Here is a 71,630-nt window from a genome sequence, read left to right as displayed (position 1 = left end):
CTCAGTCTTCTGACATCTTGGCTTGGTGGTAGCTTTTTGTCTGGGTTTTGGCAGTGAGTTTGCCCTTGAGCTAATTCAGGTTCAGGCATCTTGGCTGAGCCCTCTTGGATTTCACACTGATTCTTTCCTCTTTCACACTCCAAATCCTTACTTTCTAGATCCCCTAATCTTCCCACCTAGTACAAGCCAGGTGGGAGAAAATCCAACACCCTTTTCCTTCTCCCTTCTTCTTAATTTCTTTCCACTATATTAATTAAATCACCATACAATTTCAGACTGATGGGTATTTTTATTTAGTTATCTGGGATATCCATGGCGACCAATAATTAATATAATTTCCTTTCCACCCTCGGGAATCAGTGGTCTCCTCAGAACCCTTAGTCTTCCCTCCCACAATGCTTCCCTTCTTCCAGCCCCCACAGAGCTGGTTTGGACAAGGCTAATGAGGGGTCTCCTCGGTCACACTGAGGGGGTCTGGAGGGGGACCAATAGCTTCTCCTTTCCTTTGTGCTGAGCAATGCCAGGCACACACCTGGGTGTTCCTCCACACTGGCTGACTTGGACTAAGAAGTAGGAAAGAGGAAGGAGCCAGAGAGACTCAGGAAGACTCAAGGACTTGAGGCAGAAGCCAGTGAACAGCACCAGGGGACAATGTCTTCCCTGAGGATGGCACAGGCCAGGGTTAGGGTTAGATTCAAGAGGGAACAGGTGAAAAGAAGCAGATGAAGAGGGTGTGAGTATCACCAGGCAAGCAGAGAGCAAACACAGGATCCCTAGACAGGGAAGGAGTCAATGGTCATCCTCGGTGTTCTCCCTGAGTGCCCAGGGTGAAATCTGACATGAGAAGCAGAGCCCAGGGGGAGCTATTTGAGTCTGAGCTGACAAGGGCTAACCAATCACTCTAAAAGCTGAGGAGAAAGCCAGGAAGGGCTGTTCCTCTTCCCTAGGATGTGCGGGAAAGAAATGGCCCAGCAGGAAGGAGGGAGCAGCCTTATAGTCAATCTTGTGTCAGAGCCAGGGAAGGGCCTCCCTGGCTGATGGGGCTCCCATCTAGGGCTGGAATGCACTTACCTGGACTGGGAGTCTGACCATCTCAAAGGCCATCCCTGAGGCTCCAGGATCCCTGTAGAGGCAGCAAAGTAGCCCCAGTGAGTCCATAAGGTGAAGCTCTTCCATCTTTTCCCAGGCTTGTCTCTGTAAGGGTTAAATTTGGAGTTTTCACAAAATAAGAGAAAAACATTTAATCATTTCAGTTCGCATGAGAGTATAGTAGCGATGTAAATTCATATTATCCCTTTAAGTCAGAGGAAACAAAACTTCTAGCAGTTTTAAAAATGAAAAATTTCTTTTCATTAAAATAGTAAAAAATGAAGTAAAATGAATATAGTAGAGAAATGTAGGAAAGAGGTAGAGAAAGAAAATTTCCTAATGCTTAGACTAGTCATCCTATAACTAACTATAACTACCTCTATTTACTACCTAAAACTGCAGATAACTACCACTAATAATAACCACCCTAGAAGAGGGGGTCAGGAAAGGGCTTTGGCTCCTGGGCAGGCCCAGGGGCAGGAAGGCAGAGATCAGGGATCCTCCCAGAGGGCCAGCTCTGAGGGCAGCACAGAGGAACCTCTAAGCAGGAGCTGGGGGTCAGGACACCTGGGTCAGGACAGCCTGGGCTCCTAGAATGGCCCTTCTCTCCCTCTAGACCTCTCCCTCAACTCTAGACTCCAGCCCAGGGTTGGGGTTCTCCTGGGACACCACCAGGCTGGGCAGGAGAGAGCTCTCCTCCCCCTGCAGCCAGCCCCTCCTTCCCTCCTCCACCATCCTAGGGACCCTCCCCTGTCCTCACCCCAGACTGCCTAGATACAGCCTGAGGGAGGTGGAGGCAGCAGAGTGCTCCTGGGGGAGGTGGGGGGGAGGGGGACTCAGGGAATGTGAGGCCCACAATGGGGTGCTGGGGGGTGGGTTTTAAAGCATCTCAGGAGAATCAGACTGGTGAAGAGGAGAGATGAGAGCAGGTGACAGAGAGGAGGAAACAGGGGAGGAGGAGGGAGAGGAAGAGAACCAGGAAGGGCCTGGATGAGGCCAAGAGGCTAAGGTAGGCCCACTCTGACAAGAAACTGGCCCAAAGCCAAAGCCCTGTTCTCAAGGGAGGGGGGAGGGGCTGCTGGAGGACCCCCAGGAGCTTTCCCATCCCAGAAGTCCTTATGTGCCTCCTGGAGGCCCTCTGGGGCTGGGGGAAGGTCATAAGGGTCCCTCCCAGTACTCCAGAGGGAGCCCAGCCAGCCTCCAGAGAGAGATCCTCCAGTCAGAAAGCCCTTCCAGGGGGCCAGGACAGGCTCAGGGTTCAAAGACAAAAGGGGGAGCCGCCAAGAGCACAGGAAGAGTCTGAGGTCACACTGGAACCCGGGTCCACCTCAGAGCACTCTACAGGCCCAGATGGGACTCCCTTTGCCAGAGGGCAGTCCACCCTGAAGGGAAGACCCTCCTCCTCCCTCAGCCCCCCATCCCTGACTGCAGGGCCTTCCTGGGGCTCTGCTGGCCTCCTGGACTCTCTTCCCCATTCATGTCAGCCTCCATTCAGCACTGAGGAAATCTCCCATGATGCTCTTCAGCACTCCCAACCCTAATGGCCCCATACCCCTCCTCCCTGCCACCCCCTCAGTCCTGGGCCAAACCAGCCTCCTGGGGAGGTCCATGAACAGCACCTCCAGCTCCTGGCCAGGAGCACCCTCTCTGGCTATCCTCCATAGGCGGATTACAGGCTCTCCCTCCCCAGCTGGGACCACTGCCCTCCCAGGCTTCCCTACAGTCCAAATGACAATCTTGCCTCCTCCAGGAAGCCCTCCGGAACGCCTCTTTACTCTCAGTCCTCTCTGGTAATTACCGTCTAGCCAGAATGGAGCATTCTTCGGTTGAATGAAGCTAAGGCTGCCGGAGGGGCGGGGGAAGAGGAGGCCGAGGAGGAGCTCGGGGAGGTCTGGGGCCCAGAAGCTGGGAGGCAGGACTCCTGGGTCCTTACGGGGCGCGGTAAAACTGCATCCGGTACAGCCCCTCCCCCGTCCCAACACCCCCTCCAGGAAGGACGTTGTAGCAAGAAAGATCTCGAAGAAGCCGATCACAGTCAGAACCCGGAGCTGCCCCTGGGATACGCTGTACCCAGCGCACCGGGCTGCAGCCTCACGTCCTTTCCGGCCCCCAACCAGCCCCGCCCAGCTGCAGAGTCCCAGGACCTGGGGGAAGGGGAGCGGGTCCCGCCTTTGGAGGGATCCAGGAGGCACAGGCGGGAAGTGTCTGCCGCAGAGGGACTCGTAAAAGGGAGGATTCGAGCTCAGTCACGCTCTCTGCCGCCCGCCCTCCCCCAGGCTCCTCTCCCTCTGGACCCTTCCCCCCTCCGGCCCCCCTTTCCCGCTGTCCCCCGCCGCCACTTCATAATTACCGAGGCTGGAGGCGCGGGGCGGAGGGAGTTCCAGGGCCGGCTAAGGAGCCGACACGGAAAAAACTTGGGAAGCCGAAGACCCGGAATTGGATAAGAGCTTAACTTCCTGTTTCCCCGAGGCCTCTGCGCCGCCTATTCCGAGGCTAGATTGCCCCGCCCTGTCCCCTGGGCTGGCCCTCCCCCTCTCCTGCAGAGGTTCTTCAGAGCCTCCAGATTGAGCCCGCCTCCCTCCCCTTCCTTAATCCACAGCAACGCTTGGCCGAAGGTCCCCGCCCCCGCCCCTCCCCTGTGGGTCGTAGGGCTGGTGGTGCCTGTGCCGGCCCTGCTCAGTTTAAGGCGCTCCGCTCTTTGGCTTTCGGGAAGAAAAAAAAGGGTCCCGGGGCACCAGGCGTCCCGAGTTCCGAGCTCCTTTTGGTCAGAAGACAGTGGAAGGGGAGGGAGGGGCGGGGACATCCTCTTCTCCTCCCCCAGCCCTTCTAGAAAAGAACTGTGGGCGTAGACAGGCTCCCGACAGCCTGCAGTCAGGTTGAGACAACAGGCAGAAGAAAGAAGGACAAAGCTCCGCCCTCATAATCGTCCCTCTCCAGGCACGCCCCTATTGATCACATTTCTCTGGCCACGCCCCTCTTGGACTGACCATATTCTAGGGCATAAAAACTTCATAACCAAAGGCAAAAACAGTAGAAGTAATAAATGCATCCTGTTCAGGTCATGATCCAATAAAAATTATAATCAGTAACAATTAATGAAAAGTCTAAATATTAATTGGAAATTGTAAGAAATTAAAAATTAGGGTTGAAGCTAAATACGAGAGTTCTAAAGTAAGATTGTGGTTTAAAAATATTTTAGCTTAACTCAAAATGACTTAGTAGCTTAATTTACGAAGTGGTGGACAGTTAGAAGGGTGTGGCCGAGTGGGGTTAGTAACTTGAAGGCACTTAGAAAGAGCTTTTGTCTCTGGGTCTCTTGGGGAGAGGAGTTTGTGGCTCTCTTTGGGGCTGAGAGTTTCTAACTGAGGCCTTATCAGCCTTATTGATTATCAATTGATGTGGGTAGATTTTGGTTATATTATTAGATAGTCAGAGTAGGAGAATAAGCTGGGCCTTGGCCTGTGAGAAGATACTGCCCTCCAAGGCAGATAGATTTAGGGTTTTTTAGAAAATTTCAGTCATTATTGGGATCTTAGGTATAATTGTAAACTATTATAAGATTACTCTCATTTTCCTCCTTTCTATTTCCTTTCTGTACTTTCCTAATAATATACTAAGTGTTTTCTGTTTAAGAAGCTGCTTTCCTGATTTTTGTTCAAACTCCTACCCCAAAAATATAACCCTTCACATCTTCCCACAGCCTCTCCAGGATGTGGCATTTTCCTTTTTTGTTAACTCTGCAATTCTGATGATTGATTGATATAATCCTCAGAGTTGTTTTAATTTCTTTCCCCCCCTTATTATGTGTAGAACATATTTGCAGTTATTAATAGTTGGCATGGAGGACAGAGCACTGGGTCCACAGTCAGGAAGAACTTAGTTCAAATCCAATTTAGAAAGTTACAACTGAGACAACCTTGGCAAGTCCCTTAGCCCACTTTGCCTTAGTTTCCTCATGTATAAAATGAGTTGGAGAAAGAAATGAAAATCCACTCCATTATCTTTTCCAAGAAACCGAAAAATTGGATCACAAAGAGTGTGACATGACAGAAGTGACCAAACAACAATTAATAAGAATTTACACTGAGATAATAGAGAATGGAAGCAAGAGAATTTGGGAAGATCAAGATTCATGAAAACAAGTCTGTAAGTTTGTGCTTAAGCTATTTCTTAAACAATGCCAGGGTCTTTAGGAACTGAAAGGAGATATTTATGCATATGTTGTCTCTCCAATGAGAAAATGTAAACCTTAAAATTTCTTAGACTTATAAATGTTGGAAATTTCACCATTGGGAAATTTCATACTTGAAAAATTTCCTACTGATAGACTATTGGAATGTGAACCCCCTTGGCATGGGAGGGTCCTTCTCCTCCCTACTTAAGATTATTTTAGGACAGAAACTTTTTGCTGAACAAAGGAAAGGGCTTTGACCTATGCTTAAGCATAGAACAGGAAGTTCTTTGAGTCATGATTGATTTTAGAATTGATACAATAGAGATACTTGGAATGACAGAACCAATCTCCACCCTACTCAGGGTAACAGGATTTAGGAAGGGCTGCAGCAAAAGGATCAAGATTTAATTATTTGAGTATATGACCTTCAACAGACATGTGCAAAGCCACAGACCTCTGGGCAGTCCTGGGTTAAACTAGAACCACCATTGGCACAGGGGAGACATGGACAGTGATTGGTAGAAGTGAGAACTGAGGGGAGGGAACCATCTCTACTAGTGCTTTCACTGCCTCAAGCAAAGTGGCTTCAGTCACACTATTAATGGGAGCTTGTCTTTCCAAAATTAGCAATGATCTCTTCCTCTCTCATTCTATTAGAGGTCTGTTACTTTTGCCACTGGGCATCACTCTTCTTCTCTTACCCTTTGTCTCCACCTGGCTTCAGTAATACTGCTCTCCTCTGATTCAACTCAACAAAATCTGCACACTCCTCAGTGTCCCATCAACCATCTCTAATCCACTGAGGACCTTTGTACAAAAGTAGAGCAGAGATATCAACAGTACAATGATGATGTGACTAATTTTTAGAAATGTTGGCTAGAATGAAAATAAGAATAATGAAGAAAATCAAGGAATAAGTAAAGCAAAGAAGAGAGAAGGTATCTGCAGGCAGATGAGATGCTAGGATAATTATGGGGAAAAACAACAACTCTAAAATAAATGGAAACAAGTTAATGGCATGGTGCCCTGGGTAAACCCCATCCCACCTTTACAAAGGATCTACTTTCTTGAAAAAATCTGGTCATTTAAATGGAATTGTCCTCCTAATAGATACTCCTATGTCTTCCAAATGAAAGAAGTCTAGGAAGATAATATAAAGTTAGAGATGCACCAGAATTTATAAACAGACACATGAGTTTGGAGTTAAAATACGGGGAACTTAAGAAGAGAAGTGGTTTGTCAGAACCACTGAGGACCACCTGGTTGGGGATCCCAAGGGGTAAAAATGCAGATGGACTCAGGAGGGCTGGTGGGAATCAAGTGTCCAATGACAATTTTATTGAGGGAGGGGATGATAGAGAAATCTGGGTTTTTATTCAAACATATGCATCCACATGGTTACAGGCAATGTTTTCATAGTAAGAGATAGCCAATCACTGAGAGTCTTGAGAACAATGCATCCTGTCAAGGTATTGATCTATTGGGTATAGTCTGCATGGTGATTAGAGGATTCAAGGGTATCCATAAGATACATGAAAATATACTCAAGATGAAGTCTCTTCTGTCATGATCTCCATTAGGGTCTCTAGGGAAATGACATACAAATCTGTCCTAGGTGCATTCCTAGGTCACCCAGGCTTATTCAATGTACTTAGGCCTATTCTTAGGAGTCCAGCAACTCAGGGGCCTATCAGTAGCTGGGAAGAAACAGACACAAACAAAACTAATTTTACTCTCCCAGGCTGGTTCACCATGGGAAGATAACAATGGGGGGAGAGGGCAAGTGATAAAGCCCTGGGGGCAATGAATATAGGCAGATCATTCCAATTATAGATCACATATTTCAGTCCTACTTCTTTTCTTTTAGCACTGTTTTCTTCATTATAAAGAGAGTCAGAGACCAAGAGAGGAAAAAGTAAAAGAGATTAGGATGGAGGGGAAAAAAATAACAAATTATATTGATGATATAAATGGGATGAACTCACCCATCAAATGGAAGAGGATTGCCAAATGGATTAGAAATTAGAAAAAGTTTTTTGAAAAAAAGATATAAAAGAATAAGAGCAGAATATATTATGCCTCAGGTGAACTCCAAAAATCAGGTGTAGCTATTATGATCTGATAAAAAACAACATTATGTAAGAGCAGGTTGCAAAAGGGGAAAAGATGGAATTTTGAAAGAAGAGTTGATTGACAGCAAAGACTTGATAGCAGAGGATTCTGGGAGAGAAGAGGGGACTTGGCAAATCTCCATGAAGAATTCTGAGCTTTTGAACAGAGGTCTCAAAGAAGCAGGAAGCATTTCCTTGGTGGGGATGTTGCCAAAAGTCAAATAAAGGATTCATCTGAGTTTAGCCCTGTGACTACTGCTACAAAGTTATTCCAGCAACATAGTACCTCAAGGAACATCTCACCAGAGCATCAAGCCTCTTCTGACCCAGGAGGGTCATGGCCTCTCTGCCTGGGAGCCTTGCTCTCTCCCTCTTTCTCTTTGTACCTGCTCAGACTATTCTGTAACCCAATAGTATTAAAATTAGGAGTGAGAGTATTTGTGGAACAGGAAGGAGAAACCCAGGTCAGCTTGACAGTTGCCTGAGTGATGAACCTTGTAGGACATAAACCAGGGACTCCGATTCCCTCTTACCAACTTCCCTGCTTGCCTTATAGTGTATCAAGGAAAGATAAAGAATGCAAAATTATTGATATGTATATGTGAATTAGAATCTCATGAGCTACTGGGTCAGAGTTCCAAGCTGCTGAAGAGAGGTTTGCCCCAATTGCCATTCTCTTGGAAGAAGGAGGAGAAGTAGGAGTTTGGCTTGTGGCTACAGATCATCCATCTCTAACTGGCCCTTGAAGACTTCAGCTGGGGTGAGACTATTTTTAACCAGACTGCTGGAGAGCTGGACTGAAGGAAACCCCTCAAACATGTTTGGAGCTTCTGTGATTTTCAACTGGGACTTAGACTCATCGGACTCTTGTATTGGGAGATTTGTCATTCTGTTGCACTTAATCTCAGGAGGTTTAGGTATTTAGGTATTAGAATAAGTAATTAGGGGTTTTAAGATTTAGGGATAAGTATTAGAATTTACCCTTTTCCCTCCTGTTATTCTCAAACCCTCATCCCCATCCTGTTAATAATAATAATAATATACACATATATATATTTTCTTTTTGTGTTTTCCCTAAATTATCCTCTAAAATCCCATCCTAACAATAGCCATGTCCATTAAACCTTCTACCACACAGTCAGACATTTCTTTTGGTTTGTTTCCTGGAGCTAAGGGAAGGTAACTTGCTGAGGCTATAAAACAGCCCTAGCAGAGTGCTAATCGAGACCCTTCCCTCATTGAGTCAAAGAACTCAGGGGAAGACTTGTCTCCTAGACCACTTAATGCCAGGGAATCTGGGATACCCCTTACTTCACTGATAGGCTAGACCTTCCTTCAACTTCCCATCATCCTCACATATCAGGGGATCCCCTATTTCCTGAGCAGTACCCCTTGACAGCATCATCTGGAAGGAGTGAGGGAGAGCAGGAGCCAGGCCATCAACTTTCCTACCACTCAACATTGTTTCCTTCACAACAAGCTCCCTTTAGATCATCTTTAACCATCATTAAAATAACAACAAAGTCAAGTTCATTTACAATCCTTACAAGTATAAATAAAAGACATAGTTAAAAGCGATAAGCAGGGAAGCAACATTATCTAAAAGCACAGGGACATGTTGATACATAGACATATAAATTATATATATATCAAATAATATAGAATCTAAGTACCTAAAGGAATAATAGCAATGACAATAATAACTATCATTTTTATATAATGCTTTAACAATATTTTATCTTGAACATCTGTGAAAACTTTGCTACTCTCAGCAATGCAATCATCTGGGACAATCCTGAAAGACTTATGCCGGGGAATGCTCTCCACCTCCAGAGAAAGAAGTCATTTTCATATCACTTTATTTAGGGTTTTATTTTGGAGAATGAGTGTGCTTTTACAATAATGTCCAATATAAAAGTGTGTTTTTCATGGTAATGACATTTTAAAAACAATATATATAGTGCTTTAAGATTTGCAAAGCACTTTACAAATATGATTTCATTTGATCAACCCTAGGACAACCCTAGGAAGAAGGTACCATTATCCCCATTTTATAGAGGAGAAAACCAAAGCTGGGGAAGAGTAAAGACATGTGTCCAAAATCCCAGAGCCAGCAAGTGTCTGAGTTAGGCTTTTAACTTAAGTCTTCTGACTACCAGATTGCACCACTATAGTAACAGGTAGCATTTACACAGTATTCTACATATGTTGCCTCATTTGACTCTCATAACACCACTGTAAACTAGGTGATCCAGCAGATAGAACACTAGGTCTGGAGTCAGACATGAATTCAAATCCAGCCTCAGATCCCTACTAACTATGTGATTCCAGACAAATCCCTTAACCCATCTGCCTCAGATTCTTCATCTATAAAAATGGAGAGAGAGCATTTACTCCTCAGAGTTGTTGTGGGCATCAAATGAGGTGACATCTGTAAAGTTCTTTACAAGCCTTAGAGTACTATATAAATGACATCTATCTTTATCATTATCAATATTACTATTCTGCCTTGAAAACAAAGTGATTGATATTATTACTATTATTCTTCCCATTTTACAAATGAGGAAACTGAAGAGATGGGAACTCAACTGACTAGTCCAGGATGATAGAGGTGGTAAGTGTCTCAAGCCAGATTTGAAATCAAGTTTTCCATATTCTAAGTCCAATGCTTTCCTTCACATCACCTGGCTACCTGGTAGGCACAAGTTAATAGTTTTACAGAAAGAAACAGCAAAACTATAATAGTAGGAGATATTCTCCTTTCCAACCCAGAGTAGCCAAGAAGATAAATAAGAAGTGGACAAATTAATCCCGGACTTAGCTAGAAACAATAATATAAGAAAATGAGGAGGCAAGGGAAGAATTCATGACCATACAACCATAGGGAGAATCACCAAAGATGAAACAGACAATTTGATCACATAGTTTTGTACAAATAAAACCAAAGAAGTTAAAATGAGAAGGGAAGAGGGGAACAAGGGAAAAAACCATCCAGGACCAGGTTTCTCTGAGTAAGCAGCACTTCTAAATGGAGATATATGGAGAACAGATGCAAATGTTCAAGAATATCTGTCAGCAGATGACCAGACAAAGCAGAGAAATAGGTAAGCTACCAGTAACCATGGAAAAACCAAGTTCAAAATCATTAACAAACAGAGAAATGCACATTAGAGCAACCCTAGAATTCAGTGGATTTCACTCTCCTAATGGGCAAGGGTGGCAAAGGAGAAAAGTGGTAGACTTCAGAGAGGCTGCGGGAAAAGTTGCCCCAGTGGCCAGCTGGAAAAGCTGTCCACTGGGTGAGAAACAACTTGGAATTATGTCTAGAAAGCCATTCAATCTCATGGGAGGCCTACAAAGATCTTCCCACCAGCTCCTTTCAGAATAGCCAAAGTCTAGTCATCTATTGAGGAAGGAAACTGTGGAAAGGAAACAAGAACAAGTTCTGAACTTTCTGCCACTGTGTTGGAACCAGCAACAGTGGGAATATCCATCGAGAAGAAATTGACAAGACTGACAGTTGGTGGGGGAAGGGGCACCTGGGAGTGGCAGTGGGTCTTGTGATTTGAGCACTTCCTTCCTGATGGGGGGAGTATGAGGAACAGTTCTTCTCAGTCTCTGGAGAGTGGTGCTGATATTTTGTTCAGCCCAAAGACAGGCCCAACCAGCTCTTAAGGTCAGAACTGTTCTTGTTGCTTGCTGTCTATTGCTAAGATTCCAAAATTAAGAAAACTAGCACAGATATAGCATAGATGGGAATAAGAGAAACCCCCCACCAGCCTGTGAGGCCTGGCCTCAGCTCCAAAGCTAAGAAAGACTCCAACCTTATTTAGGGACATCCCTCTTCCCTGATACCTCTCCAATCCGAACTGGTTATTAAAATTTATCTTATTTGAATATTGCAGTCAGATAAGTGGACTATCTTTTCTGGGGCATAGAGGGAGCTGAACCTCAGTTCAGTCATCCAACGACAAAAGGTCCTTATCAGACCCCTGCTGATGCCTCTCAGCAGGGGGCATCTCTCACCTTTGCCTTACCAGCAGCCATTTCCCTCTCTCCCTTAAACTCCTCCATTCCCTGCTACAAACTTTCCATTATGCCCTGTTCTTTAAATCCCCATATCTTTCCTTATAAATATTACAAAATATGTGCTAGCCCAGGGACGGGCAAATAGGGAAATGGGGAACACCAGCACTAACAGATGGAAAACACTCACATCCCCACCAACTGCATGGACCATCCTGGCCTGAACTGCTCCATTCCCTTGTAGCTCAAGGGCTTATCACTGGAGGCTGGTCCTCTTCTCAGGACCCTCTGACCCTGAGGAGAGGCAGAGACTAGGGGGGGCTCCTTCAAAAACCTCCATTTCAAGAGGGTTCCCAAGCCATGTGGCTCTTCATTCCTCACCAGCTGCACCCCTGGCCTGGGCAATCCTACACCAAATTCTTTCCTCTCACCTCCACCTTCCCTTGGCTCTTCAGTGATCTGATACATATCATTTTCCCTTCGTAGACTCTAAGCTCCATGAAGACAGGGACCATCTCTTTCTCTTATTTGTATCCCCAGCACCTAGCACTATGTGCAGTACACAGCAGGTGCTTAATCAATGTTTATCATCAAGACTTTGTGATTCTGATTAGTGCAAAGCCAAGCCATGATTACAGCACACTCAGTGCAGGATGAGGTGTCCATTTGGGGATGTGGCCAATGAGCGCACCTGCTTTACTTAACAAGGCCTGCTGAGTAAGAAGCTTTTCTTTTTCTTTTTCATTCAAACTGTGGGAATCTAGGGGAATTGAAGGCAAAGTAAATATTTATTAATTTGGACAATAAATAGCAAAATGAAAGTGAAATATGACAGACCTATGATGATTTTATACAGAAATAACCATTAGCCTAAGTCCTTTCCAGATATCGCATCTGATCAAGGCAACAGCCTTGAAAAGCAGATGTTCTTATCTCTCCTGTAATACATAAGGTAAATGTGAAGTGACTTGCCCAGGGTCACACAGTTAGCTCATAAATTCTCAAAAGAAAAGCAGAAATGTGAAACATCTCTTTTATTTATCACAACACAAATAGTATAGCCAACAAAAGACCTTAAAAGAAATGATTCAAACTTAATTACAAGAATAGGAGGGAAGGGGGCAGCTGGGTAGCTCAGTGAATTGAGAACCAGGACTAGAGACAGGAGGTCCTAGGTTCAAATCTGGCCTCAGACACTTCCCAGCTGTGTGACCCTGGGCAACTCACTTGACTCCTATTGCCCAGCCCTTACCACTCTTCTGCCTTGGAGTCAATACACAATATTGATTCCAAGATGGAAGGTAAGGGTTAAAGAAAACAACCTACGGACAAGGAGAAAGGGAAGGAGGCAACCCAGAGAGGGCTAAAAGTGAAGAGGGACACAAATGGGATGATGGGAAGAATCTTATGGTGTCCCATCTACTCCAGGAGGATGCTTCTTTTGTTGAATTGCAGGGCTACAGGGGAGAAGAGCAGGCAGATACAGAGATGAAAGGGACACAGGCCGGGCATCTCAAGGGCCAGAAACTTTCATTTCCATTCCCTCTACATTCAACACCTGTTCTGCACTTCTGGGGATTCCCCAAGAGGCAAAAGACAGTCCTTGCCCTCCAGGAGCTCACAGCCCCGTGGGGGAGGGAGAAAATACGCAGACATGTGGACAGAAAGCAAGCTCTGTCTAGGAGAAATAGGAAGGAATGGAAAGAATGTGACTAGGAGGGATGAGGGAAGGTTTCCTATTGAAAGTTGTTAGTCTTTAGTTGGGATTTACAGGAAGTTTAAAGGGGTCAGGGATCTGAAATGTGGAGGGAAAATGTTCCAGACATGAGGTAAAGCCATTGAAAACACCTGGAACTAGACACAGCCAGATCACACAGTGGATAGAATGCCAGGTGTGGAGTCAGGAAGACTGAGATTCAAATATGACCTCAGTCACATGCTAGCTGTGTCATCCTGAGTAAGTCACTTAACTCTGATTGCCTAGTTCTTATCACTCATCTATCTTAGAACTGACCCTGAGATAAAAGGTAAGGGTTCAAAAAAAAAGCAGTTAGGTGACTCTGTGAATAGAGAACTAGCACTACACAGAAGGTCCTGGATTCAAATATAACCTCTGACACTTCCTACCTATGTGACCCTGGGTAAGTCACTTACCCCCAGTGGCCTACCTCTTACCCATCTTCTGCCTCACAACAGATGTTTACCATCAATTCTAAGACATGTAAACGCCAAAACTGTAAGGATAATTTTTAGTGTTTTGACTTAAAAATCTAAAAAAATAAGTGGTCGCCATGGGAAATTCCTAAATATGAAAATACCCAAGTCAGCTGGGGATTTAGGGAGACTTTAATTAATAAAGAGAGAAGGAATTAAGGGGAGGAGAGAGAGAGAGAGAGAGAGAGAGAGAGAGAGAGAGAGAGAGAGAGAGAGTAAGAGAGAGAGAAAGAGAGAGAGAGAGAGAGAGAGAGAGAGAGAGAGAGAGAGAGAGAGAGAGAGAGAGAGAGAAATTGAGAGCAAGAGAGAGTTAATTTAAATTACTCTCTGGCTCAGACTGAGCCAAGAAGTAGTTAAAGGCCTGGGCCAAAGTGGCTTCCTTGAGCCTCAGGGAGAGCGAGTTAGTCTTATTACTCACCACAAGACTGTCTCCAAGCAAGCTCCAGTCCTCCACTCAATCTCCTGAACTCCAACTTGGAATCTAACTCCACTCTGAACTGACTTCCAATCCAAACTGAATGGCTTCCACTGACTTTTTACCCCTTCCTTTTAAAGAAATTTTCTATGTCACCTCCCCTAAATTTTCACATCTACCAATCACAGTAGATGCTTTTTCCCAGGACTGCCCATTCTTAGTTTTCACCACTCTTTAATTCACACCTTCTCTGGTTAGATTATATCTTCTGAGTACTTCACATCTCTTTGTTAAGCTTGCCTTTTGTAAGTTACTTGACCTTTTTGTGATTAACTTAACCTTTACAGGTACTTAACACCTTTTTGTATTAGATCTAAAAAGAGACCTAGCTTAAGGTTCTAGCTTTAATATAAGGTATGAGTTAGGGACTTTCATTGTTCAATCAGGAGTTTTAACCCCTAGCTAGTAGCGACATCTACTGACTAAACCCAAAATTTTAAATAATTGAAAATTACATATAAAAAACGAATACTACATTCTATGACATTTGTATGGTGGTTGAAGAATTAGGGACATTAAAGATTCCAGAATACCTCCAATTTCTTATGTTATTAGGTTATTTCATTTTTATACTCCTAAATACTGTGATAAGAAATGCTTACTTGAAAAAATTTGAAGCTAAAATGCAGGAAAACATGCAATACCAATTGGATAATTTAAAATGCTTCTTACAGGATCAATTGGCAAATTCTGACCCCCCAAAAAAACATGTCTGACCCTGACAAACTTGTTTCTGAACCTCTAAATGAGGAAATTCCCTCCCCCAAAATGGAGATGGAAAACACCTCTCCTAAAGCTCAGCTAACAGACAAGTTCTCTCATGGTCGGTAAATCTTGACTGAACTTAATTCCCAAGACCCTTCTCCTGAAATCCAAACTTCTGAAATCCCAGTTTCTCCTGTTCCTTCTCCTACCCAAAAACAAATTCCAGCCCCAAGGAAATCTCGTCCTTCTAAAGAAACTTGTTCTAGTCAAACTGACCCACAGGTGCCAAATTCAACTAGAGGCCTGTTTCCTCTAAGAGAAGTACTTGAAATAGGATTCAATGGAGATGTGGTGACTCTATGCCACAATATACCGTTTAATCCCCAAGAAATAAATGATTTCACACAAAATGTTCCCCACATATAAACAATATCCCTTTATGGTAACGAAAAAGATGACAGACATATTTTTTTCAGTATAATCCATCTTACAAAGACGTTGAAAACTTGCTATAGTCTTTTTTATAATAAATAATTTATTTTTTATAAATTATATTTATATATATAAGTTATAATTATAATATAATAATATAATTAAAAATATATAAATTATATAAAAATAAATTATAAAAAAATAAAATAATTTCTCATGTCAACAAAACTCAGGGGCACAATGCAGAAGACTGGCCATCTGAGGATCCCGAATAGGACTATAACAACTCTGAGGATTATTTACAACTACATCTTTGTAGGGAGGTCATCTTAACAGCCATGAGAGAGTGTACAGACAGTACAGATAAGTGGACAGAATTTGAAAGAATTAAGCAAAATGTGGAAGAGACACCCTCCAGATTCATGGAGCAAATAATTGAGTTTGGGGGTAGATACCTGGATTTTGACCTATCTAAAGAAAATTACATAAGACAAATTAGTAAGCACTTTGTCAATAACTCTTGCAAAGTGATTAGGGATTATTTTAGAACACACTGTGTAGCATACCAGGCATGTTAGCATCTGGGAAGTATGATTGATGTATTGATATTGTATTACCAGACAATACACATGGTCAGACCTCTTGCTGGTCATTGTATGAAAGGGGATGTGCCCAGGCACTAGCAAAGGACAGGCAAATTCATGAGCTAGATCTTGACTTGGCCATGCTGCCTCTGCTCTGAGTAAGATCATTAACATAGCGTGGAGTAAGGCCATTAACTTAGTGCCGGCTCAGACTACACACATTTGCAAACCGGGGGGTTGATTTAATCCCCACCTGTTTGATATCATCATTGTCAATTTGACCAATGTAAATACCCATGTCATGTTGCATATTCGTTGATCCACATTCCTAATACCTTCAATAAATACCAGGGGACAAGCTTGGACTTTCTTCTTCGCCCTTCACTGCCTCTCTCTCTCTCTCCCTTACCCTCCTCTCCTCTTACCATTCTTGCTTCACTGTATCTCCTTCCTAGCAACCAGGGAGCCCCCAGTGCCTCCTACTAGTGCTCAGACTCTATTGTCTATAGGAGGCACCAAGGAGTTGAGTCTCCCCCCTTTTCTAGCGCTGCTGTTGCCCCAGTGCCTTGGCACCAGGGAGTGGTGACTCCCCCCACTTTTCTAGCAATGTTGTTACCCCCAAAGCAGACTCTCTTGTCTATAGAGTATCAAGGAGTTGGTACTCCCCACCTATTCTCTTGTTCCTTACTCCCCATGTGTTTCAACTTTTGTCTTTGAGTCTTCATTGTTATTCTCCCATTTCCTTAGCCCCCTCTTTCCACCTCAGGTCATTTCCATAGATAAATGTTATAGGACTCCCTTGGGGGTCGCTATACATTGCCCGAGATGGCCAACAGCTCTATATGTTTCAAAGGGAAGCAAAGAAAAGGAGGAATAAAATAATGATCTCATGGAGGAAATGAAGAAAGAATTGAGATATTTAAAACATAAGGTTGCTAACCTAGAAAGTGAGCATGATACTCAATCAATGGCACTTGCCCCTCTCCAGGAATCTAATTATTGATCCATTACCTGCCAATTCTGTGAGAAGAAGGGCCACAGAATGATAGAGTGTAGAACTTTATTCAAGGCACTCAGAAGGAATATGCAGTTTAAAAACAACTACATAAGTGATAATTATAGCAATAACTATAATAATGATAATGGAAACCACAACTTTAGGAATACTATCTATAGGAATAGATATTTGGAAAATTATAACTCAAACCAAATGACTCTACAACAATATAACTTGAGTGGTGCTCATCCAAAAAATACTCGGGGTGCTAATGCTCCTCAGGGGTGTGCCCCAGGAACTTCCTAAATACAATGAAGGTGTCCGGGGGTTGCTGGGGCACAGGAATAAGAGGATACAACCTTTGATTTTCTGGACACTGATATCCTACTACCCGTTGATATGCCAAAGATATTCCTGGAGTTCTCATGTATGGGTATGGAAAAGAAGGCAGAGCACAAGTCTACTACTATAAAGTATATAGCTGTGCTAGGAATAGAAGAAATAATCGTGTGTATGTTGGAAACTACGGAGTGTCTCTTTATAACATGGTTGTTCACAGCCCTCAAATCCTGTACGAATCTATAGAGGTGTTTGCCATCAGGCCCTCTTTTTGGTTTTTTAATGGGCAGGATGGGTGTGCTGTATTCAGATTTACAAGGCATTATTATTTCCTGGTCAATTAATGAGTTTATTACTGGGGTAATACCCACAATTACTTCTTTTGAGAGGGGATACTGAGGAATGGAAGGAGGTGGGCTAGATGTAGTTTTCATCTGCACAGGAACAGCCGACTTAAGTAAGCCTACATTGGAAGAAGATATGGCCCAAAGAGACTCTGGTATATCTGTAGGTATTAGAAAGGTGGGGTGCTCTTTTCCCTCCTGACTCTCTGAGAGAATTACAGGGAGTAAATTTAAAGATTCCTCAGGTGCTTCCAATGATAAGGGACCATCTGTGGAGCAAGTTATTGGGGCTCTGAGTTTGCATAGAAGGTCCCTCCCCAGCAAATTTAAAGGGGAGTCAGACATCAAAAGGAAGGAATGTTGTACCTCTAGGGGTCCTACAGACAACATTCTAGGGGAAAGTTTTTTAACCCTTTTGGGGGTATTCCTGACAATCCCATTATGTTTTCTGAGCCAACAGAAAAACAATGTAAATCAGGTAGTGCACTCTTTAATACAGACCCGGAGGCTCCAGTGTCTATTAGACAATCATAATAGGTGTTACCCACCTTTAAGGTAATGTAAAAAATAGACTCGAATACAGGACTACAATCCCCATGAGCCTTTGCTCCACTTCCCCAGAATGCCTTGTAATCTCACCTGGGCCGAGATCGAGAAGATATTTAAGCAAAGGCTTTTGAAGGGTTTGGCCCTTTTTTGGACTTCCGTTTGGAGCAGAGGCGTCTCTTCCATGATGTGAGATTTTTTGTCTAGGCCTCTGGCCTAGGCACATGTTTCTTACTTGTATATTCTTAATCTTTAACCTTTAATAAACCTCTAAAAAATATAATACTCCTTGCAGAGAGAAACTAATTTCTACCTGCCTCAGTCTCCCCCTCTCCCCTAAATTTTAATATTTACAGTTGGCGAGCCACTACGGGAAAAAAAGAACTTTCAATCTTCTGATTTCTTTTCTGATCTTAAATTCAGTTTTAATATCTAGTACCTAGAAATTTTTTTGAGCCATAACTCTCTGGCCAAGGTTTTCTTCCCTCACAAAGCTGCTACGGGCTCCGGACCTGCTGCCCACCCCACCTGGCTCGGCCCCGCCGCTTCCTGCCTGCAGCCTGCAGCCCTGATCATCCTCACCTGGTACCTGGTCCCGACCTTGCCCACCCCCGCAGCCGCTCCTGCTCCTGGCCTCTCACCAGCCGCTGCCTGCCTATTTCTGCGCCCCAGACCCTCGAGCACAACCCCAGCCGGCTCATCACCCAGATCCTTGGAGCAGATTGCTCAGGACTCATTTCAACCAGCTGGTAACAGTATTGGCCACGTGGGCGGAGGGGAGAGACCAGAGGGAAAGGAGACCGGGCAATTTTCCCTTAGGCTAAGCCTCCACGTGGCTGGGGGTATTGGCCACTGCGGGATCAGAGGGGAAAGAGAGAAAAGACTGAAAAGACTAGAGAGAAGAAACAGATCTTTTCAAACAGAAACTTAATAGCAATGGGCTATTTAAAAGGATTTTTGACTCTTCTGGCAATTTCATTGATTTTACCTGCCTGTCTGGGAGCAGACTCAGCCCAAAGATTCAACTTTAACTTTGAATTTGAAAATGGGTGGCCCAGCGAACTGGAAGCCAGGCCCAAAGACGGGAGGTCTCTAGCTAAAATCTGGTATGGGGCCCTGGACGGATCCCTTGAACCCCATAGCCTAGCCTTTACTACTCTACCTTCGGACAATAGACATTTAAATGGATAATTAAAAACAAACAAACAAAACAAAAAAACAACCCAAGGAACTTTGAAGAGACTAAAGGCTACATTCTAAGGCATTTCAGACTCCAATGGTTTATAAAAATCTCTGTATTATATTGCATTGTTTTGTTTAAGGTTTAACTTTGTGATTTTAAGTTCATATATTACTGGATTGAATATTATTCTGCTTGAACTGAAGGTTGATCGAATTTATTTTGAATGTACTGAGTTTTAAAATTCTGTTGTTTTTCCCCTATAACTGTGTTGAAAAAATATTATTGTGAATAAGCCCATATATGAAAAAACAGCTTTTTTCTATTTTGCTGAGGATAGATGGACTTCAGAACTGGTTATAATTGTATTAACAACCTTTGGAAATTTTAATGTGCTAAATACCTCAAATGATTTGATTTTAAGGGTTTTTTAAATATGATTTTTGGAATTTTTTTAACAGTCTGGTTATTTTTGCCTGCCCCTACCACGAGGTAAGGCCCATTCTAGTAGCTGAAGTGAAATGTATTTTATAACCCCCAACCTTCCCACATGTGAATGGAAGTTGGGCAGTTAATTTCAGGGCATTTGTACCCTTGGGAAAAGCCTCCAAGAACAAGGAGCACCCCTTTATTTATGCTCTTCAGCTCACTACTTTACTTCTACCAGGATGATATATAGATTTCTTGATTATGTTCTAAACCCAAGATGAGTTTTACTTTGTTTTAAAATATGTTTAAATACCAAGGTTGAAGGATTGCTCTGTTTGTAAAAATTGTGACAAATGTCCATCAATTCATAGGTTTTAAAAATGTCATACAGCAACTTATGTGAAATATGAAAGTGTGTTTGTTTGCTATTGTAATTAATTGGGCTATTGAGAATTTTGGGGATTTTGATATCTACATAGTTGTACTACTGTATTTTTAAAGATGAAAAAATTGTTAACCTTGTTCAATTCATTTGCCTTCTACTCACAGTGATCATGGCCAGATACAAAGAGGAAATGGATCTCATTTTTTGTGAGAAAGCCTTGTATTTTATATTTTCTTAACTGACACAGAGTGTCAATGGTTATAAGCTATATTTTTGAATTTTTAAAGCTCTTTTTTTATTATATTTTTCTTGCATGTGCAATATACTTTTTCAGTTTTTTTTATTATTTTTTCTCTCCTTTTTATATTTGAAGCACATGTCACCAGTATTAAGATTTTCTTTAACCTTTTGATTTTCAGTGCTACAAATTTAAGGTACATTTTCTAATGCATGCCCTAAAAAGCTTGTGACTATGAAAATGATGCCACTAATTATTTAAATAAATTATGGGACTTTGCTTAATGATTCTGTCTGATTCTAGGACAAGATATACACAAAAGAGCCACTGCATAGTGCCAATAGAGCATAAGGTCAAAGAGACCAACCAATCCTGGAGAAATTGATGTCACTTTGAGCCTAGACAAAGAGGACTTGAACGTGTTTGGGGTTCGAGGTTGCGGCTGTTTAACATGTGTTAAAAGCAGGTCTTCCTTGTTCCACATTCTACCAAGTACCTCAAACTTGGCTCCCGGAACCTTGGCTTATATACTCTGGTCCCCTTTTCTGCCTCTCATAGTGTGGTAACTTTCTGTAGTCCTGGCTACTGACTGGGTAAATGCATCATTGCTTAGATCATTTTAATTGGGCCCTGATTCAAGGACCTGTTATAGATTTATTTTTCTTCTACTTGGAATTTTTACACATAAGACTTTGATAGTCTATATTTTCATCCAGAAATTTTTCTTTTCTTTTGGATTTTCTGGTGTCTTTTTAATATCTCTTGCCAATTGATTCATATACCTCAGCCATGCATCCCTAACTGATTCTGAATCTTTCAATCACCCACAACACGGGGGAATGTAAAAAAAATATCATTATTTAAATTGCAAGTTTAAATTCCTTTTGAGAAGAATTTTAGGTAAAGAAGATGCTACGTCTCTGAATCCAGAACTGAACTGTTGGAGAAGCCACCATGAAGAAGCCTCCAGACCACAAGTTGCACAAAATTGAACTTTGGGTGTGGTTGATTGAACATTTATTTGTATGTATACTTTTATGCCAAAGGGGACTGCCCCCTAACGGCTTTTTGTCAATGTGTTCAGAAATTATTGGTTTTATTCTTTTTTCTCTTATCCTCACACTATTGTAATCTTTTAAGTTTATTATGTTTTTATGATCCTTTTGGGGAAAAATTAATTTTTCCACAAATGATCACACAGGGGGATGTAAAAAATAGACTCGAATACAGGACTACAATCCCCATGAGCCTTTGCTCCACTTCCCCAGAATGCCTTGTAATCTCACCTGGGCCGAGATCGAGAAGATATTTAAGCAAAGGCTTTTGAAGGGTTTGGCCCTTTTTTGGACTTCCGTTTGGAGCAGAGGCGTCTCTTCCATGATGTGAGATTTTTTGTCTAGGCCTCTGGCCTAGGCACATGTTTCTTACTTGTATATTCTTAATCTTTAACCTTTAATAAACCTCTAAAAAATATAATACTCCTTGCAGAGAGAAACTAATTTCTACCTGCCTCAGTCTCCCCCTCTCCCCTAAATTTTAATATTTACAGTAACATGGGGTTCATTAGTATGGGGAGGGCAGTGGGTAGGGACAATAGGTAGTAGGACATCAGGGTCCGGAAAATCAAAGGTTGTATCCTCTTATTCCTGTGCCCCAGCCACCCCCACCCCCCCACACACATTCATTGTATTTGGGAAGTTCCTGGGGCACACCCCTGAGGGGCATTAACACCCCGGCTATTTTTTGGACAACCACCACTCAAGTTATATTGTTGTGGATTCATTTGGTTTGAGTTATCATTTTCCCAATATCTATTCCTATAGTTAGCATTCCTAAAGTTGTGGTTTCCCTTTGTGAATCTCAAAAATTCTCAGACCCTACTCATAAGATTTGGTTAAGACCATTCCCCACTTTAAACAATGAAGGGATTTAGTCAGGAATGCGAGAACTCTACTCCACCTATACTTAAGCATACTTTAGGGGAAGATAAAGTTGTAAACTCCTTGCTGAACAATGAAAAGTACTTAACCCATTCTTATAGTAAGGCAAAAGCTCTTGAGCTGTGCCTATTTTTAGATCTAATACAAAAGGGTGCTAAGTACCTATAAAGGTCAGGCAACTTGTAAACTTGCAAGTGGCAAAGAGGTGAGAACTTACTCAGAGGTTTTTTCAGGTGTGAATTACTCAAAAGTTTAGTCTACTCAAGTGTGAATTAAGAATGGTCTGTCCTTTGGAAAACATCTACTGTGATTGGTAGATGTGAGAACTTAGGGGAGGTGACATAGGAGAAAATTCTCTTTAAAAGGAGTTGAGAAGCTGAGAGCAAAGGACTCTCTCTCAGAGAACTCTTTCTGGAGATGGAGCTGGCCAAAGATGAACTGGTGGGTCTCTGAACACTAGAGTCTTGCTTGGACAAATCTTGTGGTGAGTTGATAAATGACTGACTGATCTCTCTTAAGACTTAAGCCTTAAGGCTGGACTAAGCTGGTCTAGCCCTTTTCCTACTATTCCCTCTTACTCTGTTTCTCTCCCTTTTCTTTAATTCCTTCATTTGTATTAATTAAAATCTCCATAAAACCCAGATGATTTGGGTATATTTCATATTTGGGAATTTTCCGCTGGCAACCACTTTATTTTTAATATAAAAAAATATCTTTGGGGTCACAGTTTATACCAACCACTTTTTAAAATGTTACACCTTATCATTATTATAGTTATTTCTATAATTATCACTTCTGTAGTTGTTATTAAGCTGCATATTCCTTTTGATAATCTTGAGTAAAGTTCTACACTATCATTTTGTGGCCCTTCACACAGAAATTGGCAGGTAATGTGTGGATAATTATATTGCTGGAGAGGGGTTAGTGTCATTGGTTGATTATCATGCCCATGTTCTATTTTAGCCATTTCATCTTTTAAACATCTCAATTATTTCTTTATTTCCTCTATGACACCATTATTTTCTTCCTCCTTTTCTTTGTTTCCCTTTGAAACATATAGAGCTGTTTTCTGCAATTCTTCAAGGTCCATCTCTGGCCATCTTGGGCAATGTGTTCTAAAATAATACCTAATCACTTTGCAAGAGTTATTAACAAAGAGCCTTCTAACTTGTCTTATGCAATCTTCTTTAGATAGGTCAAAATCCAGGTATCTACCCCCAAACTCGATTATTCTGTCCATGAATCTGGAGGGTGTCTCTTCCGCATTTTGCTTATTACCCTTTTCAAAATCTCTCTACTTATCTGTACTGTCTGTACACTCTCTCATGGCTGTTAAGATGGCCTCCCTACAACGGTATAGTTGTAAAAGATCCTCAGAGTCGTTATAGTCCCATTTGGGGTCCTGAGATGGCCAATGTGCTGCATTGAGCCCCCCGGGTTTTGTTGACATGAGCAATTATTTTATTTTCCTCACTTTCTGTTAAAAAAGCCTGTAGCAAAATTTCAACATCTTTGTAAGATGGATATAACTGAAAAATATGTCTGTCATCTTTTTTGTTACTAGAAAGGAATCTTGTTCATATGTGGGGATATTTCATGTAAATTCATTTGTTTCTTGTGGAGTAAACAGTATATTGTACCTTAAAGTCACCACATCCCTGTTCCATCCTATTTCAGGTATTTCTCTTAGAGGAAACAGGCCTCTTGTTGAATTTGGTACCTGTGCGTCAGTTCGACTAAGACGAGTTTCTCTAGAAGGACAAGATCTCCTTTGGGCTGGAATTTGGTTTTGTGTAGGAAGAGGAACATGAGAAACTGAGATTGCAGGGGAAGGGTCTTGGGAATTAAGTTCAGCCAAAATTTGCAGACCACGAGAGAAAAAGTCTATTAACTGAGCTATAGGGAATGTATTTTCCATCTCTATTTTGGGGAAGGAAATTTCCTCATTTAGAGGTTCAGAAACAGGTCTGTTATGTCCAGACCTGTTTCTGGTGGAGTGGATGTTTGCCAGTTGATCCTGTAAGAAACATTTTAGATCATCCAATTGGACTTGTATGTTCTGCATTTCAGCCTCAAATTTTTTAATATTTTCTTGTTTTTCATATTGCATGTTTTTTATGTTTTCCTGTGCTTTATCTTCATATTCTTGCATAATTTCTTGTATTTTAACTTTGTAATTTTGCGAGTTTTTCTGAATTTCAGCTCCAAATAATTTTTTTATGTTAGCATCTCTAAACACAGTACTGAGTACAAAAATGACATTACCTAAAAATACAAAAAATTGGAGGTATGATAAATTCCTCAATGTCCCTAATTCTTCAACCGCCATATAAATGTCGAAGGATTTAGTATTCCCTTTTATATATATATTTTGTAATTATTTTTCTAGTGGGCTTCACAAAACACGTGGAGAGCAGGGCAAGTCCAAAAACCCTCTTTAGATCCCCTTCACTCCTAATTAAGAGTAATTTGGGAAATTGTTCCCTGAGGGAAAGGGGATTTGTAGCTAAACAGCTTTCCTAGTCCTGCTGCTTTGGATAAAGGAAAAAGGAAAAACAGCTGTATTCAATCTAATTTGAGGAGGGGGAAAAATACCAAATTGACTTACCTGTACAGCTGATCAAAATAAGCTATTAAAAGCTGAACTTAGTCACAGTAGAGAAAAGACTTGGGAAAGTTAAGAAGATTGAGGGTATTTCATAACAACCGATGTGGTCAGCCAAAAGTATAAAGATAATTTTAGCATTATGACTTAAATTCTAAATGTAATTGGTCACCAGGGAAAATCCCAAACAATAAAATACCCATGTCAGTTGGAAATTTATGGTGATTTAATTGATATAGTGGAAAGAGATTAAGAAGGAAGAAGGAAAGGGAGTAGGATTTCTCCCACCTGGCTAGTGCCAGAAAGACCAGAGGTTCTAGAAAGTAAGGAGGAAGGAATCAGCCTGAACTCCAAAAGGGTTCAGGCAAGATGTCTGAGCCTAAATCAGCACAAAGGCAAACTCGCCACCAAACCCAAATAGCTGCTACAATGCCAAGATGTTGGAATGCTTAGCACGCTGCCAGCCACAGTCTCCACTCCAGTGAAAGAGGCAGAGAGAGGAAGTGACGTGCCTTATATAAATGGTTTTATGTCACTTTCCTGCATCTCATCTGTACCAATGATAGCTTAGCTTGACTTAGGACAGACCAGGGTCTGACCACTGTTTCTGATTTGTCATTTTCTAGCACATGCCGTGTAATGTGGGTGTGTACTGTTACAGACAAAAGAGTGGTTGCCATGAACTTGTGACCGCGAAAATATGGTTTCAAGTTAGTGTCTTGAGTTAAATCAAAAATAAGGTGGTCGCCATGGGAAAAATTCCCAAATATGAATTATACCTAAGTCAGCTGGGTTTTTATGGAGATTTTAATTAATACAAATAAGGAATTAAGGAAAAAAGAGAGAATAAGAGAAATATAGTATGAAGGGCCTAGGCCAACATGGCCTAGGCCTGAGCCTTAAGAAAGACTAGTCCGTCTTTTATCACTCACCACAAGATATTGCTCCAAACAAGCTCTAGTGTTCAGAGAGACCCAGCTACTCCAACTAGTCCAAGCTCCAACTCAAGATACCAAGGCTGCACTCCTTCAGCCACCGAGAGAGACCAGCCCCCAATTCAGCTCCATAGCTGAATCACCTTCAGAGGCCTTTTCTGACCTCCTTTTAAAGAGAATTTTCTCCTGTCACCTCCCCTAAGTTTTTACATCTACCAATCACAGTAGATGTTTTCCAAAGGACTGACCATTCTTAATTCACACCTTATCACCTTCTCTGGGTAGACTAAAACCTCACACCTTCTGCTAAGCTTGCTTGAACTTTTAGTGATTAATAGGTACTTAGCACCTTTTTGTATTAGATCTAAAAATAGACCCAGCTTAAGGGTTTTAGCTTTACTTTAAGTATGGGTTAAGTACTTTTCATTGCTCAGTAAAGAGTTTACAACTTTATCTTCCCCTAAAGTATGCTTAAGTATGGGTGGAGTAATGTTAGAGTTCTCACATTCCTGATCAAGTACCTTCATTGTTTAAAATGGGGAATGGTCTTAACCAAATGTTCTAAGGTAGAGTCTAAGAATTTTTAAGATTCACAAGTCTGAGAAATTTTAAGATTCACAGTACATTCCTGGGTGCTAGACCAAGCAAGATGGAGAGAATGTAAAAATCACAACTCCAGATCTAGTGTTCTATCTTCTGGATCACTTAGTTTATAGTGGTGTTATGAGTCAAATGAGGCAACATATGTAGAATACTGTGTAAATTCTACCCATTACTATGGTGATGCAGTCTGGTACTGAGGAGAGTTAAGTTAAATGCCTAACTGATGCTTGCTCTGGGACTTTGGACAGGTCTTTACCTTTCTCCAGCCTCAAGTTTCCTCCTATATAAAATGGGCATAATGGTACCTTCTTCCTAGGGTTGTTGTAAAGATCAAATGAAATCATATTTGTAAAGAGCTTTGCAAATCTTAAAGCATTTCATATTGTTTTTAAAAACTTCTTTATCATACAAAACACAATTCTATATTGGACAGTGTTGTAAGAGCACACCCATACCCCAAAATAAAACCGTAAATACACTAATGTGAAAACAGCTTTTCTCTGGTGGTGGAGAGAATTCCCTGACATAAGTCTTTTCAGGATTGTCCCAGATGTAAGGATTGTATGTCTGAGGGCTGATTGCTTGGGTGGTGGAAACCGTTGCTCTTATCACCTCACTGGACTCGTGCTAAGTTCTATGTGTTTTTATAAATTTCCTCTGCAATCTGCACTCTAAAAGTCCTAGAACTCCCAGGTAATTGTGTGTCTTTTACTATGCTATTATTTTGTTCTTGTTTAATATCCTTTTGACACTGTGCTGAGGACTTTTGCAACTTTGCTCTTTATAGCTGCTACACTTTTACATTCTTTAGTTACTATGTCCTTGCATGTTAGTGCATTCTCCATGTGTGTTATAAACTATTCTTTGATATCTTTATTGCTTTCTTGTACCCCATTCTCTTTCTCTTTTTCCCCAAAGATCCTGTCCTTGATTTCTAATACATCTCTTTGCAACTGTTCTTGAAGTTGCTTTATTGTTTTGCCCTCTGCTTTATTATCCCCAAAGTTGATTTCTGCAATTAAGTATTATCCATCAAGTTTTTCTTTCTTGTAACCTTCTTACCTTTTTGCTTTTCCTATTAGTGGTAATGCTTGTTCCTGGTTTCATAATGTGGCATTTTTGCTGGCAGTAGATGCTATGAGCAATTATTTTGCTCTGGCTCCCTGCTGGATCAGAATTTGCATTGTACCCAGTTCCAGGCTTGCATGTGTGATTTACAACCATGATCACAACACTGGGACTGATTGTTGTTTGCACTGTTATTTCCATGCTTTTTATGTTGATTTCTGTTGCCATAAGACCTCCTATTGTTTTTTTGGGTCAATTTGAGCCTTTAGATGGCAGAATCTGACTACATAGCTGAATTTCCCACACATGAAACACCTTTTTGCACTGGATTGTCTGGCTTGTTGGTATTGTACCCTTGGTTTGTATGATTTAAGGGTTGCCAGATTTTTCACTTCATCTATGTGGCATTTAAAAAAGTGGATGCCATAAACTGTAAGAGTTAAAATGGTTGATGTTGTAAACTGTAGTGAGTAAAAGAGTGGAAGAACTAAATTGTAGTAGATATAAGAGTGGGTGAGTAAATTGTGACCGCAGAAAATATGTTTTCACTACAGTGTCTTGTTTTAAATCAAATATTTAAGGTGGTCGCCAGGGAAATATTCCCAATTATGAATATACCCAAGTCAACTGGGGTTTATAGAGAATTTAATTAAGAATACAATGAGGAATTAAAGAAAGAGAGAGAGAGAGCAAGAAAGGAATAAGTATAAAGGGCCTTAAGCCAACATAGCCTAGACCTGAATCTTAAGAGAGAGAGATCAGTCAGTCTTTTATCACTCACCACAAGATCTGTCTAAGCAAGGATTCTAGTGACACCAGGCCAGCTCCATCTCAGCTGACTTCACCAGCTCAATCCTCCATCTGAATGTTTCAGAATGAGTCCCGAGAGAGCTTCGAGAGAGACCCTTCGAGGCAGCCTTTCCCAGCTGACTGTTTCTTACTCAGATTTCTCATCTCCTTATACAGGGCATTTTCTCCTTTGTCACCTCCCCTAAATTCTTACATCCACCAATAACAGTAGACGTTTTCCAAAGGCCAGCCCATTCTGAATTCACAGCTGAGTAGATTAATCCTTTTAGTAATCCATCCCTGAGTAGGTTAGAATCTCTGAGTAAGTTTCTCACCTTTTTGTCCTGACAAGTTTACAAGTTGCCTGACCTTTAATAGGTACTTAGCACCCCTTTGTATTAATTCTAAAAATAGGCAGGGCTTAAAGAACTTTTTGCCTCATTATAAGTATGGGCCCAAGTACCCTCATTGTTTAGCAAGGAGTTCTCTCCCCTAAAGCAGTCCTAAGTACGGGTGGAGTAGAGGTCCTCCCATTTCTGATCAAAGTAGAGTTCTCACATTTTAGATGAGGAATATTCCCAATAGGGAATTATTCCAATTGAAATTTCCCCAATGGGGAAATTTTTTAACATTCACAAGTCTGAGAAATTTCAAGATTCACATCTATCTCCGGCTTGATGGTTGCATTTATTTCCTTCAATCATTGCTTTAAATCTTTTATTTGTTCATCTTTCTCTTGGTGTTGTTCCTTATTCCAATTAAAAAGGTACATGGATGATTCTCTAAGCTTTTCTAGGTTCAAGATCTCAAATTTGGGGCAGAACTGCTTGAAATGTTTTAATCAGTGGTGTTCATTCCTTTAAAACTTGCCTGCGGACATGCTGTAAGGCTTGGTCACTTTGCTCAGGGAAACCCAAGATTGTTTCTGCAGATTCCACCAGACAATCGGGATAGAGGAAGGGATGTTCAGTGTGTTTTTGGTGCCTTCTCTAGAATTGACCCCAAGAATCAGGATGCTTAGTGAAACTTTTCATACTTTCTACAAGGTCCTCAAGAGCTTTTATCAAATAGATTAAGTTTTGGTAGTTTGAGAGTTCCAAGTCAGCATATTCTAAGGGCCAATTGATAAGATTTGGATCTTCTCTTATACGCTGAATAAATTGTTGTTTCTCTCCTGGGGTAGAAAAGCTCCCCCAGAAGTTCCCCATCCTCAAAAGTTGGATCATACAGCCTCAATGTGTGTTTGAAATTTTATGCAACAGTAAGGGTCCAAAAAGAATTTAGGCATGCAACGTCTCAGTCCCTCCAAACCTGCAGCTGTAAATGGCTTATGGACCTTTAAATAGAAGATCCCAGAATCCTCCCTTAAAGTTGCATGGTCCTAGATAGGTAAAATGTTTATTGAACCCACTGCCCAAGATTTAAAAAATTTTTGGAGAAATTTCAGAAAAAGAAACTTGTCCACAATCCAAAATCGAGAAAGTGGATTCTTTTGGAGAAGGTATCGTAAAGATATCTGATGAAGATACACACTGCATCAAAAATCTAGAATGAACGTTGGGATATAATGAACTGAATTTAAGGGCATTGAACATACTTATTCTGAATGTAAACACTCATGCCAAAGGGGACTGCCAACCTAGTTGGCATTTTGTCATTGCATCTCTCAATCAGTATTTTACATTTTACTCCCATCTCTAATTATTGTAACTCCCTTTTAGAAAAAGGCGATCTTCTATGTACTTTTAGCTAGAAGGTATTTAGTTATAAGATATTTGTAGTTAAGTGATCCATTGGGGAGACAGGACTCCCAAAGGATCACAGGGCAATTCTGTCAAGGAAACTTATCCCCTGCCCTTCCTGTGTAATTTTACCTGTCTATCAAACATTCCTGACATACCAGAGTTACACTAGGTTTGTGTCGGTGTATGTTCTGAATGTCAATAAAGGTTAAGGTTTGGGGAAGAATTGGGGAAGACCAACAGAGGAATCAGGAGAACCATGAGGAGAATAGACAGAGCAGGCAGGTGAGGGGGAAAGAAGACGAAACAGGCAGCCTAGGCACCACCTGGTCAGGTTACTTAGAGGAATAGTTGTCTACCCTTCCAATAAACTTTATAGGATATAGTAGAAGTAGTATTATTTTTATTCATTACAAGGCATGTATAAACAGGAACTAGTAAGGGAATAACCAGTCACACAATGGCTTTTTTAATATTGAAAATAGCAATTTTTAATTAATAATACTTTCAACTATTAATCAAAAATTTCCCATTCTCACTCAGCTCTTGACTCCTAGTCAAGTATTTATTCTTAACTAGAATTCCCAAGTTATTTTACCCTGACACTGTTAGAGCATAGACATGCCTGGAGAAGGATCTGGATTTGAAAATCACTGCATGTGTATGACCTCATCTGAGCCCCACAAAACCCTGTTTTTATCATCTCCCTCTTACAGGATAGGGAGAAGTAGGCTCAAAGAGATTATTTATTCAGTTTATCAAAGGTCATCAGATTAGGAAATGTCTGGAGCTGATTTCAAACACTGGGCTTATTTAATCCAACTGCTCCCTCTCCCTTCTCTGGAGCACTGAATGATTCACTCACACTGGCTTCTGTTGTGCTCAGCTGCTGGAGCCAAATGCAGCTGCTTTGGAGCATGAGCCTGGGAATCGTGGAATCAGGTTAAATTAGACCAAGTTGTGTGAACTTTTTTTCTCTTACTCTAGCCTTTACCAATGAAAGAACAGATTAACATACAGTCTTCAGAGAATTCTAGGGTAGCAAATCAAGTTCTGTTTACCTTGGCAGTGGACTCCCAAGTGGTTTTCATATTGTCTACCATAACATCCAATAGAATTCCTATTTCCATATTTCCCCTGTTTGATTGGTAGTACAGAGGAATTCTGTGGTTTCCTTTTATCATCCTACAATTTGATCAAGTTGCTAATTGTCTTTATAATTTTTTGGCTAATTCTCTATGTATACTAAATATCACCAGGGAAAAGTGATAGTTTTAGATCCTCATTGCCTTTTCTGATTCCTTCATTTATCCTTCTCTCATTAGTCTAGCTAGCAATTTTCTTAAAAAATTGAAGAGTGGCAGTCATGGGCATATTTGATTCAGTACTATTCATACTAGGAAAGATTCTAGTTTATTCTTGCCCCCTGAGTCAAGACTAGGCTCATGCCAGGTATGTTTCTCCAGACAGGGGGAAGATTACATTTCCTTCATAGAATAGCAAGACTAGAACTATATGTAAACATTTCCACAAAGCTTGGAGTCTTAAGGTTTCTCACCAGTGTGCATTCTCTGATGTATGGTAAGTTGGCCTCTCCAACTGAATGTATTTCCACACTGCATGCATTCATAAGGTTTCTCCCCAGTGTGTATTCTCTGATGTACAGCAAGATTGTCACTCCGACTGAATGTCTTTCCACATTGCTTGCATTGATAAGGTTTCTCCCCAGTGTGAATTCTCTGATGTACAGCAAGTTGGCCTCTCCGACTGAATGTCTTTCCGCATTGCATACATTCATAAGGTTTCTCCCCAGTGTGAATTCTCTGATGTACAGCAAGACTAGAAGTCTGTCTGAATGTCTTTCCACATTGCATGCATTCATAAGGTTTCTCCCGATTGTGCATTCTCTGATGTCCAGCAAGTTGGCCTCTCCGACTGAATGTCTTTCCACATTGCTTGCATTCATAAAGTTTCTCCCGAGTGTGCATTCTCTGATGTCCATCAAGTTGGCCTCTCTGACTGAATGTCTTTCCACATTGCATGCACTCATAAGGTTTCCCCCCAATATGCATTTTCTGATGTACAGCAAGATGGTGTCTCCGACTGAATGTCTTTCCGCACTGCATACATTTATAAGGCTTCTCCCCAGTGTGCATTCTCTGATGTCCAGCAAGATGGGAACTACAAGTGAATGTCTTTCCACACTGCTTGCAATCATAAGGTTTCTCACCAGTGTGAATTCTCTGATGTACAACAAGATGGGAACTACAAGTGAATGTCTTTCCACATTGCATGCATTCATAAGGTTTCTCCCCAGTGTGCATTCTCTGATGCCCAGCAAGACTAGAAGTCTGACTGAATGTCTTTCCACACTTCTTGCATTCATAAGGTTTCTCCCCAGTGTGCATTCTCTGATGTACAGCAAGACTAGAAGTTTGACTGAATGTCTTTCCACACTGCTTGCATTCATAAGGTTTCTCACCAGTGTGCATTCTCTGATGTACAGCAAGATGGTGTCTCCGACTGAATGTCTTTCTGCATTGCATGCATTCATAAGGTTTCTCCCCAGTGTGTATCCTTTGATGTATAGCAAGCATGTCACTCCGACTGAATGTCTTTCCACACTGCTTGCATTCATAAGGTTTCTCTCCAGTGTGGATTCTCTGATGTACAGCAAGCATGTCACTCCGACTGAATGTCTTTCCACACTGCATGCATAAATAGGGTTTCTCCAAAGTGTGCCTTCTCTGATGTTCAGCAAGACTATTAGTCTTACTGAATGTCTTTCCAAACTGCTTGCATTCATAAGGTTTCTCCTCAACGTGCATTTTCTGTTGTACAGCAAGATGGGAGTTCTGACAGAATGTCTTTCCACATTTCATGCATTCATAAAGTTTCTCTCCAGTGTGGATCCTCTGATGAAAAGTAAGATTGGACCTGTACTTAAAAGTCTTTCCCCTTTGATTACTTTCAGTAGATTTTTCCTCGGTGTGCATTCTTTGATATTCGATATTAGATAAATTTGGAGGTGGAACAAAGATTTCGTTGAAAGAAAAGTTATCAGGACCATCACTCACGAATCTCTGTAGGTCCATTTCATCCACAGGAAGGCTCATTTCTATTGGATACGCCTTTATTTCAGGTATAATCTTTCCTTCTGTAAGAAACAAACAGTAAAAATGTATTAGAATGTGTGCTTAGGACTACATTTCCCACAATTCCCTTTTCCCTTCTGTGTACTGTCTCATGATGTGGTTGGGGTTTTTAGTTTTGGTTTGCAAAGCCCTGACTCTTGGTTCCACATGGAGGTAGGGGAGCTCTTAGCTTCTCTAGCCTTTTACTTTCCCTTGGCTTCAAGTTAAATTTAGTATTACTAAATATAATACTTGGAGCATTTAATATTAATTTTAAATTTTACAATCTGGAGAACCTATGAAGAAACAAGAACTTGAGCTGCCCAAGCTGAGCTCACTCTTTCCCCACTGACTTGTCTGCCACCAACTTGCCTAAACCCTGCGCTCCTGCCAGTCCTGCTTGGCATCTTGCTGCTTCCTGTTGTTATACTTACCTCACTGACAGCTGATGAGTAATGGGAGTTGTGAAATTCAGAGTCCCTTTCTGTGCAGGGCAGTTGGTTGCCTCCTAACCTCTTCCAGTCTCTGCCTTGGCAGGAGGAAGAGTCCTGGCCCTCTCACCCACCCAAGGCTACCTAACTCCTAGCTCCCTTTCTGCTTTACCCAAATTCCCATCTCTACCCCAGATCCACTTCCCAAACCCCACCCAGTGTTATAGTCATATCCTCCATTTTGGTTTCTGGCATACCCTAAACACACCACTTACCCTGACCTCCACATCCCCAATTATGCCCCTTACCTCTCCGTGTTGTAGTGTTACCTGGTCAACTAGAGATCAATATTGAACACAACAAATTAAAATTTTACCCCCCCCCCCTTTTCTTGCAGTGGTTGTTTTTAGCCAGCAAAAGGCAGCAACAAATACAGGAATACAGATTTTAAAAATATATATTTTTCCATGAATAAAAATTCAACAAAATCATAAAAAATTAAATAAAATAATCCAAATATCCCTCCTGTTACCCAATACCCAACCTAATAATGATGATTTTAAAATAAGTTTTTAAAATTCATATAAAAATAAAGAATATACATTCAAAATTATATTTTCCCCCTTTTCCTATTTTTTTATTAGAATGCTAAAAAGCATAGATGTTTCTCTGCATGAAAGCTTTCTTTTTCTTGCCCAATTCTGAACTTTAAGGTTCATGATTACCTTCTTCTGCTGTTCCTAGGAAATTTTATTTTCTTGATCCTCAATGTTAAAACAAAAAAATTCTACCATTCAAAAGATTAAAGCAAAAATGCAGGCTGACATGCAAATTCCACTGGACAATTTCAAATACTTCTAACATGGTCTAATTAATGACAAATGCTGATCCAATTCAAAACAAGTGTGAATTTTGCAAGCCTGTTCCCTAAACACTCATAGAGGACAATCCTATTTCTCTTGAAATAAAGATGGGAAACCCCTCTCCTATATCGTAGGTAGACTTTGTAGTCTGCAACATTTCTCATGCTCTGCAAATCCTGGCTAACCTTACTGCCCCAAATCTTTCTTCCAATATAACCCATCCTTTCCTATCCTTTCTCCCAACCCACAACCAATCCGAGCCCTGAGGAAATCTCATCCTCCTATGGTAAAAATTAAATTCATATCTCTAAAAATAAAAATGTTTTAGAGGTTTATTAAATGATCATTAGAAATCAAAGAATAAGGAGGATACAAGATAAAAACCATGTGCCATGACTTGTTAGCCATTTCAGCCATCCCCACCTTACCACCTTCACACCTGATGCTACATCATGCAGGAAGAGAACATGGAAGGCGTTATTGCCAGTTAAATAACAAAAACATGATCTCACCAACATGGAGACAGTTAAAGTTTATAGGCAAATTTGAGAAAAAACAAGGACTTCTGGGGATAAAGTCTAGGGTTCAAATCTCCATTTATACATTACCATACCTATTCCTATCAATGTTGCTTCAGTATCCCCTCAGTCGATTTCTAGGGAACCACAACCATTGAATGATTTCTATGAAATCATTTTGTCCTTGAAGAGAAGTGCCCAAAATAGGATGCCATGGGGATGTGGTAACCCTAAGACACCATGTAACTTTCACTCAAGATGTGAAAGAACTAAACCATAACGTTCCTCATATTGAGAACAAGTCACTTGATAACAAAAAATATGGCCAGCATATTTTATCAATATAATTCATCTTAAATAAGGATGTTGAAAATTTACTCAACACTTTTCTAACAGAATGTGAGAAAAATGAGATGATCTCTCATGTTAATGAAGTCTGAGAGTGCAATGCAGCACACTGGCCATGTCAAGATCATGAATGAGATTATAATAACCTCAATGACCATTTGCAATTATATCACTGTAGGGAGGCCATCCTAACAGTAATGTGAGAATGCTCCAAAGATGCAGAATCATGGACCAAATTTGAAAACCTTAAACAATCCAATGATGAGACACCCTCACAATTCATGGATAAGCTCACCGAGATTTGGGGGTGGTACCAAGACCTTGATATTTCTAAAGAAAAAGATATTAAGAAAATCAGGCAACATTTTGTTAACAATTCTTACAGGGTGGTCCAAGATTATTTTAAAATGCATTTCCCATGGTGGCCTCAGATGGATCTTGATGAGTTAAGGAGAACTATTCTATATGTCTATAAAGCCCATAAAGAAAAACAGGAAGAGACTAATGACTTCATGGAAACCATTCGAAAAGGATTAATGAACAAGACAAAGGGCATGACGCTCAACCAATGGCACCAGTCCCTCCCCAAGAAACTAACTATCAGTCCTTTACCCGCCACTTCTGTCAGAAGGGCTACATAATGATGAACTGTAGGAATTTGCTCTAGACAATAAGAAATACTATTCACTGGAAAAATTCTTTTGGAAACAATTATAGAAATAAGTGTTAAAATAGTGATTTCAGGAATCACAACTTTAGGACTGATAATAATTCTAGGAATATAAATCAGGTACCTGACAACTCATACCAAATGACCACACGACAGGATATCTTCAGTGGAGCTCAAACCAGAACCACCCAGGGTGCTATTTCCACTGAAGGGGGAACCCAAGTAACTACCCAAAGATTATAAAGGGCTTGGGACACAAGACTCATAGGATATAAGCTTTGATTTTCTAGATCTTCACATCTTGCTGTCCATTGTCCCTATCCACTGCCCCCCAAAATGATGAGCCCTATGTAACATTAAAAGATGGTAACATGTATTATGATTATCTTTTAGACACTGGACCTTCCAGGTCTGTATTAAAGAGTACACCTGATTCAGATTGCAGTTCCATTGGCTCAATAAATGTAGTGGGAGTATCAGGGTCACCCCTAAAGGTTCCCAAGCTTTCCCTTAGAATAATGTCCATAGGACCCCTTAGTGTGGAATACTCTTTCCTCTTAATGCCTGGCTCCACTATGAATTTTCTGGGAAGAGATCTTTTATGCAATTTTAAGGCCAGAATAACTTACTCTACAGATGGCTCTGGCACAAGAATTACCCAAGGAATCCTTAACATTGCAAAATGTACTTCTTTCAGATATTCATGAGATGAAAGACTCTATTTTTGAGATCATAACTGATATACCTGAGTCTGAGCCACATCATCTTCAGATGTTGGTCTACTTATATCAGCTGTTCTAGTGCAAATTAACACAAAAGCTAGCACACCTTCCATTCCTCAGTACCGCTTTCAAAGGAAGCAACTGATGGCATTACCCATATAATAAATTCACTGTTTTCCAAGGCATCATAATTCCCTATAAATCTGAATACAATATACCCATCCTGCCTCTTAAAAAGCCAAAATTAGGGCCCAATGGCAAGTATCTCTTATCAATTTGTCCAGGATTTGAGACCTGTGAACATTATAAAGAAATACCCTGTAGTCTCCAACAAAAATATTATTTCTTCTATTCTTAGCACGGCAACATACTTTACAATAGTAGACTTGTATTCATCTTTTTTTTCTATACCTATACATGAGAATTCCAGGCACATCTTTGCTTTCACATGGAAGGATTTCCAGTGAACCTGGGCTAATTTGCCTCAGGGGTTCATGGGCATTCCAACTTTGTTTACACAATTCTTAACTGCTGATATGGATGCCAAAAACTTTAACTACAGTGCTTTAATTCAGTATATGGATGATTTCCTCTTGGCTTCATCAAATGCTAAACCATGCCAAGAAGATAGCAAACACCTCCTCTTAGAGCTATATAAGAGAGGCCACAAGGTCTCGAAGGACAAAGTTCAGTGGTATTTCCCCAAGGTACAATATTTAGGCTTTATTTTAACTTCTGGGTCCTGTTTAACTTCTCCCAAGTGTATTGAAAAATATCCAGAAGTTAAGCACTCTTACCACTAAAAATCAATTGAGGGAAATTCTTGGAGCTACAGGATTTTTGTGCAGTGGATCCCTTGCACTCTTATGCCAAAGTGGACTGACCCCTAACTGGTTTTCTGTTAATGAATCTATTATTGGTTTTGTTCCATTTCTCTTTTGTTTTTCCACTCAACATTTGTATATATCTCTAGTTCAAATTATAAGTTATGTTTTCATGAACCACAGGGGAGACTAGTCTCCCAAAGGATCACAGGGGCGTATATATTCATTAGAATGCTTGCCCTGGACTATATTTTTGACAATTCCCTTTTCCCTTTCATGTATGTGGGTCATGATACGGTTGGGGTTTTTCATTTTGGTTCGCACAGACTCGGCTTTCAGTTCCACTTACAAGTGGGGAGCTCTCTCAGTTGCTCTAGCCTTTTGCTTTCCCTTTGCTTCAAGTTAAATTTAATAAATATTTTTAAATATAATACTTGAAGAACTGAATATTAATTTTTAAATTGACAAAAAATACACACATTGACATGAACACATATACAATTCTATCTCTTTTACTGAACTGTTAGAACAGAAACCATTTTATATCCTATTTATTCAGATAAGAAAAGTCTTCCAACTTAAATGGGAACAAGCCATCCTTCGATAATGCCATCACCGCAAACCTAAAGAACAATTAAAATTACAAAGAACTTCCAATGTGATCTCACTGGCTCTCATAACAAATCTGGGATTTGAGACAAGCTTGTTTTATTACATTCCTAACACAGATCATGACTTCAAAAACGCTGGATGAGTAATTTGAACTGAAATTCTAGCAGCTGAGAACAAATCCTGTGACTATGTTCTGTCCACAGTACTAAAGACTGTTTACTTTCAATCTTTCTGCTTTTATTTTCATTGTCCATACATTCAGTTCTCTCTTCATGAGTATGACACCACTGGATACACGTAGACTAAATATATCTAGCTTCTCTGTAAGCATTATGTAATTCCCTTTGTGATTGCTTTCTATCTTATTTTTGGTTCCAAGATCTGAGATCAGATAAAGGAATTCAGCACTTTTTTGCAATTATTCAAGGCATGAAAGATGTTCTGTTCCTTACTCCTTGAGAGTAGCCATTACTTTTCTTTAAATGCCTCTTTTCACTAAACTAAAATCTTTCTTTCTACTAAATACAGTTTAAACAAAAACATTGCATTTCTCATGTTTAAAAATATGTCTCCTTGAAAAGAGCAAGAACGCTTGTACAATTCTCTTCCTATTTCCCACCTTATAGAGATAATGGCATTTTGATAATATTCTTCTTAAAAATCCCAATATAGGTGGTGGTGCATTCTCACTGCACCTCAGAAACTTACTATAACTTTTAGCCCTGGGCAAGTCACAGGAGCACCGTTGTTCTCAGGCTCCTCAACAATAACATGGGCATAATAATATCAAGTGACTCCTAGGGTTCCTATGAGGATCGAATGAGAAAATATTTATAAAGTGTATGACGCATATTAGGGGAAACATGCAAATGGTGATGTTTATTTTTATCATTAGAATTTGGATTAGTTCCTCCTTGGATTGCTTTTTTCCTTAAACTATCATTCTCGTAACTCCTCTAGTTCCTCATTTCCCTGAAGAATTAAATGCATTTCCATTCCCCAACATTTTATTCTCCCTGAATCACCTCAGAGGGAGATTCAGGATCTGTCACTTCGTTCGAAACTACCTCTATATTTGGGTTCTAGATTGTGAGCTCCAGGACAGCCCAAACTGGTGTTTCCCTTACTTTGTATGTACAAGCCTTAGCATACTCACTAGAACATATTTATTACTGGGCTCAGGGCCAACCTCCACCAAGATCCTTGCATTCTGGTGTGTCTCCTGGAAAGCCAATGCATACTCTAGCCTCAATTGTGTTTCTATCCAACTCTTGGCCTTATTTCTCAGTAGTCAATAATAATGCCATAGGAACTAGAATAGACCCAATCCTGAAGATCCCAGAGGCTTCTCTGTAGGCTCTCATCTCCCTAAGGTGAGGTCCTATGTTCATCGATTATCCAAGAACAGGACAAAGACTGAGCCCAAGAGACCAGGAAAGAGCCTGGGTTGGTGATTTAGGGAAAGCTTAAGTAAAGCAGTACTCTTTACTCCTGCACATGAGCTGCGAGTCTATGGAAAAAAGGAAAATCAGGAAACCAGTTGCCTGACTCCACTCAACATTGAGACTCCCTGACCTCACCTGAGTCCTCACCTGGCCAGGCAATCCTGTGATATTTCCCTCATGATTCCCTTTGCCACCCAGCACAGCAGCCTCCCAAATATTTCCCTGGTCTCTAACTCTCCCTCATGGCTTCCTTCCAGCCCTGCCTCACCTTCTTAGCTGAGAACTTCTCCTCATATTTCATAGAACACAAGCTGGACCTATCTATAGAGCTCTTATCCTCTAAATCGCACCCAGCTCAGTTGCCTCCTTTTCCTCTCTGCCCACAGGATCACAGGAAATCTCTCTTCATATTCAAAGAAGCCCATCTTATCCTTCATTTAAGCTCATCTATTCCACCTTGTAGGGCCCCCATTGTTTTTCTTCTTCAGCCTTTCCCACACTAATGAGCTAATGACTTCCTCTAGGAACCTATTAAACCATTTCTCCCCATGAGATATTATCCAACATATGTCCTCAGGTTCAAGACTAAATTGGTAGAGACGGCCACTTGCAGTGAGTTGTTTCTGTGCCTTTCATTTTTATCTTTGCCATACTTTCCCTCAGAATCCTCAGTCTGGCTCTCCTAAAGCCCCAGGCCACCTCACCCTTAGAACTCTAGTACTCCTTCTCAGAGCCTTCCTCTTGTGACTGGCTGCCAAGGAGCAGGGGTCTAGAAGGCCTCTACATAACTGTTAGCATGCTGCTGTTTGCTCTAGTAGAGGGTGAGCTCTATTCCATTAGGGTAGGGGATGTCCACTGCAGCCCTTTATGTGCCCTATAACTTAGCCCAGCTCAGAGCAAGTACTCATACCTGTTTCAGGATACTAAAGAGCTCAGAGGGAGAAACCTCAGCCCATATAACACCTGCACGAGACTTCCAGGCCCTTCAGTCCAAAACACTGACTTTTTAGAGGGTCACAGATTGATCCCATGAAGGGAGCTGATAGGAAATGGAGTCCAACACCCTCATTTTATAGATGGGGAAAATGAGGCTCAGGGGCTTAGTGAATTTCCAAGTGAGCCCTGCTAAATCCTCTGAAAAAAGAACTCCAAATTGGGTCTTCCTGCCCCACAAATGTAACACTGACTTCACCAGAGCACACAGAAACCTCTGGTCACCTTGGCTCTCCCATACCTCTTTTCCCCTCCCTCACCTGGGCAGCAGCTCCTCAGAACTTCTTGCTCCAGCATCCAAGAGGATTCCCTCTGCTCCATATAAGAGGTCATGTCTTCTGGGGGAGCTGGAAGCCCTGTGCATGGAAAATCAGTCAGGGAGGAGGATGGAGAGAAGCTGTCTCTGAGTTATCTTAAAAAGGATGGGGAATCCAGTGGGATTCATAAAGGAGTCTGCCCTTACCCCTCCATGTCTGTCATGGAGGAACCTGGGGTAGGATATGCCTATTACCCTGGTGGGGGACCTCGAATGAAAAATAGCCTCTCCTCCCCCATCCTGTTCTGGTCCATTCTGGCAGAAACTTCTAAACTCCCACACTGGGTCCAAGGGTCACAGTTCTGGGTCAGTCTGAAGTCCCAGACACAGGGACCTAGAGGGATCAGTTTTTGTCCCATCACCCTGCTTGCTGCTCAGAGACTCTTCTCTCAGGGTATCTCTAACTCCTCTTCTCCTGGGGAACTCAACAATCCTTCTTGGGCCCAATGCTGTCTCTTAACCAGGCCATTCATCTTGACAATCACAGAGGAAGACAAGCAGGGCCCGCAGGAAACTTAAGGGGTCTCCTGGAGAAGAGTCTCCCTAGCACATAGGGTAAGGAGAGGAGGATGGAGAATGTTGGGGAACCAATTTGAAACCAGGACCTTTGGCTCTATGGCATTTTCTTTAGAGAAGGTTAGACTCAGTCCATAGTTTTCCATTACCTGGAAAGGAGAGGTAGCTAGAAGGGGAGGGGGCAGGCAGGCTTCAGTTTACATTTCCTCACAATCACCTCCTAAATGGGTGCCTAAGAAAATATCACTTAAAACTACTTCCTCATCTGTAAAATGGTGATAATCGTGTCACTGAATTACAAAGATGAAGATGAGGAAGAAGTGCCATAATATTACAGAGGAAACCCTCGGCAGAGGCCTAGGACGAGAGCAGGCTTTTATGAATGTTTCATCCCTTCCCTCCCTTCCTCACTAGGTCTACTGGAGGATTAGATCAGGAAGGTTAGGAAGGAAGACTAAGGACAAATCATCTCTCCTGGGGACACACAGGTGCTATGACCTACAAGTTTATGCTAGTTAAAGAGAAAAAGACCCCCAAAAGTAGATCCACCCAAGAGGGGAAGAGGGTGGGAGCAAAACCCTCCTGAACAATTTTCAGAGATGGGTTTGGGAGACCCAATTCCGGGCCAGGGAGAGGCAAGAAGGAATCAGCTCTGAGATTACTTCCATGTCTGAGATTCTCCAACACGCATTTGACCTTGGACTTCAGCATCACCAAAGGGAGCCCCCAAGGTCCCATTACACAATGCAAAGCCCTTTTTAAAGGAGAACCAGGAAGCAGGAGGGGCCTGGCTCTGGAACTGGGCATACCAGTCCTCATCCCTTCCTCATGACTTTAAACTGCTCCCAACCCTGCCTGATGTTGAGGGTTATATTCCCATGGATGGCTGACTTTGGCAGCACGGAGAGACTCCTTACCCACAGAGTGCAAGTTCTGGACATTCTCCAGCATCACCTCCTTGTACAGCTCCTTCTGGGGAGGGGACAAGAGGCACCACTCCTCCTGAGTGAACTCCACAGCCACATCCTTGAAGGTCACCACCTCCTAGAGTAGACCAAGTCAGAGCACAGAGGCTGAAAGTCACATCATAAGGAAGAGCCCACCTCTGGTCAGTTACAGGAAGAATCTGACCCACAGAGAAGGGAGGGGCCCAAAGATCCCACCCTTTGTTAGTGTCAGAGATAGCACTGAAAGCTGAGTCTGTAAGAGCCCAATGGAGGCTTGAGAAAAGCAGATCAAGGATGCTCTGAAAGGAAGCTGAGGAGTTTCTAGTGTGAGAAAGGAAATCTCTAGAGAACCTCCAGTGCAGCCGGTATCCCAGGGCCCCAGGCTGGGATGTAGAAGTCAGTCATGTGACTATGGCACTATTGCTATGTCCTAGGGCAGCACACCCAGCAGGAGGTTGTCTTAATAGTCTAGGAAGGAGGTAATGTGGGCCCCCAACAGGAAGATGGCAGGGACATAGAACAGAAGGGGTCATATTGGAGAGATGCTGTGAAGGTGAAACTGAGAGATCCTGGCACCATAATGGAAATGTGGGTAAGGGACAGTGAGGAGTCAAGGGGGGCTCCCTGGTTTTGACCCTGAGGGACGGGGAGGATACAGTTTTAGAGAAGGTGGGGGTTCTGTCTAGGTGAGAGAGAACAATGTGTTTGGGACCTGCTGAGCTCAAGATGTCACCTAGTGTGAAATCCCTGTAAGGAAATTTGAGATGAAAGCCTGCAGGTCAGCACAGAGATTAGGGCAAAAAAGGCAGATCTGAGACTTATCAGCAACGAGATGGTGCTTCTGTTCATGGTAGTTGATGAGATCACCAAGTAAAGAAGTCCAGAAAAAGAGTAGAGGGCCAAAGATAAGGCTAGAGGAATTCTCTCACCCTAAACTCACTTACAAAATCTAGAGGAGGAGCCAGCAGAGAAGAAAGAGAACCACAGATCAGAGTGGTAGGAGCCAGGAGAGAGAAAGAGCCATGCCCCAAAACCCTAGAGAGAAGAGAATATTGAGAAGGACAGAGTGGGCCATAAGTAATAAAGGCTGTAGACAAGACTAAGAGAAGGAAAATTGAGGAGAAGGTCTCCATTGTCTCAGAAAGAGAAGAGCATACAGGGTAGGAGGTAGGAAGAGAAGGAAAAGCCTGAGAAGATGGAGAAAGGATGGAGGCCCTACCTTGACCTGGAAGGGGGTTCCTCTGATGAATATTCTCATGGCTAAAGGGAGATGAGGACTCACACTGAGGCCAGAGAGACTTGGTTTTCTCTGAGAGAGAGACAGATTTCTAGGCAAATGTAGAACAAAATAAAGAGATTAACTGTGACAAGTGAAAGATGAAAAGCCAGAGAAATCAAAGCTCTGCTCTTTTGAGCACATCAATTTATTAAAGCAATGTATGTCTACTGCCTAACCAATAAAGACCAGGCCCTTTCCTGGGCTTTAGAGTCTGACATTGAAATCAGAGAGAAAAGAGACTTATCTACCTTAAAAGAGATGAATTAAATAAGATCAATGAATGTAATGGAAATGATCCAGTGTTGGGTCATCTTCTTTCTAACTGGAGAAAAGATTAGAGACTTGCCAAGTCGGGATGGGGAAGAGAGACAGAGGAACTTCCCTGAAAGGGGTCCTACTCCATCCCAATATCTATAAACAATCAAAAGAATAAAGAAGCAATAACTGGTTGATCAATATGGACACAGATTGCAGATAAGACACACTGAATGCCTGAGATGTACAATGAGGAGAAAACTCCTTCCATCAGTCTCAGAATCTGACTATTTTTCTGGTCAACCTAAGCTTGGGCTATAGCTGAGGGTCTCTAAACAGCAGGTATAGGCGGTCCAGTTTCCAAGCCAGGCAGGAAGAGGTTCAAAGAATATAGTGAGGCTTTCTCCCAATTCTCCCCATTGAATAAACTCCTCACCAGACAGAATTTGGACCAGGCACACTACTGAATGAAAGGGAACCAAGCCAGCTCCAGCAGAGAGTCACAAGATGGACAATGTTTCCACAATTCATGCCTTGGTGCCCCAAAGCCCTCCCTTCCTTTCCAAGGGGGAATCAGCTCAGTAGATGGCACAAGGTCTGCTTCTCCCAGCTTCATCACACACCCTACAGGAAATGCTGACACCATGCTTCATGGGAATACTGAGAACAGAGGTTTTCTGGAAACAGCAGCCATGGCAGCCTCAGCATCTCTCCTCAGAGAGGGGGAGCTCCACACTTTAGTCCACATAAATTTCTCTAGCGAAACCTCACAGGAGCAGATTCACATTGAATAGAATTCTTAGAGTATGAAATCCAAAAACATAATCCGGGAGACAAAAATCTAATTTCGCCCCTTATACCATGGGAAAGAAGATATCTAACAGGCCTAAATAAAATCATACCAAAATTCACTTGAGAAAAACAAAAGATCAACCATATCATAGAAAATAAGAAAAGAAGCCAGGATAACTGGGGAACAGGATTCCCAGAGCTCAGATAAGATCACAAGTCAGTAGTCATCCTAAAGCTGGGGAACTGGTTAAGATAAGGAGATGAAACAGTGGAACAGACTAAAGGAAATGCCTCCTGCAAACAAGCAATTTGGGAGAAAATTCCTGATTTGATAAAAACTGCTAAGAAAACTGAAATTCAGCCTGGAAGGCTTTGAGGCTCAGAACATAAGACTACCCCATACTCTACCAGACATTGTTTAAGGAAATATTAAAGATCACACTATAAGAAGGTAAGAGAAACATCTCATACACATCTCACAGCTATAGGGAGATGTATATAGAATAATATTTTATTTTCTCCCCAATTATAGGTAAAAACAATTTCAAACATTCTTTTTTTAAAAATTAATTTCCAAATAGTCTGCCTCTCTCCACTGCCCTTCCCTGAGAGAACAAGCAATCTGAGCTAGATTTTACCTGAGCAAAAACATAAAATATTTTTCCTTACTCGTCATTTCATGGAAGAAATCTCAAACAAACAAAAATGAAAGTAAGGAAAAAAAAGAAACATGTTTTGGTCTGAATTCAGAGTCCATCAGTTCTTTCTCTGGAAGCAGATGTTTTTCTCATCTTGAGTCCTTTGGGACTGTCTTACAACCCTGAATTGATAAGAACAGTTGAGTCGTTCACACCTTCTGACTGAACAATGTTCCTGTTATCCTATGAAATGTTCTCCTGCTTCTGCTCATACTTTCCATCAGTTCATGGAAGTCTTCCCAGGTTTCTCTGAAATGATGCTGGCTGTTATTTCTCATAGCCCAACAGGGTTACACTATAATCGCACACCACAACTTGTTTGGCCATTCCCCAATTAATGAATGTCCTTCCATTTCCAATTCTCTGCTACCACAACAAGACCTGCTATATAAATATCTTCTTGGCATAAATAGGTTCTTTCCCCTCTGTTAGGGATCTCTAGGATACATGCCTAGATGGAAGGGTATGAACAGTTTGAAAGCCTTTGGGGCAAAGTTCCAAATGGCTCCCAAATGCTTAACGGACAACTCCACCAACAATGCATGAGTGTCCCAGCTTTCACACATCCCTGAAGTGATCCTTTTCTTTTTATGGCACAATGTCCAAATTAAAAGGCTCCAGAGGTACCTTAGAGGTGTTTTACTTTATAGTTCAAGGATACAAATGCTTAGTCAAACTCGAGATAGAGGCAATTACCCAAAAACTGGAAAATTTTGATTCCTTGAAACAGAAAAACTTCTGCACAGAACCTTAACCTGGTTGCCTCAGTTTCCTCATCTGTGAAATGATGAGAATAAGAACATTTATCCCAGAGCATTATTACACAGATTGCTGAAAGCAGATTTTTAGGAGAACGTAAAGCAGTCCAGTCTGTCTGTATCCCATTCTTTGCCACTGAGGCAGATGGCTTTGTGACAAGACCACAATATCTCCCTCAGGACCTCCCTAACCCTATTTGCAAAGAAAACTTCCAGGTTTACAGAAACTCAGAAACTCTCCCCTTTCTGTTCAGCCAGTTCAACAAGGGGAGGACTAGACCAGTGAGGAATACTACAGAACAGAGGAGGAATGTACTCAGCTCCTAGGTCTGGTACAAACAGCTCTGCTCAAGGACAGTTAGAGCTCCTCTTCTGAGAAAAAGGCCCCATTTCTGTGTGAGGGCACTTCCTAGTGTAAACCTTAACATTTCCCAGACCCTACTTTATAAGATTGGATTAAGACCATTCCCCATTTGGGCAGTGAATTCTACTTAAAGCAGGAATGTGAGAATTCTACTTTACCTACTTGGGTCTGCCCTAGGGATAGATAAAGTTGTAAACTCTTTTCTGAACAATGAAAAGTACTTAAACCCATACTTTTCTTAAGCTAAGTACCTATAAAGGTCAAGCAACTTGTGAATTTACAAGGAACAAAGAACTGGAAAACTTACTCAGAGCTTTCCTGGTGTGAATTACTCAAAAATCCACACCTTCTTAGGTGTGGACTAAGAATGGGCGGTCCTTTAGAAACATCTACAGTGATTGGTAGATGTAAGGACTTAGGGGAGGTAACAGAGGAGATTTTGCCCTTAAAAATAAGAGCTCAGGGAAGAGCTGGGAAGTCATTCTGAAACATTCAGATTGGAGAGACTCATTCTGACTGATTCTGAAACATTCAGATGGAGCTGGTGAAAGCAGCTGAGATGCTGCTGGCCTGGTGTCATTAGAAATCCTTGTTTAGTCAGACCTAGTGGTGAGTGTTAAAAAACTGATTCTTTTCTTACTCTCTCTCTCTCGTTCTTTGATTACTCATTGTATTGTTAATTAAATCTCTATAAAACCCAATTGACTTGGGTATTTGAATAATTGGGAATAATTCCCTGGCGACCACCTTATATTTGATTTTAAAACCCAAGACACTGTAGTGAAACATATTTCTGCGGTCAAATTTACTCACCCTCTCTTATATCTATCACAATTTATAACTTCCACTATTTTAATCACTACAGTTTAAGACCTCAACCATTTTAAATCTCATACTAGGCTCACCCCAAATTCCTCGGACTCTCTCTGGACTGATGAGCTCAGCAGCAGAAGGCCAGTGGGAGGGACACACACACACACACACACACACACACACACACACACACACACACACACACACACACAGACGCTCGCGCGCACTGGTGCCTCCCCAGCTTCCTGATTCTGCCTCTCACTGGCAAGGACCCTGACCAATCCTACAACAGGCTCCTCTGGCATATACTGACCTTCCAGACTCTTCCTCTCCCCTCACACCTCCCTCTCCCTCATCTTACCCAGGGACACTGGCCTCCTCCTGATCCTTGGCCAGGACCTTTCATGGTCTGATTCTGGGCATTTCCAGGGGCTTTCTGTGTCCCCGCAGGGAATAGTCTTCCTCCTGACTCTTGTTATGGGAGGGTTAAAAGAAGGGTTCAAACTAGCTATATATGGTTTATTTAGCTAAAAAAGGGAAGGGAGTGGGGATCAGGGAATAACTAACTCTTAGCCCAAACAGAGAATAAAACCCTTACAAATTACCATAACTATACTAAACTAAAACTTACATTAGTAATTAAGGTTAGGAGTTTTGGTAAAAACAGGGACAAGGGCCAAAGTTAATCTCACACACTGGCGCCCTTTGGGTCAAGCAAAAGTCTCAGGATGAAGAGTGCTCTGCAGGTCCTCACAGGATTCAGGAGGGAATGAAGATTAACACACACACTGTCCACCAGTGTGAGGTAATCACTAACTCAACCACTCCTTCAAGAGGGTCCAAATTCCTGGCAGTTTCAAAGTCTTTTCCCATCAGAGAGATACAATTCTACTTCCTCTTGGTCTTCTTCCCAGAGAGACAACTGTCAGTCTCAATTGCCTCTGTGTTCAGTTCCTCACCTCCTAAGAGCTTTGGAATGTTGACCCAGTCTTTGGAATCTTTGCTTGCCTTTAGCAAAAGCTAATCCTTACAACACTCTGGCCTTGAAGCTTCCTTCCAGTCCCAGGTGAATCCTCCCGTCGGGAATCAATGGTCACCCCAGAACCCTTCCTTCCCACAATGCCTCCCTCCTTCCAGCCCCCACAGAGCTGGATTGGATAAGGCTGATGAGGGGTCTCCTCAGTCAGACTGAGGGGGTTTGGATGGGGGCCAATGGCTTCTCCTTTCCTTTGTGCTGATCAATGCCAGGCACACACCTGGATGTTCCTCCACACTGGCTGACTTGGACTAAGAAATAGGAAAGAGGAAGGAGCCAGAGAGACCCAGGAAGACTCAAAGACTTGAGGCAGAAGCCAGTGAACAGCACCAGGGGACAATGTCTTCCCTGAGGATGGCACAGACCAGGGTTAGGGTTAGATTCAAGAGGGAACAAGTGAAAAGAAGCAGAAGAAGAGGGTGTGAGTGTCGGCAGGCAAGCAGAAAGCAAAGACAGGATTTCTATAAAGGGAAGAAGGAGTCAATGGTCATCCTCGGTGCTCGCTTGCGCCCAGGGAGAAATCTGACATGAGAGGCAGAGCCTAGGGGGAGCTATTGGAGTCTGAGCTAACAAGGGCTAACCAATCACTCTCAAAGCCGAGGAGAAAGCTGAGAAAGGGTGTTTTTCTTGTCTGGGATGTGGGGACAGAAATGGCCCAGCAGGAAGGAGGGAGCAGCCTTACAGCCAATCTTGTGTCAGAGCCAAGGAAGGGCGCCTCCCTGGCTGATGGGGTTTCCATCTGTAGGCTAAAATGCACTTACCTGGGCTGGGAGTCTGTCCCTCTCAAAGGTCATCCCTGAGGCTCCAGGATTCCTGTAGAGGCAGCAAAGTAGCCCTAGTGAGTCCATCTGGTGAAGCTCCTCCATCTTTTCCGGCCTTGTCTCTGTAACGGTTAGATTATGAGTTTTCACAAAATAGAAGAGCAGCTTTTAATCATTTCAGTTTTCATGAGAATAGAGTAGAGCTGTAAATTCATATTATCCCTTTAAGTCAGAGGAAAGAAAACTTCTAGCAGCTTTTAACAAAGAAAAATTTCTTTTTATTAAAATAGATAGTAAAAGAATAAAGTAAAAATGAATATAGTAAAGGAGAGAAATATAGGAAAGAGGTAGAGAAAAGAAAATTTCCTAATGTTTAGACTAGTCATCCTTTAACTAACTACAACTACCACTATTTACTACCTAAAACTGCAGATAACTACCACTAATAACCACCTTAGAAGAGGGGGTCAGGAAAGGGCTTTGGCTTCTGAGGAAGGCAGAGATCAGGGATCCTCCCAGAGGGTTGGCTCTGAGGGCAGCAATGATGAACCTCTAAGCAGGATCTGGGGGTCAGGACACCTGGATCAGGACAGCCTGGGCTCCTAGGATGGCCCCTCTCTCCCTCTAGACCAGCGGTTCTCAACCTGTGGGTCACAACCCCAGTGGGGGTCGACCAATCAAAACACAGGGGTCCCCTAAAGCCATCGGAAAATACATATTTCTGATGGCTTTAGCTGCTGAGAAATCGTGCTACTTTACAGCAAGATCTCGGAAAGAACGGGGACCCTGCTGCCGGCATATTGTACTAATATTAGTTACCTATCAGCAGCCCTCCCCCTATGAGGGGCCATGGATTTACCCTGTTGCCTGGAGACCAGACTCAAACAGAGACCCAGAGGCGCTGGCTCCGGAGGGGTTAAGAACGAGTCCTGGAGCAGATAACTCCTGGAGCTGATAATGGAGCCAAGTAACCCCAGCAAAGTGAAACCTCAGCTCGAGCTGGAGGGAGACCACAGGAAGAAGGCAGCCTCTGCGGACACCCTCCCAAGGCAGGACTTACCTCCCGCCTGAGTGCTCAGGCTGCCTCCTGTTGGATTAATATTTCTCAACATATAATTAAATATTGTTTTTGTGATTTTGTGATTAATCACTATGTTTAAATTATGTTTTGTTTGTAGCAATGAGAATACATAATGCATATCAGGTATTTACATCCTGAATCATAACTGTAGCAAAATTGCAGTTTTGAAGTAGCCACCAAAATAATTTTTTTGTTTGGGGTCACTGCAACATGAAGAACTGTATTGTGTGGTCACAGCATTAGAAATGTTGAGAACCACTGCTCTAGACCTCTCCCCCAACTCTAGACTCCACCCCAGGGTTGGGATTCTCTTGGGCCACAACCAGGCTGGGCAGGAGAGAGCTCCCCTCCCCCTGCAGCCAGCCCCTTCTTCCCTACTCCACTATCCTAGGGAACCTCCCCCTGTCCTCACCCCAGACTGCCTAGATACAGCCTGAGGGAGGTGGGGGCAGCAGAGAGCTCTGGGGGAGAGCAGGGCCCCATGGGAGAATTGGGGGGAGGGGGAGGGGGACTGAGGGAATGTGAGGCCAAAAAGGAGGGGCCATCTGGGGGTCCTGGGGGGGGGTTAAAGCATCTCAGGAGAATCAGGTAGGTAATGGGGGGGTTAGTGCGGGTGAGGGGAGAGGAAAAAGGAGAGGGTGAGGTAGAGGTGGAGAATCAGGAACAGGGCCAAATGTGGCCAAGAGGCTAAGGTAGGACCACTCTGACAAGAAACTGGCCCAAAGCCAAAGCCCTGCTCTCAAGGGAGGGAGAGGGGCTGCAGGAGGACCCCCAGGAGCTTTCCCATCACAGAAGTCCTCAAGTGCCTCCTGGAGGTCCCCTTGGGCTGGTGGAGGGTCATGGGGGTCCCTCCTAGTGTTCCAGAGGGGCCCAGTCGGCCTTCATAGGGAGATCCCCCAGCCAGGAAGCCCTTCCAGGGGGCTAGGACAGGCTCAGGGTTCAAAGACAAAAGGGGGAGCCGCCAAGAGCACAGTAAGAGTCTGAGGCCAGACTGGAACCCAGGCCCACCTCACAGCACTCTACAGGCCCAGGTGGGACACCCTTTGCCAGAGGTCAGTCCTCCCTGTAGGGAAGACCCTCCTCCTCCCTCAGCCCCCACTCCCTGACTGCAGGGCCTTCTTGGGGTTCTGCTGGCCTCCTGTGCTCTCTTCCCTCTTCCTGCCAGCCTCCATTCAGGAGGCCCCATCCCACTCCTCCCTGCCACTCCCTCTGCCCTGGGCAACACCAGCCTATAGGGGCGTCTATGAACAGCACCTCTAGCACCTGGCCAGGAGCATCTTCTCGGGTTGTCCTCCATGGGGGTAGGGGAGGGTCACAGGCTCTCCCTCCCTAGCTCCCACCACTGCTCCACCAGGCTTCTCTAAAGTCCAAATGACAATCTCACCTCCTCCATGAAGGCCTCCTGAACTCCTCTTCACCCTCCGCCCTCTCTCTGGTGATTACTGCCAGTCTAGCCAGAATGGAAGTTCCTGGAGTGACTGAGGCTGCCCTAGGGGAGGCCGGGGAGGAGCTCTGGGGTCTGGGGCCCAGAGGCTGGGAGGCAGGACTCCTGCGTCCTTATGGGGCGCGGTAAAACTGCATCCGGTACAACCACACACACACACACACACACACACACACACACACACACCCGTCCCAACGCCCCCTCCAAGCACGACATTGTAGCAAGAAAGATCTCGAAGAAGCCGATTAGTCAGACCCCGGAGCAGCCCCGGGATACGCTGTACCCTGAGCACTGGGCTGCAGCCTCATATGCTTTCCGACCCCAACCAGCCCCGCCCAGCTGTAGTCCCAGGACGTGGGGGGAGGGGAGCCTTTGGGGGGGGATCCAGGAATTGGGCTCCAGGAGGCACAAGTGGGAGGTGTCTGCCCCAGAGCGACACGTAATAAGGAGATCTCAGTCACGCTCTCTGCCGCCTGCCCTCCCCCAAGCTCCTCTCTCTCTCTCTCTGGCCCCTCCCTCCCGCCTTCGGCCCCCCTTTCCCGTGGTCCCCCGCCGCCACTTCATAATTACCCAGGCTTGAGGCGCGGGGCGGAGGGAGTTCCAGAGTCGGATTAGGAGCTGAGACGGGAAAAGCTTTGGAAAGTGAGGGAGGAGGGGAAACCCGGTCTGATCTTAACTTCCTGTTTCCCAGAGGCCTCTGCGCCGCCTATTCCGAGGCTAGATTGCCCCGCCCTGTCCCCTGGGCTGGCCCTCCCCCACTCCCCTCCTCCAGAGCCTCCTGCGTGAGCCCCGCCTCCCTCCGGTTCATTAATCCACAGCAACGGTGGGCGGACGGGTCCCCGCCCCCGCCCCTCCCCTGTGGGTCCGAGGGCTGGTAGTGCCATTACTCGCCCTGCTCAGTTTAGGGCGCTCCGCTCTCCTGGCTTTCGGGAAGAAAGAAAAGGGCCCCGGGGCACCAGGCGTCCCGAGTTCCAAGCTCCTTTTGGTCAGAAGACAGTACGGGGAATGAGGGGGCGGGGACATCCTCTTCTCCTCCCCCAACGCTTCTAGAAAAGAAATGTGGGCGTGGCCAGGCTACGGACAGCCTGCAGAGTCAGGCTGAGACAGAGACCTACTGGGGGCCTGCAGGAGGATACCAGAAGAGCCACTGACAGAGGAAAGAAGGACAAAGCCCTGCCCTCATGATCGTCCCTCTCTAAACTCAACCCTCTTGGAAGTTCCTCTCTGGCCACGCCCCTCTTGGTCCGCCCTCTCTAGGCACACCCCTATTGATCACGTTTCTCTGGCCACGCCCCTCTTGGTCTGACCATATTGTAGGGCATAAAATCTTCACAAAGGCAAAAAAAGCAGAAGTAATTAATGCATCCTTTTCAGATAATGATCCAATAAAAATTATAATCAGTGACAATTCATGAAAAGACTAAATATTAATTGGAAATTGTAAGAAATTAAAAATTAGGATTGAGGCTAAATGTGAGGATTCTAAAGTAATATTGTGGTTTAAAAATATTTTAGCTTAAGTCAAAATGACTTAGTGGCTTAATTTACGAAGTGGTGGACAGTTAGAAGGGTGTGGCCGAGTGGTGTTAGTAACTTGAAGGCACTTAGAAAGGGTTTTTGTCTCTGGGTCTCTTGGGGAAAGGAGTGTGTGGCTCTCTTTGGGACTGAGAGTTTCTAACTGAGAAGTGGAGACAGAAATGGAATTAAGGCCTTAACAGCCCTATTGATTATCAATTGATGTGGGTATACATAGGGTACATTATTAGATAGTCATAGTAGGAGAGTAAGCTGGGCCTTGGCCTGGCAGAAGACACTGCCCTCCAAGGCAGATACATTTAGGGTTTTTTAGAAAATTTCAGTCAAGATTGGGATCTTAGGTATAGTTATAAGCTATTATAAGATTACTTTCATTTTCCTCCTTTCTATTTCCTTTCTGTACTTTCCTAATAATACACTAAGTGTTTTGTGTTTAAGAAGCTGCTCTCCTGATTTTTGTTCAAAATCCTACCCCAAAATTTAAACCCTCACATTTTCCCACAACTGCTCCAGAATGTCCCATTTCCTTTTTTGTTAACTCTGTCATTCTGATGATTGTTTGATATAATCCTCAGAGTTGTTTTAATTTCTTTTCCCCCATCATTATGTGTAGAACACATCCGAGTGAGAGAGAGCCCAATGTTGTCAAGCAAGTGAGAGGAGAGAGAGAGAGAGAGAGAGAGAGAGAGATTGAGAGAGAGAGAGAGAGAGAGAGAGAGAGAGAGAGAGAGAGAGAGAGAGAGATTGAGAGAGAGAGAGAGAGAGAGAACAGAAGTGATGGGAAATAAAGAGGCAGTACTTTTCATCATTTCCTGTTCCTCACATGTACCATGGGTCTAAGAATAATCCTTAATGATTCTTCTGAGGGAAATTTTGAGTTTTAGGTAAAGGTTAAGTAAGATTGAAGCTGCTTCAGTTTGCAAGCCTGCCTTCATATGCGAAAGGAACCTTGGCAGAGAGAGGAAATAGGCTGCAGTTTTTCCCTGATTGGATCACATTGGACTGGTGATAAAAACTCCCTCCCCCTGAGTTTCCCCACCCTGTTCTCTTACTTTAGAAGCCCAGTCCCAACCCCTGACTTCTCTGAGCATGTGAAACTGCTGGCTCAGAATGCCGCTTTGCTCAGCCAGGTGTTGCACTGAGCTCAGAGACACCCCCTTAAATTAATCTTGGAGTATAATTTAGGGGTTCCCTGGGGCAATAGAGAAGGGAAGAGGGATTTTTCCCAAAGCGGAACCGGGGACCCAGGCAGGGGTGTGACTGCTTTACATTAAAGGGCTGCATCCAGCAGACTGCTGTTTCTTCCCAACATGGCACCCCTCCCACCTGTTTTCTCGACCTGTTTTAAACCAAGAGGTAACCAGGACCAAATAGATCTTTAAAAGTCCAGTGTCTGCCTGACTTTCCCCAGACACAGCCACAGCAGGGACCAGCTCAGAATCACTCATTAAATTTATTTTAAGGGTGCTTCCAGGCTGTGCATCAGGGATAGGGGCTCCCTGCCCCCCCAACTTTGAAAACATGTGGCTGTACCAGGGGAAGGGATTTAACTCCATTTTTCTTTCCTTTCTCCCTCCCCCCCCCCCAAACAGTCCTTAAACCTGGGATAAGAGGAAGTGTTCTTTTGAAATTTGTTTCTCGAATTTTTCTCTCCCTCCCCCATTGTCAAACTTTGCTTGTAGGACATTTTCCTTGGAAGTACCTGTCTTCATTAGCATTTAAAAAGCCACTCAAAGCTTTGCTTGTAGACTGCCTCTTCCTTTAGCATATTAAAAGACAATTTTTTTGCTTTCTCTTTATCTGACTGCTTGCTTAGATAAGTCTACCCACAGGTGCCTTCCACTCTACACATGTTTATACCACCATCCACTGTTGAGAATTAAAACTGCAGGAAAATAAAAGAATTCCTTTGCTACTGCTACTAGTGATCTAAAATCATGCTATTACATAGAATACATTTAAATACAAGGATTATTAATAGGAAATATTAATAATATTGAATTTAAATTAATACCAAATTTCTAAATTTGAACAAAGCCAACATTAAACCAAATTAATTATGCGCAATATTAAGGAATAATTTAGAACACAATAGCATTAATAATACTGTCAATAACAATAATTATTAATTTTCAATAACTATTATTCACCATTATTAATTACTAATGGTTATTATTGAGACTTGTTTATGGTTTATGGTTGTTAATTGTGAATATCAATAACTATAATTAATGCAAATGATTACTTATTGATAACACCATGAATAATTATAATAAATGTATTTGTTATTATTAATAAAAACAATTATTACACTGAATACACATTCATTATTGATACTATTGCTGTGCAACAATAACTGTTTCCTTGCATTAAATGCCTTTTGTTTTAAACCTTCTCTTATTGCCTTCCACAATAACATTGCAAAACTTTGTGTCTCAATTTTTTAAAATGTTTTTAGGAACTTTTCATTGTTTAAGCTGATCATTTAGCAATACTCAAATTAGCTTAAATATGACATACAGACTAGACAATATGGGAAATGCTGAAGCACATCAAAGGAAATCAGGAAATATTCCTCCTGATTCAGCCTTGTATAAATTTTTAAATTGGTGGAATGATTCAAATTTACCCAAGGAGAATTGGATGACAAAGAAAGAAGCTAGAAAGCTTTGTAAGGCATGGATGGACATGTCTATTACCTGGCCAAAATATGGTTCTTTTGACTTCAAGATCTTAAAAGATTTGAATTTGGCCATTAAAAACAAAAGGTCCAAAGATTATAAATAATGGTACTTTGGGGCATATCATGTTGATGAATCAACCATTCCCTCCAGTAAGAAAACCTTCCTTTCTTTGGAACCAAACCAGTCTAGCATAACTCCTTCAGTCAAATCTAGCAAGAAACATGCTCTATCATCCCACTTGGTCTGTGAGGGGGTTTCTCCTCATACTGAATCAAACAAGGTCATGAACCCCTCAGGTCCTCTCCCTATCAGACCTCCACTCATCCCCACTCCTCCCTTCACCTTTCCTCCCAATCTACCTCTCTACTCTCTTTTGCTCACCCATCTTCCCTATCCTGACCTGTAACATCCCTACTTCCTACCCACCTTACTGGGACCCCTCTAGACTTCACCAATCCTACTCCTCTCCACCCCATACCCAGCCCCATCTACCGTCTTCTCCACCCCACCCCCAGGCACATCCCCATTTCTCTCCACCCCACCCCCAACCCTTTCCCTCTGCCTACACACCTGCTGACCACCTCCAATCCACCACCCCACCCCCTTCCCTTACCAGCCTCACTACAACCCTCTCCACTGAACTCCAGAATATAGGCCAGGCAACAGTTGCCACAGATGATCCAAACACCTTCATATAAAGCTGAGCCTGTGGTGGTGATAAATAAGTTTGAAAGCATTTTTTGCACATATGGTCTCATACCAAGAGGGAGGGAGGTGCCCAAGTGGCTTAGTTAAGCTGTGATATTTTATATTCTCATCCAGGTGGGAATGATTTCTCCCGTGAAGCCTTGTAGCTTTGACATGGATTCATTATGCTTGTGATTCTTCACCAGCTGTACAGAGGTTTTTCTGGGTTTCTCTCCCACCAAATTTTGGAATGATGTTGATAATCGATTTCCTTAAAAAACTTTGCTAAAGTTGAAAGATTGGTTAAAATCTGTAGAACTTGTGACAAGTATTCATGATTTCAAAAGTTTTTTTAAATGTCACACAGCAAGTCATGTAAATCCTAAGGATAGTTGGTTTGTTTTGCTATTATCCTTAAATGGGCTCTTACAATTTTGGGGATTTGGGTACTTCTTAGAATCTGTATTAGTTTTTGAACTATTGTTTCTAAAAGGTTTTTACTTAGTGAAAAAAATATGTACTCACACTGTGGATCCTGGTCAAGTTAAGAGTGATATACATTTCATTTTTGAGTTAGCACCTTTTGTTTTGTGCCTCTGCTTGGCTAACACATTGTCACATGGAATGTGAACTGTGAAATTATGATTAAAATTTTTTTTTTCTCTTTGTTTGCAATATTTGATTTTTCATTCTTCTTTCTCCCCTAACCTTGGTGGCACTTGAAGTACATGAAATCAGTATAAATGTTTTGTTTTTTACTTGAAGGATAAAGTTTACAGTATCTATTAGCCCTAGTAATATGCATACCCAAAAGGCTTTCAACTATGGAAACCTGCCATTTATTGATAAATGTTATGGGACTCTATTTAATTTTTATGTCTGATTCCAGGAGAAGGGAACAAAAGAGAAAATATACAGTGCAAATTAGAACAAGGTCAGTATAGACCAAATCCAATCCAGAATGGATTGTTGAACTTCTATGCCAATACAAAAGGACTTGAACCTAGTGTGCGAATCAAGGTTGTGGTGCTTGACATGTCAAGATGCAGGACTTCCTTGAACCATACTTTGAGAGAAGAACCTCAGGTTGGCGATCATCCTGGCTCCTCCTATCTCTGAAAGTGACGGTAGTTAAACCAGGGGATAATTTTTCACATTTGCTGCTGAAACTTAATGCTTTTTATCTTATAGTCTGGCAGTTTTCTGTAGTTCCGGCTGCAAATGCGTAGTGCTATTATGCTGCTATTGTCCTACAGGCTTGTGGGACATAAGTTACTTTAATTGCGCCTTGCTATGATTCAAGGACCTGTTACAGGTTATCTTTGTTTTATACATGTAAGATTTTAATTTTTTAAAATCATTTCTGTACTTTTTGGGGTGGTTTTTGTTTTTCTTTTACCAATTGTTTCACATATCTCATAACTCATTCATGTATCCCAGGGTGATTCTGGTGTTGGTCAACACTCAGCTCAGCGTAATTATCCTAAAATTCAAGACTTTAAAATTTTCGGAGAAATTTCAGAAAAATAAACTTGTCAACACCCCAAAATCAAGAAAGTGGATCCTTTTGGAGAAGGTGCCCTAAAGATATCTGATGAAGATACACACTGCATCAAAAGATTCAGAATGAAATTTGAGATATAATGAACTGAATTGAAGGGGATTGAACATACTTATTCTGAATGTAAACTCATGCCAAAGGAGACTACACCCTAGTTGACATTTTGTCAATGAGTCTACCAATCAGTTATTTGCATTTTACTCCCATCATTAACTATTGTAACTCCCTCTTAAAAAATGTAATCTTGTATGTACTTTTAGCTAGAAGGTATTTAGTCATAAGATAGTTATATTTAAATGATCCATTGGGGAGATACGACTCCCAAAGGATCACAGGGGGTTTTGTGTCAAGGAAGCTTATCTCCTGCCCTTCCTGAGTAACTTTACCTGTCTACCAAACATTCTTGACATACCACAGTTGCACCAGGCTTGCGTCTGTGTACGTTCTGTACATCAACAAAAGTTAAGGTCTGGGGCAGAATTGGGGGAGACCAACAAAGAGGAATCGGGAGAACCATGAGGAGAATAGACAGAACAGGCAGGTGAGGGGGAATGAGGAAGAGACTGGCAGCCTAGGCACCATATGGTCAGGTTATTTAGGCAAAGAGTTGTCTACCCTTCCAATAAACTTTATTAAAAAATATATATGGGTAGAAATAGTGTTATTTTAAATTATTACAAGGCATATAGAAACAGGAGCTCATAAGGGAATGTCCAGTCACACAATGACTCTTTAATTAATAAAGTAGCAATTTTTAGATAACAATACTTTAAACAATTAATCAAAAATTTCCCATTATCCCTCAGCTACTGACTCCTAGTCAAGTACATTTATTAACTAGAATAACCAAGCTATTTTACCCTGACACTGCCAGAGCATAGACATCCCTGGAGAAGGATCTGGATTTGGAAATCACTGCATGTGTATGACCCTATATAACCCCCACAAAACCCTGTTTTTATCCTCTCCCTCTTACAGAAATTGGAAGAGGTTCAAAGAGATTATGCAGTTTATCAAAGATCATCAGACTGGGAAATGTCTGAGGCTGATTTCAAAAACTGGGCTAATTTCATCTAAATGCTCCCTCTCCCTTCTCTGGAGCAATGAATGATCGGCTCCCACTGCCTTCTGTTGTGCTCAGATGCTGGAGCCCAATGCAGCTGAGGTGTGGAATCAATTTTAAATTAGACCCAGCCAGATTGTCATGTTATCTTTTTTTCTCTCCCTCTAGCCTTTACCAATGAAGAATGATAGATTAATATAAAGTCTACAGAAAATTCTAGGGTAGCAGATAAAGTTCTGTTATCTTGGTAGAGGACTCCCAGGTGGTTTTCATATTGTATATAGTAATTTTCAATGGAATTCCCATTTCCATATCTCCCCTGTTTGACTGGTAGTACAGAGGAATTCTGTGGTTTCCTTTTATCATCCTACAACTTTGATCAAGTTGCTAATTGTTTTTATAACTATTTGTCTAATTCTCCACATATACTAAATGCTGCCTGGGAAAAGAGATAGTTTTGGGTCCTCAATGCCTATTCTGATCCCTTCATTTCTCCTCTCATTACTCCAGCTAGCAACTTTCTTAAAAAATTTAAAACAGTGGTGGTCATGGGCATGTTTCATTCAGTCCTCTTCATATTAGGAAGGTTTCTAGTTTATTCTTGCCCCTGAGTCAAGTCCAGGTTCATGCCAGGTATGTTTCCCCAGACAGGTGAAAGTTAAATTCCCTTCATAAAATAGCAAGACTGGAGCTACATGTAAATATCTTTCTGCAAAGCTTGTATTCTTAAGGTTTCTCCCCCGTGTGCATTCTCTGATGTACAACAAGTTGGCCTCTCCAACTGAATGAATTTCCACACTGCATGCATTCATAAGGTTTTTCACCAGTGTGGATTCTCTGATGTACAGTAAGATGGGAGCTCTGACTAAATGTCTTTCCACACTTCTTGCATTCATAAGGTTTCTCTCCAGTGTGCATTCTCTGATGCACAGAAAGATAGTCTCTCCGACTAAATGTATTTCCACACTTCTTGCATTCATAAGGTTTCTCCCCAGTATGCATTCTCTGATGTACAGCAAGATGGGAATTACGAGGGAATGTCTTTCCACACTGCATGCATTCATAAGGTTTCTCCCCAGTGTGCACTCTCTCATGTACAGCAAGATGGTGTCTCCGACTGAATGTCTTTCCGCATTGCATGCATTCATAAGGTTTCTCACCAGTGTGGATTTTCTGATGTACAGCAAGATGGGAGCTCTGACTGAATGCCTTTCCACACTTCTTGCATTCATAAGGTTTCTCCCCTGTGTGTATTCTCTCGTGTCCAGCAAGACTAGATGTCTGACTGAATGTCTTTCCACACTTCTTGCATTCATAAGGATTCTCCCCAGTGTGCATTCTCTGATGTACAGCAAGATGGGCATTACGAGTGAATGTCTTTCTACACTTCTTGCATTCATAAGGTTTCTCCCCAGTGTGCATTCTCTCATGTACAACAAGATGGTGTCTCTGACTGAATGTCTTTCCACATTGCTTGCATTCATAAGGTTTCTCCCCAGTGTGCACTCTCTGATGTACAGCAAGTTGGCCTCTCTGACTGAATGTCTTTCCACAATGCATGCATTCATAAGATTTCTCACCAGTGTGGATCCTTTGATGTCCAGTAAGATTGGACCTGTACATAAAAGTCTTTCCCCTTTGATTACTTTCACGAGATTTTTCCTCAGCATGCATCCTTTGATGTTTGATATGAGATAAATCTGGAGGTGGAACAAAGAATTCTTTGAAAGAAAAGTTATCAGGAACATCACTCATGAATCTTTGTAGGTCCATTTCATCCACAGGAAGGTTCATCTCTGTTGGATTTGTCTTCATTTCAGGTCTAATCTTTCCTTCTGTAAGAAACAAACAGTAAAAACGGATTAAAATGTAATTAGGACTACATTTCCCAAGATTCCCTTTTCCCTTCTGTGTACTGTATCATGACATGGTTGGGGTTTTTAGTTTTGGTTTGCAAAGCCCTGACTCTTGGTTCCATATGGAGGTGGGGGAGCTCTTAGCTTTTCAAGCCTTTTACTTTCCCTTGGCTTCAAGTGAAATTTAGTATTACTAAATATAATACTTGGGGTATTTAATATTAATTTTAAAATTTACAATCTGGAGAACCTACGAAGAAACAAGAACTTGAGTTTTTTTCATGCTAGGTTTCCCCGCCCCAGATGCCCAAGCTGCCAGGCTGCAGTCAAGCTCACTCTTCCCCCACTGACTTTAGCTGCTGTCTGCCAGCAGCTTGCCCAAACTTCGTGCTCCTGCGACTTCTGCTAGGCCCGCTCCACATCTTGCTGCCTCCTGTTGCTATACTTAACTCAGTGACAACTATTAGTCCCTTACCTGTCACTTCTGTCAGAAGGGTCATATAATGATGAACTGTAGAAATTTGCTCTAGACAATAAGAAATACTATCCACTGGAAAAATTCTTATAGAAACAACTATAAAAATAATAATTACAATGGTGACCTTGGGAATCCCAATTCTATGACTGATAATAATTATAGGAATATAAATCAGGCACCTGACAACTCATACCAAATGACCACACTGCAGTATATCTTGAGTGGAGCTCAAACCAGAACCACCCAGGGTGCTATTGCCTCTGAATGGGAAAGCCAAGTAACTACCCAAAAATTAGAAAGGGGTTGGGTCACAAGACTCAGGGGATACAAGCTTTGATTTTCAAGACCCTCATATCTTACTGCCCATTGTTCCTATCCACTACCCCCAATAATGATGAGCCCCATGTAACATTAAAGGTTGGTAACATCTATTATGATTGTCTTTTGGACACTGGACCTTCCAGGTCTGTATTGAAGAATACACCTGATTCAGATTGAAGTTCCATTGGCTCAATAAATGTAGTGGGAGTGTCAGGGTCACCCCTAAAGGTTCCCAAGCTTTCCCTTAGAATAGTGTCCATAGAACCCCTTAGTGTGGAATACTCTTTCCTCTTAATGCCTGGTTCCCCTACAAATTTTCTGGGGAGAGATCTTTTATGCAAGTTTAGGGCCACAATAATTTACTCTCTAGATGGCTCTGGCACAGGAATTGCCCAAGGAATCCTTAACACTGCAACATGTACTTCTTTCAGATACTCATGAAATGAAAGACTCTCCTATTTTTGAGATCCCAACTGATATACCTGAGTCTGAGCCACATCATCTTCTGATGTTGGCCTACTTACATCAACTGTCCCAGTGCAAATTAAAACAAAATCTAGTCCGCCTCCTTCCATTCCTCAGTATCCTCTTTCGCAGGAGGCAATAGATGGTATTACCCCTATAATGAATTCACTGATTGACCAAGGCATCATAATTTGCCTTAAATCTGAATACAAAATATCCATCCTGCCTGTTAAAGGGCCAAAATTAGGGCCCAATGGCAAGTATCTCTATCAATTTGTCCAGGATTTGAGAACTGTGAACAGTATAAAGAAATACCCTGTAGTCTCCAACAAAATTAATATTATTTCGTCTACTCTTAGCACAGCAACATACTTTACAACTTGTGCTCATCTTTCTTTTCTATACCTATACATGAGAATTCCAGGCATATCTTTGCTTTCAGCTGGAAGGGTTTCAAGGGGATCTGGGCTCATTTGCCTCAGGGGGTTCATGGGCAGTCCTACTTTCTTTACACAATTCTTAACTGCTGATACAAATGCCAAACAATTTAAATACAGCCTTTTAATTTGGTATATGGATGATTTGCTCTTGGCTTCAAACGCTGAGGCATGCCAAGAAGATGGCAAACACCTCCTCTTAGAGCTACATAAGAGAGGCCACAAGGTCTCCAAGGACAAGTTCAGTGGTATCTCCCCAAGGTACAATATTTAGGCTTTATTTTAATTGCTGGGTCCCATTTAATTTCTCTCATGTATTGAAAATATCCAAAAGTTAAGCACTCTTACCACTAAAAATCAATTGAGGGCAATTATTGGAGCAATGGGATTTTATGGCAGTGGATCCCTTGCATTCTAATGCCAAAACCCTAATTGGTTTTCTGTCAATGCACTTATTGGTTTTGTTCCTTTTCTATTTTATTTTTCCACTTATCCCCAAATTATTAGAATTTCCCTTTTAGAAGGTAGCATTTATATATATATCTAGCCAAATTATGAGTTATATTTTCATGAACCACTGGGGAGTCTAGCCTCCCAAAGGATCACAGGACATTTCCGACAACACCCTTTTCCTTTTCATGTATATGAGTCATGATTTGGTTGGAGTTTTTCGTTTTGGTTCACACAGATGCAGCAATCAGTTCCATGTGGAGGTGGGGAGCTCTCCTGGTTGCTCTAACCATTTACTTTCCATTTGCGTCAAGTTAAATTTAATAAACATCATTAAATACAATACTTGGAGTACTGAATATTAATTTTTAAATTTACAAAAAATACATTGACATAAACACATATATAATTCTATCATTTTTTCCTGAACTGTTAGAACATAAACCACTTTATATCCTATTTCTTCAGATAAGAAAAGTCTTTCAACTTAAATGGGAACAACCCATTCTTTGATAATGCCATTACCTCAAACCTAAAGAACAATTAAAATTACAAAGAATTTCCCATGTGATCTCACTGACTCTCATAACAAATCTGGGATTATAGATAGGCTACTGTCATTACATTCCTAACTCATACCATGACTTCAGAAAGGCTAGATGAATAACTTGACCCGAATTCCAGGCAGCTGAGAACAAATCCTGTGACTGACTGAGCATGATCTGTCCACAGTACTAGACTGTTCATGTTCAATATTTCTTTTATTTTCATTGTCTAAACATTCAGTCCTCTCTTCATAGGTATGATACCACTGAGTACACGTAGACTAAATATATCTATTATTTCATCATTGAGCTTCTCTACAAGTATTATGTAATTCCTTTGTGATTGCTTTCTATCTTATTTTTTGTTCCAAGATCTGAGATCAGATAAAGGAATTCTGTACTTTTTTGCAAATATTCAAGGCATGAAAGATTTTGTTCAGTTTCCTACTTCTTGAGAGTTGCCATTACTTTTCTTTAAATGCCTCTTTTCACTAAAATAAAATCTACTAAAAACAATGTAAACAAAAACATTGCATTTCTCATGTTTAAAAATATCTCGTTGAGTCCATTTTCCTTATATAAAGAAATGGGCAAGAAGGCATGTACATTTCTCTTTCTACTTAGCATATTAGACAGATAATGGCATTTTAATAATATTCTTCTTAAAAATCCCAATACAGGTGGTGGTGATTCTCATTGCACCTCAGAAACTTGCTTTAACTTTTAGCCCTGGGCAAGTCACAGGAGCTCCGTTGCTCTCAGGCTCCTCAAAAATAACAGACATAATAATATCAAGTGACTCCTAGGATTCCTAGGAGATGAGATAATATTTATAAAGTGTATGACACATATGGGGAAATATGCAAATGATGGTGTTTATTTTTATCATTAGAATTTGCATTACTTCCTCCTTAGATTGCTTTTATCCTTAAATTGTCATTCTCTTCACTCTTCTACCTCCTCATTTCCCTGAAGAATTAAATGTATTTCCATTCCCCAACACTCTATTCTCCCTGAATCATCTCAGAGGGAGATTAAGGATCTGTTGCTTCTTTCGAAACCACCTCCATATTTGGGTCCTAGATTGTGGGCTTCAGGACAGCCCAGACTGGTGTTTCCCTTACTTTGTATACTCAAGCCTTAGCATAGTCACTAGAACATATTTATTACTTAATACATGTTTACGGACTGGGCTCAGGGCTTATGTCAGGCTCAACATCTACCAAGATCCTTGCATTCAGGTGTGTCTCCTGGAAAGACAATGCATACTCTAGCCTCAGTCCTGTTTCTGTTCCAGTCTTGCCCTCATTTCTCAGTAGTCAATAATAATGCCATAGGAACTAGAGCAGACCCAATCCTGAAGATCCCAGAGGCTTCTCTCTAGGCTCTCATCTGCCTAATGTAAGGTCCTATGTTCACTGATTATCTAAGAACAGGAAAAAGACGGAGCCCCAAAGACCAGGAAAGGGCCTGGGCTGATGATTTCGGGAAAGCTTAAGTATATCAGGAGTCTTTACTCCTGCTCATGAACTGCAAGTCTATGGAAAAAAGGAAAATCAGGAAACCAGCTGCCTGGCTCCACTGGACATTGAGACTCCCTGACCTCACCTGGGTCCCCACCATGGCCAAGCAATCCTCATATCTCCCTCATGATTCCCTTTGCCACCCAGCACAGCAACCTCCCAAATATTTCCCTGGTCTCTAACTCTCCCTCATGGCTTCCTTCCAGCCCTGCCTCACCTTCTTAGCTGAGAACTTCACCTCGTATTTCACAGAATACAAGCTAGACCTCTCTATAGAGCTCTTTTATCCTCCAAATCTCACCCAGCTCAGCTGCCTCCTTTTCCTCTCTGCCCACAGGATCACAGGAAATCTCTCTTCATATTCAAAGAAGCCCATCTTATCCTTCATTTAAGCTCATCTATTCCACCTTGTAGGGCCCCCATTGTTTTTCTTCTTCAGCCTTTCCCACACTAATGAGCTAATGACTTCCTCTGAGAACCAATAAACCATTTCTCCCCAATGCTCTAAACACTCTCAATTGATCTCTTCCTCCCCATGAGATACTGTCCAACATATGTCCTCAGGTTCAAGACTAAATTGATAGAGATGGCCACTTGCAGTGAATTGTGTCTGTGCCTTTCATTTTTATCTTTGCCATACTTTCCCTCAGAATCCTCAGTCTGGCTCTCCTAAAGCCCCAGGCCACCTCACCCTTAGAACTCCTTCTCAGAGCCTTTCCCTCGTGATTGGCTGCCCAGGAGCAGGGGTCTAGAAGGCCTCTACAGCACTGTCAGCATGCTGCTGTCTGCTCTAGCAGAGGGTGAGCTCCATTAGGGCAGGGGATGTCCTCTGTAGCCCTTTATGTGCCCTATAACTTAGCCCAGCTCAGAGCAAGTACTCATACCTGTTTCAGGATACTAAAGAGCTCAGAGGGAGAAACCTCAGCAATTATGACATCTGCAGGAGACTTCCAGGTCCTTCAGTCCAAAACACTGACTTCTTTGAGGGTCACAGATTGATCCCATGAAGGGAGCTGATAGGAAATGGAGTCCAACAGCCTCATCTTATAGATGGGGAAAATGAGGCTCAGGGGTTCAGTGAATTTCCAAGGGAAACCCTGCTAAAACCTCTGAAAAAAGAATTTCAAATCGGGTCTTCCTGCCCCCGAAATGTAACACTGAGTTCACCAGAGCACACAGAACCCTCTGGTCACCTTGGCTCTCCCATACCTCTTTTCCCCAACCTCACCTGGGCAGCAGCTCCTCAGAACTTCTTGCTCCAGCATCCAAGAGGAATCCCTCTGCTCCATATAAGAGATCATGTCTTCTGGGGGAGCTGGAAGCCCTGGGCATGGAAAATCAGTCAGGGAGGAGGATGGAGAGAAGCTGTCTCTGAGTTATCTTAAAAAGGATGGGAAATCCAGTGGGATTCATAAAGGAGTCTGCCCTTACCCCTCCATGTCTGTCATGGAGGAGCCTGGGGTAGGATATGCCTATTACCCTGGTGGGGAACCTCGAATGAACAACAGCCTCTCCTCCCCCATCCTATTCTAGTCCAAAATGGCAGAAACTCCTAAACTCCCATACTGGGTCCAAGGGTCACAGTTCTGGGTTAGTCTGAAGTCCCAGACACAGGGACCTATAGGGATCAGATTTTGTTCCATCACCCTGCTTGCTCCTCCCTCCCTGACACCTCTCTGATCCTAAGGGACTCTTCTCTCTGGGTATCTCTAACTCCTCTCTTGGGGAACTCAACAATCCTCCTTGGGCCCAGTGCTCTCTCATCCAGTCCATTCACCTTGACAATCACAGAGGAGGGGGGCAAGCAGGGCCTGCAGGAGGCTTAAGGGGCCTCCTGGAGGAGAGTCTCTCCAGCACATAGGGTGAGGAGAGAAGCATGGAGAATTTTGGGGAACCAATTTGAAGGCAGAACTTTTGGTTCTAGGGCATTTTCTTTAGAAGATTAGACTTAGTCCATAGTTTTCCATTACCTGGAAAGGAGAGGCAACTAGAAGAGGAGGGGGCAGGAAGGCCTAAGTTCACATTTCCTCACAAACAGGTGCTATATGGGTGCCTAAGAACATGCCACTTAATCAAAACTATTTCCTCATTTGTAAAATGGCGATAACCGTGTCACTGAATTAGGAAGATGAAGGCGAAGAAGTGCCATAATATTATAGAGAAAACTCTTGGCAGAGCCCTGGAACTAGAGCAGGTCATTAGAAAAGCTTCATCTCTTCCCTCCCTTCCTCACTAGGTCTACTGGAGGATTAGAGCAAGAGGAAGGAAGACTAAGGACGAACCATCTCTCCTGGGGACACAGAGGTGCTTTGAGCTACAAGTTTATGCTAGTTAAAGAGAAAAAGACCCCCAAAAGTACATCCACCCAAGAGGGGAAGAGGGTGGGAGGAAAACCCTCCTGAATAATTTTCAGAGATGGGTTTGGGAGACCCAATTCCGGGCCAGGGAAAGGCAAGAAGGAATCAGCTTTGAGATTACTTCCACATCTGAGATTCTCCAATACACGTTTGACCTTGCACTTCAGGATCACCAACAATGCAAAGGACTTTTACAGGAGAACCAGGAAGCAGGAGGGCCCTGGCTCTGGGACTTGCTCATGAATCAAAACTGCTCCCAACCCTGCCTGCTATTGAGGGTGATATTCCTTTATATGGCTGACTCCATTAGCATGGAGAGACTCCTTACCCACACAATACAAGTTCTGGACATTCTCCAGCATCACCTCCTTGTATAGCTCCTTCTGGGGAGGGGACAAGAGGCGCCACTCCTCCTGAGTGAACTCCACAGCCACATCCTTGAACGTCATCTGTAAAAATGGAGATTTGAACCTAGGACTCCAATCCCCAGAAGTCCTTGTTCTAGCTCCCAGAATTCTCTCTAATCTCCCTGAGTGTGAGATCACAAATTATTATTCAAAAAGTCTCCACCTATGGCTCTCTCTTCCTGTTTCTGCTTGCAAGCAGATGCGAGTCTCATGATGTAGGTGAGGTTGAATGGGCCTCTCAGCCCACTTAGTATGTGCTTTTCTTACTTATGTTTTCTTAAATTCTTTATCTTAACTAAAACTCCAAAAATATAATACTCCTTGCAGAGAGAAACTAATTTTACCTGCCACAGTTTGTCCCAAAAATTTTATCTTAACAGTTGGGGTACCACTTCAGGAAAGAAATACCCTCATGCTTCTGATCTTTTAAATTCAGCTTTTCATAGCTACTGCCTAGAATTTTTTTAAGCCAGGTTTCTCTAGCCAAGGTTTTTTATTGCTGCTCGTCCCAGCCATTAGATAGCTCACCGGCTCCCGGCCCGGCCCTTCCCTGCCTGCCTGCCTGCAGCCATCTGCTTTGGACTTTCTTGAGCCTTTCCCGCCAGCCCGGCTGTGCTCCATTCTCACCTGGTGCCCGCTCTCCCAGCCCTGCCTGCCTGTGTTCCTGCCTGCAGCCATCCACTCCAGAGCAGTTTGCTGTTTGCTGCTCACCTGGCCCTAGCAATTGCCGCCCTGCACTCCCGGCTGCTGCCTGCCTGTTTCTTGTGCCCCAGACTCGTGCGTGACCCCAGCTGACTCATCACCCAGGCTGCTGGTAGCAGACCCAGTTTCTTCAGGATCAAAACCTGGCTGGCAAAAAAATGAGGGTATTGGCCTCGACATGGGCGGAGAATCGTAGGAGGGGAGAAAGAAGAGGGAAAGAAAAAAAGGTTTTTCCAAATAGGAGCTTAAGAGCATGGCTAATTTAGAAGGATATCTTTTAATTACATTGATCCTTTTATTGACTTCACCTGCGTGTCAGGAAAAAAAATTCAGCTCTCTACAACCCTTTAGCCAACTATGGAGAGGAAACTTTGCCTGCTCAGTGAACTGAGAGCCAGGCCTAGAGATGGGAGGCCCTGGGTTGGAATCTGGCCTCAGACACTTGCTGGTGGTGTGGCCCTGAGCGGGTCATTTGAACCCCATTGCCTACCCCTTATCAATTTGCCTTCTGACAATAGGCATCTAGATGGATAAAAACCCAAGGAACTTTAAAGAGACTGGAAGTTTTATTTTTTAGGAATTTCAGACTCCAATGGTTTATACAAATCTCTGTATTCTATTGCATTTTACTGTTTGCTTTAAGATTTAACTTTGTGATTTAAGTTCATATATTACTACATTCAATACTATTCTATTACACTGAATCATTTTAATGTACTGAGTTTTAACTACTGTTAAATTCTGTTGCTTTCCCCCTATAACCATATTGAACAAATATCATTGTAAAAAGCCCATATAAAAAACAGCTTTTCTATTTTTGACTTTGTAAATTGTCACATAGAGGATAGATAGACATCATCAGAACTGGTTACAATTGTATAACAACCTTTGGAAAATTTAATGAGCTAAATATCTCAACTGATTATAAGGGTTTTCTAGACATGATTTTTAGAATTTTTTTAACAATCTCTGGTCATTTTTGCCTGCCCCTACCTCAAGGTAAGGCCCATTCTAGTAGCCGAAGTGAAATACAATTATAACCCCAAACCTTCCCGCATTTCTAAATATGTGAATGAAAGTTGGGGCAGTTAATCTCAGGGCAATTGTACTCCTAAAAATCCTCCAAAAAAAGGAGCATCCCTCATTTATATTCTTCAGCTCACTACTTAACTCCACCAGAATGATATCTAGATTTCTTGATGATGTTCTAAACCCAAAAATGAGTTACTTTGTTTAAAAATATGTTTATTACCAAGGTTGAAAGATTTGCTACGAATTTAAAATTGTAACAAATATCGATCAATTCACAGGCTTTAAAAAATGCCATATAGCAACTTATGTGAAATATGATACTGTGTTTGTTTGTTATTGTAATTAATTGCGCTATTGAGAATTTGGGGGATATTGATAACTACATATTTGCACTACTGTTCTTTATAAAAAAAAACAAACCTTGTAACATTCATTTACTTATGCTCACAGTGGATCATGGCCATATATGAAGAGGAAATGGATCTCATTTTTGGTGAGAAAGCCTTGTAATCTATATTTTCTTAGCTGACACAGTGTGTCAATGATTATAAGCTATATTTTTATTTTTTAAAACTCTTTTATTACATTTTTCTTGCATGTGTAATAGAATATTTCAGTTTTTTTCTCTCCTTTTAATTTTTGAAGCACATATCACCAGCATTAAGACTTTCTTTAACTTTTTGATTTTGCAGTACTATAAGTTTAAAATACATTTGCTATAATGTCAATGTATGCCCTAAAAGCTTAAGACTATAAAAATGATGCCACTAATTGTTTTAAAAAATTATGGGACTTTACTTAATAATTCTGTCTGATTCCAGGACAAGACACACACAAAAAAGCCATTGCATAGGGCCAACAATAAGCCAATCCAGGATGGTTTGATGCACTTCTAAGCCAATACTAAAGACTTGAACCTAGTATGAAGACTGGAGGTTACTATGTTTAACATTGTTACGATATAGGCTTTCCTTGTGTCCACACTCACTGTGAAAATACTTACAGATGAGTATCCCAAACCTTGGCTCCTACTTACTCCTATAATCTGGTCCCTTTTTATGTCTTTCATAGTGTGATACCTTTCTGTAGTCCTGGCTACTGGCTGAGTAAATGCATCATTGCTTAGATCATTTTAATTAGGATCTCTTATAGATTTATTTTTCTTTACTTAGAAATTTTACACATAAGACTTTGATAGTCTATTTTCATCTAGTATTTTTTTTAATTTGGATTTTTCTGATGTCTTTTTAATTTCTCTTACAAATTGATTCATATACCTCATACCTCAGCCATGAATCCCTAAGTGATCCTGTATTTTCAATCACCCTTTTAATGGGGAAATGTAAAAATATTATTTTAAATTGCAAAGTTTAAATTCCTTTTAAGAAGAATTTTAGGTAAAGAAAGATGATACCTCTCATAATCCAGAAACTGAACTGTTTGGAGAAGACACCATGAAGAAGCCTCCAGACCACAAGTTGTACAAGATCAAGAATGAACTTTGGGTGTGGTTGATTGAACATTTATTTACATCTATACTTTCATGTCAAAGGGGACTGCCCCCTAACTGGCTTTTTGTCAATGAGTCTAGCAATTATTGTTTTTTTTCCCCTCTTATCCTCAAATTGTTGTAATGTTTACGTTGATTGTTTCCATGATCCTTTTTGGGGAAACTTCTTTCCCAATAACGATCAAACGAGGGTATTTGTAAAAATGGAGATTTGAACCTAGGACTCCAATCTCCAGAAGTCCTTGTTCTAGCTCCCAGAATTCTCTCTAATCTCCCTGAGTGTGAGTCACAAATTATTATTTAAAGAGTCTCTGCCTATGGCTCTCTCTCTTCCTGTTTCCGCTTGTAAGCAGACAGGAGTCTCATGATGCAGGTGAGGTTGAATGGGCCTCTCCGCCCACCTAGCACATGCTTTTCTTACATATATTTTCTTAAATTCTTAATCT

General features: G+C 42.0%; 3 protein-coding genes across 9 annotated transcripts in view; all 3 read right to left on the bottom strand.

Moving 5' to 3' along the window:
• LOC100617076 (zinc finger protein 565-like) overlaps positions 1 to 3,989 on the bottom strand; it is a 12,583-nt gene extending 8,594 nt beyond the window's left edge. Inside the window, exons 1-2 of one of the 2 annotated variants that reach the window (XM_007490811.3) lie at positions 3,440 to 3,989; positions 1,072 to 1,194 (exon numbers count right to left, since the gene is read on the bottom strand). In XM_007490811.3, the coding sequence (XP_007490873.2) occupies positions 1,072 to 1,176 (105 nt within the window). In that variant the 5' untranslated portion in view covers positions 1,177 to 1,194; positions 3,440 to 3,989. The remainder of the gene's footprint in view (positions 1 to 1,071; positions 1,195 to 3,439) is intronic. The other variant, XM_056821288.1, reaches the window with a different exon arrangement.
• Positions 3,990 to 30,333: 26,344 nt separating this feature from the next.
• Positions 30,334 to 52,574, bottom strand: LOC103094215 (zinc finger protein 420-like). 4 transcript variants are annotated; one of them, XM_016433028.2, is made up of 5 exons: positions 52,141 to 52,572; positions 49,046 to 49,167; positions 42,260 to 42,386; positions 40,771 to 40,866; positions 30,334 to 33,107 (listed from the first exon to the last, which is right to left on the bottom strand). In XM_016433028.2, exons 2-5 carry the CDS (start codon positions 49,148 to 49,150, stop codon positions 31,495 to 31,497), a joined length of 1,941 nt encoding a protein of 646 aa, XP_016288514.1. In that variant the 5' UTR covers positions 49,151 to 49,167; positions 52,141 to 52,572; the 3' UTR covers positions 30,334 to 31,494. The 4 variants fall into 4 exon arrangements, with proteins under 4 accessions (XP_016288514.1, XP_056677261.1, XP_016288516.1 ...); XM_056821283.1 differs by lacking the exon at positions 52,141 to 52,572 and adding an exon at positions 51,511 to 51,972; XM_016433030.2 differs by lacking the exon at positions 40,771 to 40,866 and having other exon boundaries at positions 52,141 to 52,574.
• A 6,176-nt stretch (positions 52,575 to 58,750) lies between these two features.
• The window catches only part of LOC100617041 (zinc finger protein 239-like), a 19,450-nt gene continuing 6,570 nt past the window's right edge, over positions 58,751 to 71,630 (bottom strand). For 2 of the 3 annotated variants that reach the window (XM_056821285.1, XM_056821286.1), the window contains exons 3-5: positions 67,862 to 67,982; positions 66,405 to 66,500; positions 58,751 to 60,936 (exon numbers count right to left, since the gene is read on the bottom strand). In XM_056821285.1, the coding sequence (XP_056677263.1) occupies positions 59,828 to 60,936; positions 66,405 to 66,500; positions 67,862 to 67,982 (1,326 nt within the window). In that variant the 3' untranslated portion in view covers positions 58,751 to 59,827. The remainder of the gene's footprint in view (positions 60,937 to 66,404; positions 66,501 to 67,861; positions 67,983 to 71,630) is intronic. The other variant, XM_056821287.1, reaches the window with a different exon arrangement.

Source organism: Monodelphis domestica, chromosome 3, assembly GCF_027887165.1.
Source record: "Monodelphis domestica isolate mMonDom1 chromosome 3, mMonDom1.pri, whole genome shotgun sequence".
Lineage (NCBI taxonomy): Eukaryota > Metazoa > Chordata > Mammalia > Didelphimorphia > Didelphidae > Monodelphis > Monodelphis domestica.
The sequence above is the reverse complement of the archived record's forward strand: the minus strand, read 5'-3'. Positions and strand labels throughout refer to the sequence as shown.

What these genes read in the sequence shown, in the direction of transcription:
- LOC103094215 (XM_016433028.2), bottom strand. Translation starts at nt 49,150, where the DNA reads ATGGAGGAGCTTCACCAGATGGACTCACTAGGGCTACTTTGCTGCCTC. An exon ending in GGGACAGACTCCCAGCCCAG is followed by an intron (nt 42,387 to 49,045) that starts GTAAGTGCATTT and finishes GGTCTACTCTAG; the next exon opens with GAGGTGGTGACCTTCAAGGA. An exon ending in TCTGAGGAGCTGCTGCCCAG is followed by an intron (nt 33,108 to 40,770) that starts GTGAGGGAGGGG and finishes TGTTTCTTACAG; the next exon opens with AAGGAAAGATTATACCTGAA.